The sequence below is a fragment of the Giraffa tippelskirchi genome, chromosome 10 (assembly GCF_054371585.1).
Source record: "Giraffa tippelskirchi isolate mGirTip1 chromosome 10, T2T-mGirTip1v1.2.pri, whole genome shotgun sequence".
NCBI classification, from domain to species: Eukaryota; Metazoa; Chordata; class Mammalia; order Artiodactyla; family Giraffidae; genus Giraffa; species Giraffa tippelskirchi.
In genome coordinates, this window is record NC_137284.1 from 25830866 (window position 1) to 25902954 (window position 72089).

At 38.4% G+C, this 72089-nt stretch overlaps 1 long non-coding RNA gene across 1 annotated transcript; it reads right to left on the minus strand.

The window, feature by feature from the left end:
* Positions 1-11502: 11502 nt before the first annotated feature.
* LOC145523466 (uncharacterized) lies at positions 11503-46817 on the minus strand. Its single transcript, XR_014066588.1, has 4 exons — positions 46673-46817; positions 44244-44317; positions 13374-13569; positions 11503-12342 (listed from the first exon to the last, which is right to left on the minus strand). It is a non-coding gene; the product is annotated as an uncharacterized LOC145523466 (long non-coding RNA).
* Between the last annotated feature and the right edge of the window lie 25272 nt (positions 46818-72089).

Below are 72089 nucleotides of genomic sequence, written 5' to 3' on the forward strand. Positions count from 1 at the left end.
GTAGGGGGGTACAGTCGATTAACAATGTTGTGGTAGTTTTAGGTGAACAGTGGAGGGACTCAGCCATACACATACATGTACCCACTCTCCCCCAACCCTCCCTCCCATCCAGGCTGGCACATAACATTGCGCAGAGTTCCATGTGCCATACAGTTGGTCCTTGCTGGTTATCCATTTTAAATATAGTGATGTGTACATGACCAGCCCAAACTCCCTAACTATCCCTCCCACGTCCCTCCTCCGCACCGCCCCCTGCCAAGTAGCCATAAGTTTGTTCTCAAAGTCTGTAAGTCTCTTTCTCTTTTGTAAGTTCATTTGTAGCATTTCTTTTTAGGGATGTCATACGCTATTTCTCCTCTGACTTCGCTCTCTGAGCTTTTTAAAATCAGTTTCTGGCAACATTCATGTAGTAGCTTACATTTTTTTGTTTGTTTATTTTTCCAAATTTCTCTCAAGCAGTTTTTACTCCTTTCCTCCAGCTCTGATTAAATCCAAATGGTGTTGCAGTAGACCTGTACTCCTACAATTTCAAAGCTATCACTCTGACTACTGGGGTTATGTTAGGACCTCCAGCACCAGTCAAAATAAATTGTTTCAAAGCAGAGAGGTATCATCAGTAGCTTAACAACAAGCTCAGGGAGTCAGATATCTTCCCCCTCATTTCAGGTTGAAATATCACTTTTGGCCAAAGCCTTTTTCCTAAGGAAAAGCAGTGTGTCGTGAGGTCATCACTGCCAGGTTTTCAGCCAGAGAACTTAGTTTTCACAGAGGACTGTAGGATCCTGATTCAGAAAACCAGAAGAGAGGGTTTGTCCTTATATTCCACAAGATGTTGTGTCTTGACTTTCATCTTGGTTGGGAATTTTTTTTTTTTTTAGCTTTTCTGATGAGTGTTTCTTTGTTTTACCTCTCTGTGGACCAGTGGTGACTTGGTATTGATTTTAATTTATATGGTATGGTGGTGTGGGTGCTTCCGCTGGACTAGTTCTTTAAAGACTCAGGTAAAAGGTGAGAAAATTAGATTCACCTGTGAAGTTATCCCGATTTGCCAGGTCCCGGAGGGGAACTTCAGGCATCAGTTCCTATGTCTGCCACCTAACTGACCACGTCCCTGAGGATGACCTTGGAGAAGACTTCATTCCTTTGAGCTTTGTTTGACTGTTTTATAAACTGCAGAGTGTGGACCAAAGGTGTTCTCCCTAATTGCCCTATGGAATGCCATGATCTTTGACATGGTAATCAGTCTTCTGCATGACACACAGAAACAAAACTTCTGTGGTGGAATGAATATGAGAAATGCTCCCAATATATTCTTGTGAAGATTCATATTTTCTATTAGCATTTAAGCCTTTAACATTTCAGTAGTAAAAAGACCTGTATTCTTCAAACTTAATCGGTCATTGTATTGGGTAGGATAGAGTAGGTTATGCTGAGAGAAAAAAACACATCTAAATCTCATGGGCTTAAAATAAGGAAGTTTCACTATCTCTCTGTGCATCTGTTTCTATCTCTCCCTCTTCCTCTTCTGATTTCCTCTCATTACATTTCCAATATGGTTTAATGGCAGTGGAGAGGGGCTTTTTCTTATAATTTCTCAGGGATGTAGCTGATGGAGTAGACATCATCATGAAAACTGCAGGTCGTTTTGCCAGAAAGAAGTGAAGAAATTTAGGATGGTCTCAAACCAGCCATTTGAATGTTACAGCCCAAATATAATGCATACATTTTCCACACGCAATTCATTGGCCAGAACTTGTCATATGACCTTAGTCAACTACAAGGGAAACAATGCATAGAGGAGAGGAGAACTGGAAGGGGTGTTGAGCAGAACTAATGACCACTATGACACTGGAATTCTTTCTTACTGCGAAAGCTTCACCCAGTAGGAGTACATTCTGGGAAACTCTGCTCTGGATGAATTTTCTAAGAGCCCTTAAAATTATGAAGGTCTGTAATTCTATGATTTAGTTTCAGAAAACTTTCCCTGTCTCTGATTAACATGTGTGACTCTCTGAAAGAAAATGCCTTTTAATTTTTTTCTTTGCTTATTGTGGTAAAATTTATATAACACACCTTATTTTATAAGCCAAAACTTTAAGGGATGAACCTTCTAATTAGCTGTAGGTTTTCTTTTTTAGGGTAGCTGATTCATAACAAAGTATATCTTCAACCCATCACTGAACAAAAAGAGACCACTTGTATTTCTTAGTCCAACTGTATAACCTTGAATTAAAAGAGAAAATGAGGTTTGCCTGTGACCAAATCCTGTTGAGAACTAGAATCTAGATAGTTAATCTGTGGGAGAGGGGGGCAGTTAAGAGCATGTTTATGAACGCTTTGCTTGGGGAGTCCTTTTCTATTTTCTTATTGCTGCCAGTTAAGATACCAAAGATGAGAAGGGAAAGAATTCACCTTCCAGAACAGAATGTGCTGCATGCACAATTAGTAGCTCAGTCGTGTCTGTCTCTTAGACTGTAGCCCACCAGGCTCCTCTGTCAATGGGATTTTTCAGGCAAGAACAATAGAGAGGGTTGCCATTTCCTTCTCTAGGGGATCTTCCCAACCCAGGGACGGAACTCACGTCTCCTGTGTCTCCTGCATTTCAGGCAGGTTCTCTATCTGCTGAGCCATCATGGAAGCCCCCCGAGCAGAGTATGTATATCTATTTTAAAATTAATCTATTTATATATGTAATTAATCTAAACTCACCTCCAAGATGATAAGGCTAGAAATTAGGTAATGTCCCCCCATCCCTCATCCACCTGTCTCCTGATTTTCTTTTTGCCATAAAACCTCTTTGTCTTCTAATGAAATCATAAGACTACAGTCATACAGAAATAAGAGGCTTGCTTTTTACACAGTGTAATTTTTTTTCTAGTGTGGTAGATTTAGTTTATAATATTTGGGTGAGCTGCTGACTTGTCTCCAATAAGAGAGGTTCAATCTATCTACAGCTCATTCTGACCAACTGCTGGTAGGGTCCTCGGCGGCCAGGGTGATATATTTAATTTGTCACTGAACAGCCTGAGGCTGTGCTAAATTCATAACCTCTGCCTCTCTCCCCTCAATACACATGCGATTTGTTGATGTGTTTATATACCATTCTGGGAATGGAGGCAGATTTATAAACACTTTGTAATGCAAAATGGAGTTAAGCACAGAACTATGCACCGTCATGGTTTGTGAATTACTAATAGGCCACAAGTCTGGCTTAAATATACATCACATCCTGAGACATTAATCACTTCCTAGAGCTAAGAGAATACAAGGCTTGTCCTTCAGGGACACACAATGCCTATTTTGAACAGAGGAATTATAATAAGGAGCACATAGGCATTCTAGACCTTGACGCTCTTAGCAGTAGCACATCTTTTGTTTCAGTTTTGAATGAAAACCATTACATGTGGTAGATTTCACTCTGACTTTTTAAAAAAGAATAAACATTGTGGCTTTTCATCTATAGGAAATATCCAATTGTTTCGGACTTATTGAGTCCCCAAAATGCCTCTCATATGTGAAATCTCTTCAAGGCTGAGCCCATCATGAAAAATTAATGGATTTATGAATGGGAGAAAACAAATCTCTCTTTTCTCCCTCTTTGCTTTTCTGTCACATACTGCTAAAACAATGATACTTTCTTTCCCTTTGCCTATTTCCAAGGTAAAAGATCCTTTTATTTTTCTGTTAAAATATATCTGAAGCCCTTAGAGATATCATACTCACATGCACAGTACCTTCAAAGTGCGTTTACAGATATCCTTTAGTGATCTGACCAGCATCATATGAAACACCTTAGGCAACCTGCTAACTTCTGCATTCTAAAGATGTGATAACTGAGGTTTAGTTTAAATGACTGGTCAAGAATATTTAGCTAGAAAATGGTTGAGTTTGGACTGAAAATCAGATCTTCAGGTATAAAACTAGGGCTTTCCCTGATTGTGATCACTGATCACACAATTATTTCCCTGGTTGGTAAATATATAGATATTATTTATTCATACAGTACTTCTTAGGCTTTCAGAAGGTGATAAACTCCCCAATAAAAATGTAATGTTAAAAAAATGAAGCTACATCACCAAAACAAACAGAACATTTTATAGAGTCTATACCATACTGTAACCTAGGGAGTTTAAGAACTTTCAAATTTATCTTTTGTGTTTCTATTTCCAGACCTTATGTTCTGGCCTGGAGTTTGAACAGAATTTCTTGGTGAAGTCACTGTAATGGGGAAATACTTCTCTCCAGGTCTAGCTGTTTCCTTCTGGGTGACAGGAGCTCCTGGTCTGTCTCTTCCTTACCCTGACCCAGAGGAGAAAGTGGCTTACCTGATCCATACACTTGAGAGGCATGACTGGGACGTAAGCACACTCAGTTCAGACACTGCTTTCTATTTTGGGGGCAGAGTCTTTCTGCTCTGCTTGTTCAGATATGGGTTCTGCCCCTTGAAGGGCAGAATAGGAGGCTCACCCCAATTTGGTGTGGCTGTGACTGGGGCGGGGGCCATCTGCCTAATTCTCTGGTACACAAGTTAGCTGACATGGTGTAACTTTTGTCTGTCATAATGTGATAATTGGTCATCCCTCTTCCACTCCTTGGCCTTATTTATTAATATTTTGTTTGTTTGTTCAGCTCCTGGGTTGACTACAGATGTGTTATGTACTGAGCATAATTAATAATCTCAGTAGCCTGAATTTTTATATCTTTTTAGAAATTTTATTTATTTATTTGACTGTGCTGCATCTTCGTTGCAGTTCACAGGCCTCTTTGGTTGCAGCGTGCGGGCTCAGTATTGGCCCCATGGCATGTGGGATCTTAGTTTCCCTACTAGGGATTGAAGCCATGTCCCCTGCACTGGACGGCAGATACTTAACCACTGGACCATCAGAGAAGTCCCTGTATCTTTTAAACTACACATTCATTTTTAACTTTAGAACATTTGCTGGAAATATGAATGCCTAAAGCCTGAAACATGGTTACCAATAAAAATATTAATAACAATGTTTGCAGCCGTGACACTCTGATACTATGCTAAATGCTTTACTTGCTTTATCTCGTTTAATCTGCATTATAATAGTTTTGTTGAACCTACCTATTTTGAGCTATCAGAGGAGCTTTGGACGCAGTATTCTTGAGTTAGATCATCCCCCTTTATTGACGTAGCAGCATAAAATCTGTACTGTCCAAAGCAGCAAAGGATGATTGGAGAGGGGAGAGGATTCTGTGCCCTGTGTCCAAGATCTTTCTTTAGAAATGAGGAACTTACTGAGCTTGGGAGGCTCTGGCTGTCAGCTTTCAGCTGTTTGCTGTCTGCGGGTCAGGCAGCAGGAGCCGGGCAATACACAGTCCTTTTCCCATCCTTGCTCTGGACAGTGGAGAGCCCTGAAAGGCTTTGCACAAAACTGTGAGACCATTATTCTCTCTGCCTCAGCAGAGACCTTTGCCCACACCATTCTTTGCCCTCTTTAATGTCCAGACCCACATTTCCTCATTCATTTATTCATTCTTTCCTTCCTTCATCTTCCTTTTCCCTCCCTGCCTCCCTCTTTCTTCCCTCTCTCCCTTCCCCCTCCCCTTCTCATCTATTATTTATTGATTAATATCTTGCTGACATTTTTTTCCTTGCCTGTTACTGGAGCTGTGATCCGGATCACTGCCTCTTGCCCCTTCTGCTTTGACGTGCTCACCCAACTGCAATTTTATCTCCTAGTAAATTAAACTTAAACCGTAGTTGGCAGAAAAGCAGCTCTTAAATGACAGTGTAAGTCATTTATCGATGGGGCTGTCCCCCCACCCCACTGCTCACATTTATGGGATAATTGGAAATAAATCTGAGACTATGAAAAACAGAGAGGGCAAAACAGATACGAAGATTATTTCACACCAGACTCTGTAGACTCTTAGACTCAGAACTTTTAATGGTCCTGGCTGAATAAACTGAACAAAGAGTCAAATTACTTAAATATTTTTATATTTTAAAAATTATTCCTCTGGGATTGATGTTGTTTGAGAAGGAATGACAACCCATACAGTAAAATATTGTAGACTTTTATTTTCCTGTCACAATGGATTCTAATTCATGAGCAGTAAATTCTTAATTAGGGCTTCCCTGGTGGCTCAGACGGTAAAGAGTCTGCCTGCCAAGCAGGACACCAAGGTTCAATCTCTTGTCAGGAAGATCCCCTGGAGGAGGGAGTGGCTACCCACCCAGTATTCTTGCCTGGAGATTCCCACGGACAGAGGAGCCTGGTGGTCTACAGTCCATGGGGTCCCAATGAGTCGGACATGACTAAGTGACTAACGTTTCTGACGTTGTCAGAGGTTGATATATTCCGCTTAATCTAAGATGTTTTATTTACTAAGGCATTGTCAGATACTCTGTATATAGAGTATTAATTTAAAATAAAATTATTAAGATTTTCACCAAAGGGAATTCATCTTTTTTTTCATAATTCAAAATGTTTTGGCTCTCAATTCACACTGGTTGGCTTAAAATCCCAGAATTACCCCATCCCTAAGTGAGTATCTTAAATTTTCCAAGCCTCTGTGAAATGGAAGATATAATAATTCCTAATCGAAGAGGATTGTGATGCAAACTACATAGGAATAATTTACACTGCATACTCATTAATTTTCAGCATATTAAGGAAGATGGAGTTAAAATACGTTCACATATCTTTTGATTTCCTCTTTTCAACTTCCCTGGTGGCTCAGATGGTAAAGTGTCTGCCTACAATCTGGAAGACTCGGGTTCAATCCCTAGGGTTGGAAGAGCTCCTGGAGAAGGAAATGGCAACCCACTCCAGTATTCTTGCCTGGAAAATCCCATGGACGGAGGAGCCTGGTAGGGTTACAGTTCTTGGCGTCACAAAGAGTCAGACATGACTGAGTGACTTCACTTTCCTTTTTTCCTTTTTCAACAGGTAGAGCTCAATTCCCATCCTTTGAATAGCAGACTGGACTTAGTGATTTACTTTCAATGAGTAGATTGCAGAGGAAGTGGTGGGCCGTTTCCCTGATACTAGGCACTGTGTCAGTTACTCACCTGGATCTCTGGCTCTGGCAGAAGCAACTGCCATGTTGCTAGGACATGTAAACTGGCAAATGGTGAAGTACATGTGGTGAGTAACTAGGGCTTTCAGCAAAAAGCAAACAAGGTACTGAATTCTTCTGTCAACCACCAAGGGAAGGACTTGATAGGCATATCCTCCAGTCTTCAGATGACTGAAATGGCCATCTCTTGACTGAGACCTTGGGCCAGAACTACCCAGATCACTGTTTCTGGATTTTTGACCCTCACTCAAATACACGCATAACTAATATGGACCTACAGTATAGCACAGGGAACTCTCCTCAATACCTGTGATGACCTATATGGGAAAACAATCTAAAAAGGAGTAGATATATGTATAAATAATCCACTTTACTGTACAGCAGAAAACTAACACAACATTGTAAATCAACTATATTCTAACGTTTTTAATGTGTGAGATAATAAATACTTGCTGCATTAAGTGTCAAGATAGTTTGTTATATAGCAGTAGATTAATACAATAAGCATTCAGAAATGTTAACTGTTGTTATATTTATTCACCCTCAGTGGTTGTGGAAGTCAGTCCCTTTGAGGTACTTGAGCATATCCATCTCATAATTGGAGTCCATAACGCTCTCCAGTTGGCAACAGTAGGAAAAAACACTTCATGTTACTGCTTTAACCTGGTTTTGAGGTGGTTTCTAAATTCAGAACCAGCTATGAGTTAAGTTCTCTCACTTTATAAAAAAGCAGCTTGGTAGCTTTATTTTCTAGAACAGGATGATAATTTTAAAGAAAGTGACTGAAGATACCACTGTTCACGCTCACTGATGTCTAAATTAAAATTGTGACCATGTGGGCACTTGTTATAAATAATACATTTCACATGTTGTGGGTCTATTTATTTCCCTAGATCAGGTGAGAAAACCAAAGCTCAAGGTGTAGATTATTTCCTAAAATGACTGAGGAATGAGACCGTAGAATGTGAACTTGACCCTGATTGTACCTGACTTTAAACCCAGTGGTTTTGTTACCTGATGTCCTTGAGCAAGCAAAGATGGGATCAGAGCCCACGTTCAAACTACATCACGCAATTCTCTTTGATGAAGACTATTCTGCTGATGAAGTGGGGAACCTAGGTTTGTTCCCCGTGGAGAACACACACACACACACACACACAAACACACACACACACACACACACACACACTCACACTCATGCACACAAATATTGAATCACAGCTAGAAACAACATGCTTGATCCCAGTGAAATTCCTCCCAAAGATATGGAAGGTTCTGGGTGAGGAATAGGAGAGGCCAGATGAGGTTATGGGTGACTCAGCACAGACTATCACAATGGTTAGATAGGTAGGAAGTCTAATTCTACAACCTGACTTGCTGAGAATGAGTCAGTTTTTCCTTCTCTTCCCTAACACTTCACAGATTTACCTGAAGTAATAGAGGTTGTCACAGGGAATGAAAAAGCATAAAGAATAACGGAAAGTGTCCAGGAGAAGTATTCTGGTATCCATTAAATGTGGGGACCTAATGTCATTCCACCATATTCTCCATGAAATAAGATTTTCCAAAAAATATCTCTTCAGTGAATAAGGAGGCAAACATATAAGCTAAATTTATATGTATGTCTGTTTTGTGGGGAGAAAGGGGACTCTAAACCAGTTGTTTTCAGCATCACAGGCATTTTTAATTTCTTTCTGTTTACTCAGGACTTTGAATGATTCTTTTCCCTCTCTAGCAAATGACTTGGCATCTCAAATTTATGGATTTTTTTTTCCTAATAAAGCAGCCATCTCAGCCACCAGTCACTTACACAAAACTAATTATATTATTGCTTGGCAAATTGATAGTTGCTATAATAAAGAGGATAATTAAGTTCCAACTGCTGTCCAGTTATTGGAGGTCTGGTGTCTAACCTTTAGCATGTGACAAAAAAAGAGAACTCAGAGACTAGTGATCGTGTGGTGATGTGGTGATATGATTCCAGAAATGCAAGCTAAGAACCTTGTTTGAGTCAGTTTTACAGTCCTGAAGGAACAGAGGACAATACTCAAGTGACTCTTAGCTATTCCTTGGTCAATCTGACCATGAGGTAGCTTTTTTGAGCAATTAATTAACAGTCTAAGGAGATATCAAAGTCAGCTGTTGCCTGGATCTCAAGCATCAGGAAAATACTGGGGTTGGTTCCAGATAATTCAGTCTTATTGGGAATCATGAAAAGGAACAGTTGGTAAGGGAGAGTTCAAAACACATGTATTATCCAAGGAACAGGGAATTTGGGAAAACTGAACATTTCCAGTCTGATGTCCTGGCTGAGAGGCCCATATACATGCTTAGTCGCTCAGTCATGTCCAACTGTTTGTGACCCTTTGGGCAATAGCCTGCCAGGCTCCTCTGTCCATGGGAATTTTCAAGGAAGAATACTGGAGTGGGTTGCCATTTCCTCGTCCAGGGAATCTTCTCAACCCAGGGATTGAACCCGCATCTCATGTGTCTCCTGCATTGCAGGCAAATTCTTTACCCACAGAGCCATTGGGGAAGCCCTCAATTTCGGGCTGTGGAAGCAGAGCCTGCCATTACTTGCTGTGTGACCTGAGATAAGCCACTCTCTCCCTAAGGCTTAATACCTCTTCTGAGAATTGTGGTGATACTGATATCAACCTCAGAGGATGTCATGAGGATTTAGCAAAAGTATATATAAGATGATTAAAATAAAACCTAGTACTTGTTCATCACTCAATATGCGTGAGTGGTTAATAAATAATGACACAACTGTTATATCAACAACTAGTGCCATTTTCCATAAAAAGCTCATTTCAGGCTTTTCAGAAGATGGGCAAGGTGAATATGCCATTCTTTGTATTTAGAATGACAAACGTGTGTGTGTGTGTGTGGTGAAGGAGAGAGGAAGTGCTTGTAGACATTTTAAACACATCCTCTGACTACCATCCAGTCACCTGCCCATGCTGAATTAAGAGGCTTTGCAGAAAGGCTCTGCTGGACCTTTATACCTGGCTCAAGCTCATATGTATCTGCACGTGCATTGCATGACTCCAGGGTCCATGAGTTCACACAGACCATGACGAGAATATGGTGTCCCTGGTTGATACCCTAGAATAACCACAGTTAGAAACAGGCTCCCAGTCATTCAATGAGAATTGAGTAAGTTCTACCACATTTAGCTTCTCAGCTACATTTGGCATAGTCTATCATGCACTGCTTCTTGAAACAGAAGTCAAACAATTTGACTTCTGGGACATGTTATCTCTTGGCTTTCTTCCCCTCTCACTAATCACTCCTTCATCTCTACCCGGTTCCCCTTCATTATTATAATGTCATATTCTCAGACTTCCCAAAAGGCTCAGTTTTTGGGTCACTTTTCTATTTACATTCATTTCTTTGATGTTCTCACCCATTCCCATAAATTAAATCCATTCTCTGTCCTGATCATACCAAAATGTATATCTAACCCAGAACTCATTCCTGAATTCCAAGTTCTTACTCAAGTGCCCACTTCATATATCCACTTGGATGTTTAAAAGGCATTTGCAAAATTGCTAGCATGACAAGTCATTTCAGTTGTGTCTGACTCTGTGCGACTGTCTGGACTGTAGCCCATCAGGGATTCCCCAGGCGTGAATACTGGAGTGTGTTGACATGCCCTCCTCCAGGGGACCTTCCTGACCCAGGGATCTAACCCACATCTCTTATGTCTCCTGCATTGGCAGGTGGGTTCCTTACCACTAGTGCCACCTAAGAAGCCCAAATCTAAACTTCTGACTATTCCTGCCAGCCTGAACCTGCTTATTCTGTTCCTACTACAATTTTCTCTGAGTGCCAACTATTTCTCCTTTCTGAGGCTGCGAACAAGTCTATGACTCTCTTTTGTGCCAATCTGCACATGACTAATCTATGGAGAAATGCTATCAGTTCTACCTTCAAGATAAAAATGAATCAAACAACTTCTCACCACCTCCACTGCTTCTGCCCAAGTCCAAGTCATCTACAGTTTATTTGTGGATTATTGTAATAGCCTTCTATCTATAGATTTCACTGACCATCTCCTGTGTGTTCTCAACCCAGCTGTTTCAGTGCTCATTCCAAAATGTAAAATCAGATCTTGCCACTCTTTCTCTTTAATTCCTCCAACAGTTCCTCATCACACTCAAAGTCAAGCACTTACAGTAGTTAGCAAGGCCCTAGTAATTCATTTCTTCTACTCCAACCTCTTCAACTTCATTGCAGCACTATCTACAATAGCCAGGAAGCAAACTAAATGTCCATCAACAGAGGAACACATTAATCTGTTTTAAATTCTTCATTCCACAGTATTTATCAGTGCCTGATTTGATAGATAGAGATACACATATACATAGCTTTATACATACATATTAATATTTGTTGTTGTTTAGTTGCTAAGTCGTATCCAACTCTTTGAGACCCTATGTACTGTAGTTTTTCTTTCTTTTGGTTGCTTTGGCTATTTGGGGCTTTCTGTGTTTCCATAAAAATTTAAAAAATTATCCTAGTTATGTGAAAAATGCCTTTGGTAATTTGGTCGAGATTGCATGGACTCTGTACATTGCCTTGGGTAGGATAATCATTCTGACCATATGGATTCTTCCAACCCAAGAACATGGTATATCTTTCCATTTGCGTAATTTTTTATTTCCTTCATCAGTGTCTTATAGTTTTCAGAGTACATGTCCTTTGCCTTCTTAGGCAGGTTTATTCCTAGGTATTTTATTCTTTTTGATATAATGGTAAATGAGATTGTTTCCTAAATATCTCTTTCTGATCTTCCATTGCTACTGTCTGTTAATAGAAATGCAATAGGTTTCCATGTAATAATTTTGTATCCTGCAACTTTCCTGAATTCATTGATGAGCTCTAGCAGTTTTCTGATAGCATCTTTGGGATTTTTATGCATAGTATCATGTCATTTGCAAACAGTGACACTTCCTCTTTTCCAATTTGGATTCCTTTTGCTTCTTTTTCTTCTCTTGTTGCCATGTCTAGGACTTCCAAAACATTGAGACTTGCTACACAGGTATAGAATGGTAGGTAGGTGCAAGGAATAGAGAGGGGAGGGAGAGCTGAGAAGACAGACTGAGGCCACATGGTGGTCAAATAAGCTTGACTCTATAAATGCCATGCTGAAGGAGAGGCTTTTTTCACTTTTGCTAAATCTCAAGACCTTTAGTGCTACTTTGGTATTCCATTCACTTTTTTTAGATATTAACATTTCTGTTATTTTCATGCCTAGATCCAAGCCATTTTTCAGGTTCTTTTATTCTAAGGGAAAAAATTAACAATTTTTTTGTTAATACATGTGACATTCACAGATAGACTTCAGTAAGGCCAAAACCCAATTCTAATGTACAGACACATTGTGAGAAAAGATTGAAAAAAATAAAAATATATCACTATTACCCATTCCAAGTTGTAATTCTTTTCAGAGAAGAGGAAATATACATACTTACATTTACACTCTGAGAGTGTTTTATTTATGTAATAAAAATCCCAGGTGAGGAGACTACAATGCAATTTTAAAGTATTGAAGGGGAGTTAAATTTACATGGTGTAAATTACATCTAAGGAAAAGAGAAGCGTTAGATTCATATAACAGTTTTCCTTTGCATTACCATGAAAATGAGGAAAACAATGACAATGCTTAGAAAATTCTGGATAGCCAATGATTCTTTTTCATAAAGATGAATGTTCCATGATATTGCTGTGATTAATCAAATAGATAATACTCTATTTGCATTTGTCTGGTAGGGCACTGGAATTTTTTTAGTAGATGTTTGTACAGATAGGAACATGAAGTAGCCAGCAGCACTGCCTCCTTCCCTTGAGTCCACAAACAACCACAGAGAGAACAGTCAGAAACTGGAAGAGATCAGAGAAAGCAAATGAGGTCTGTGCTGAGAATGCACAGTTGGCTTTAATGAAATTCTGGTCACGTAGTCCAAAGCTCCGACCTGCTTTGGTTTAATCAGCTTCCAAATATTTGAGTACAGCCATGTTGATCCAGGCCCCTCCATGCATAATTTATTCCTCCTAAATTAGATCTTGTTTATTTCCCTTTGTTTGACACATTATATTGAAAGCTGCAATGGTGAGACTACAGTGTTGCAACAGATTTATGGATGTATGTGTCTCTGTATGTAATTAGAGCATTTAGACACATAGCTCATGTTAAGGCATGCTATTTCCTCCTGGCACACGATGGATACAGAACAGGATTGGATTATAAGCAGGATTTCAGTTTCCTCTATTTTGGCAAATAATTTGGGCACTGTGTTGCTGAAAATGGGGCTTACCTGCCTTTAGTAGAATTGGATGGATCTTGAAGATCCCTCACTTAACAGCTTCCTAGGTTGTGAGCAAGATCTGCATGAATTCGTGAAGTCCTGCAGTGAGGATCCTGTGAGAGCTGCTCTTGACCAGCTCAGCAGTGTTAAAGATTCAAAACCTTTGGACTCTAAGCACTTTCTTTTCAGTGCATTCAAGAAAATTCTGAAAAAAAAAAAAAAGAGAGAAAATTCTGGCAAAAATACAATTGGTATCTCCCTGCTTTCTGTCCTCAGTTAAGGAAAGAACAAAATTCAAGAATGTAAGGGGCTAGAGGGACAAGCACTATGGGAAATCCTGAATCACACTGTCATTTTTATGCCACGTGAGACTAAAGTGACAGAAATCCCATAGCCGAACTCAGAGCAGGACCAGAGAAAATTCGTTTAATTTCACCACCTGGGAAGTAGGCCATAGAAATGGGATTTGTCTGAATTCTATCCATGACTTTTAGTATGATTAAAATACCATTAAAATAACAGCTTAGGAAAAATACGTTCAAATTTTTTTTCAAGAATGGCTTCGAAGTGGCAACATTATTTATGGAAAGCATTATGGCTCTCTATAACGTACGTACTTGGCCTCGTAGTTTTCTTTGCACATTCCTGATGTTGTAAAAGGAGAACCTGGTTTTCTGAGGTGAGGATATTTATAGTTTGGCATCATCAAAAAGTAATTCCTTGCTTATTTGGGACATGGAGCCCAGCTGGGTCTCCCTTGTGACTCATTCTATATTCACCCGAGCTCTCTGCCTGCCTGCCGGCGCAGCACTCTCATGAATCCTTAATTCCATTTGATCTCAGCAATGCCAGAGTCACTTTCTATCAACCCACCCACTCAGCTGGATTGCGCCAATGTCTTCTGTGTAAAGCATCACACTCCCATTCTAAGATTGATTAGGTGTTGGGCCACCATCACAAAGATGAAGGAGGTCAAAGTCAGCACCAGTGGTTTGCTTTTAAAACCCATCAGCAGCATCATCTCTTCTGATTTCCAGAGCTGACAATAGTGACATTTTCTGGAATTTACCTACATAAACCCTGTGCTTTGTTGAATCAGTCATATCGACACTTCATCACTAACGATGCAATGAAATATCAGCGATGTGTTACTCTCACCCTCTATCTGCATAGCTCAACAATTGAAACCAAGATGACATGATGAGGTCAGACCAGACTGATATACAGCCAACCCTGTATCATGGCACCTTTCTCATTCTCCTGCTTTGTTCTTCTCTGGGGTGATAAGGCAGGCATGGCTGGAGTGCTGGCTAGATGTCCGATAGGAAGTGCAACTCTAGACTCTAGCGACTGCAAGGCAGGCAGCCTAGATATTCTCAGAGGTCAGAAGCAGAGAGACTCAGAGAGCAAACTCAAAATACACCCTTATGTCCACAGACAAGAGCAGAACTAAAACCTTGTGACCAAGCTAGAGGCTGAGGTGTAATACAGGGATGTAGACTCAGCAGAAGAGCAAGGGCAAGGGCGTGGAAGCTGTACTTAAGAAGACAGTTCCCAAGAACTGGGCTGGCACAATGGTGGTTTTTTTTTTTTAAGAATCATGAAGTAGAGGGTTGGCAAAGTCTCAAGTATTGAAAAGACGGAAAATTTATTTAGAGAGTATTGGATTATCTGAGCTCTCCCTCATGGACATTGAAGAGTTGAAGCTAGAAATAGTCAAATGTGGTCCCTGCCATAAGAGGTTCATCATTGGCAAGAGGAGACAGGAATATAAATAAAAACTTAAATGCTCACAGGATTGCTGAAAAGTAATATTCTCATTCTACCAGGAGGGTAGTAATAGTAACCAGCATTTACTGAAAACTCACCATATACCAGGTACTATTTTTGATACTTTATATATATCAACTCTTGATTTTACTGCTCAGTTTTTACAGAACAAAGAAATAGAGGCTAACAAAGGTTAACCAATAATCACCTAAGGCTGCAAAGCTAATTAGTGGTTAAGTTTGCTTCTGACTTACAGCTTGACCATTACACTAGTCTGTTCTGGGAGACACATTTAAAAAAATAAAAACAAAAACTTTGAAATATGGGGAACTTATCAGCAGAGTGCCAAGAACAGTGTGGAGGCTGGAATCCATGAGTTCTGAGCCAAGTTCCTCTTGTCCCTTTCCAATGAGTCTGTTGAGATTCAACATCAGGGCTCGAGTGAGAGGCACACAGTGTGGTTTCAGGTATGGATGAGAAGTGGGGCAGTCGTGGACTGTTTTGCTTGGAGTAGAAGGAAGAACGCTTTGTCTGTGAATTCTTGAACCACTTACTCTGTTCTGAACGCTAGTTTCCTCTGACAGCAGATTGAAAATCTTGGAGTAACCAAGAAACCCTGGATAGGCCTGCCATTGGACAACAAAAACAAAAATAAAAGCATCTAACAAATGGTTAATTTTAAGGAAAAAAAAAAAACTCATAGGACTCTTCACACACTTTAAAGATTGTCATGTGGAAGAGTAAAAAAAAAAGATACAATTTGCTCCATACATCTCTAAAGGGTGCAGTTGGGACCAATGATGGGAAATTATAGAAGGTGATCGCAGCTTGATAGCTAATTTTTCCCAGCAACTTAAGTTAGCAAAGTGGGATGTCGTCGCTAGAGTCATTTACATAGATATTGTGTCATTTTTTGGTGACAGTAGTATCAGTAGCTTTCAAATTTGAAGGTTCAAGAGACTCTTGTACTGCTTGCTGAAAATGTTTATAGCTGGGCTTGGCATCCAGAGGTTCTGATTCAGTAGGTCAGTGGCCGGTGCCAGGAATCTCTTGTTTTTGATAAGTAAACTAGAAGATTCTGGTGCAGGTGAGAAAATATTAATCTGAAAACTACAAACAGGGTTTCTACTTTTAGAGAAGTTAGAGTACATGACTAGTTTACCCTCCAGCTCTGTGTCCAGACCTTGTTGATCTATCTCTACCCAAGAGTTCCTATTTTTCATAGTCTTTAACACATAATTTGATAGATGTTGCTATTTTGTCTTCCTCTTCTAATTAATTCCCTCTTCAAATCAATATTTTCTGAGCATCTACTATGTGCCAGGTGCTGCTATTGGCACTAAGGAGAGATAGTAGAACAAAGTAGAACCTGTCATAGTGCCGCAGCTATCTAATGAAGGGAGAAAAGGAAGCAAAGTAAGTTATTTTATAAATGTTTCCTCTATACAGCATCACATGAGCTCTTGTGAGGAATGGCTCTGGCTTATTTATCAACTCATACAATGTCTAGAATAATGCTATGCAAAACTAGGTACTCAAAAATATATTTTAAAGACTCAATGATACATTAAAAAAGGAATAGATTTGAAGAAAAACTATAAAAACCTATTTTTCTACTGCAAATAGAGATAATCTCACTGGTTTAACTGAGGATTTTTTGTGCTTTATATGGATAATATTTGTAAGGCAGTGGATTTTTATTGGCTTTAATAGAAAGTGTATCCAGAAAAAGTGACACAAGCTTCTCAGGATTTGGAAGGTCTCAAATACCTTTGGAAGGCATTTGGGAGAAAATAAAGATGATGAGGGGACAGGACATGTCATGGTCTAGGACAGGGGTCAGCAAAATTTTTTATATACATAAAAGATCAGATAATTAAATATTTTCAGTTTTTTGGGGTCTTGAGGTCTCTATCACAACTACTCAGTTATGCCATGGTAACGTGAATGACACTACAGGCAATATGTAAATGAATGAACATGTTCTAAGACAATTTCTTATATAAAAAAGTGATAGACTAGACAGAGCCCTCAGACCACAATTTGCTGGCCCTTCATTTAGGAGAAACAGCTAAAAGAACATGCATGTTTAGTTTAGAGAAGCCAGAAGAAGAACGCCATATCTATTTTCAAAAATTGTAATGAATTTCATACAAAAGAGGAATTTGACCTATGCCATATGACCAGAGGATCTAAAACCAAGGAGTGGAAGCTTTGTGGCAGCATATTTTTTCAGGTAAAAGAATATTAAGGGGGAAAAGCTGAGGTGGGAGGAATTGGGAGTTTGGGATTGACACCTATATATTATTGATTTTGTTGTTGATTGTCAGTTGCTCAGTCGTATCCAACTTTTTGCAACCCCATGGACTGCAGCATGCCAGGCTTCTCTGTCCTGGCTATTATACTACTGATACTATGTATAAAATGCAGCTTCCCAGGGGACTCAGTGGGTAAAGAATCTGCCTGCAGTGCAGTAGGACAGGAGGCACGGGTTTGATTCTTGGGTCAGGAAGATCCTCTGCAGGAGGGCACGGCAACTCACTCCAGTCTTCTTGTCTGGAGAATTCCGTAGACAAGGGGAGTGTGGCAGGCTACAGTCCATAGGGTTGCGAAGAGTTGGACATGACTGAAAGGACCGAGCACACACACACATAAAATAGATAAATAATGGGAGCATGCTGTATCTCACAGGGAACTCTACTTAATGCTCTGGGGTGTCCTAAATGGGAAGGAAATCCAAATGGGAGGGGATATATGTATATGTATCACTGATTCATTTTGCTCATTTTTCTGTACAGAGAAAACTAACACAACATTGTAAAGCAATTATACTCCAGAAAAATAAATTAAAATTTTTTTTAAAAAATGAAAGAATAACTTTTTAATAGAATTCTCTATGGTAGTAACTTATATAATGAGTTTTCCATTGCTGGAAGTGTTCAAGAAAATATCAGATTCCCACTTAGGAATGTTCCAGAGCAGACAAGAGACTCTGGTGAACAATTTGAATAAATGTCCTTTAAGTTCCTTTCAACCAGCAGATTCCAGAGCAGGGCACAAAATAAGCTCAGGTTGACGTAAAGGCACAATTAAATGAGAGCCTAGTGATTGCACAGGTTAAATTTCATCTATGACAAATCAATTACTGGATGAAAAGACAACTCTGCTAAATCTTAGGTACACATAGTAATAAGTAGGTTTAATATAACCAAAAGTTAGAAATGAGTTAAATATCAGATTTGGCTTCTGTGAGCCTGATTTATGGAAGACTTTAAGAGCATATATGATAAAGTTAATCCCATAAACTACATAAAATAGATAAGCAACAAGGATTTACTAGATAGCATTGTGAATTTTACCCAATATCTTGTAATAAGTTGTAATGGGATGTAATCTGAAAAAAAAAAAAAAAGAAACCAACCCAAATCACCATGCTGTACACCTGAAATTAGCACAATATTGTAAATCAACTATACTTCAATAAGAGAAAGTAGTGTATCTGGCAAATTCGTTGGTCATTTGAAAACTGAGATGTCTCCAAGTTACACAGATTAAAAAGAGCCCCTCCTCCTTCCTCCTTTATAAAATTCAAGGAATTTTACATTTCTGAGTCTCTTTTAGGGTTTTTTAAATATATATATAAAGATTTTATATATATGTATATATATATATATAATCCTTTTTTGTGCCTTCTGCTGTTTTACATTTATAAAGCTGTAAATGCTAAAAACAACAGCACTCCAAGATGGATGTGTAGACCCATAAAATTAATAAACACAGTGATTTATTCAGAATCTATTGCCCCACTGATGAAAATGAGAAACAGACAATGTCTGAAGGATGAACATGACAGGGAACTAAAGGGCTTAAAATGTGTGGCTGTCCTTACCATGTTACCCATATGTGCCCAAGAAGCAACTCCTCAATCAGTCTGAGCTTCGTCTCCTCCTCCTGATGGAGGGTCGGGAGGGGTGAGTGATTCCAATCAGTATCCAGTTGTTAGAGTAACAGCCATGTCGGTTCTGGATGGCCGACTGGGCGAAAACATGTTTGTTCTACTTAATGTGACACTGTCCTGTCAAATTAACAGCCACGGTGGCAGGAGCAAGCTTGCTTAATGGGTTGGAGTCAGTTCCTGGGAGAATTTATCATCAACATGCAACCAAGAGGAACCCCAAACCTCATTACCAGGTTTATTTGTAGATAATAACCAAAGGTATGCTGTGTAGTTACAGCAGGATTTGTTTACTCTTTAGCCACTTGGTTTCATGTTCTTTATCAAATGCTGCCCCTTTAACTCCCACAGGCTCTGCAGGTTCATTCTTGGTCTGTGATTAAACATACCTGGTCAAGCAGAATTATTTAAGGACCTGTGCTGAGATGATTTAGCAAGATACAATGATGATAGGAAAAAACAAGCATTCAAAGAGGAGGGCAGGGGAAGAAGGGAAATACCCAGAGTTGTTTTAACCTTGCACTTCATTGTGAAGATTTTATCTTTTTATTTTATTTTGATGTGGACCATTTTTAAAATCTTTATTGAATTTGTTACAATACTCTTGCTGTTTGTGTTCTGATTTTTTGGCCACAAAGCATGTGGGAATCTTAGCTCCCTGACCAGGGATTGAACCCACATCCTGCCCTGTGTTGGAAGGCAAAGTCTTAACCACTGGACTGCCAGGGAAGTCCCTGTGAAAACTTGAAATGCACAATTCCTTCTCAGGTGAGCTGCTGTGCTTAAGATGAGGACTACAAACTGTTTGCCATGTTCCTCCCACAGCTAGGTTGTGTTTGGCCTACAGGGTATGAACAAGAAATAATGAAATGTTCTCTATCATTCAGATATAAGAAAATTTCACTTACAGTTTTGGATATCTTATTTGAGTTAAGAAAAAAGACACACAGACTTGTTGGCAGCATAAGGCTGCTTTTTCACATAACAGTAGTTAGAGCTGTGCAATTGCCTGTCTCCCTTAGGTGGGCTGAGTACTCTCTGTGGTGCCTCCTGAGCCTGCTTTACTCATTTAGATGAACTATTACATGAAGTTTTGCACCCCTGATGTAAAAATAAGATCTTGATTTTCATCATCATGTTTATGGATGGAAGATAAATTATTATGGTTTTGCCATTCATGGATATTGTGAAGACCCTCTTTGCTTCTCCCTTTCTCCCTCCCGCCATTCTGCCTCCTAGTGGCTTAAACTCGTGGAAGTCAGATAATAATGGAACCTGGGAGAGGCCAGCCCTTCACAGGAGAACAGGAGAATGGCAAGGAGAAGGTCTGAGGGCAAACCGATTTAGAAACAACAGATCTCGGGGCTTAGAAAACATGGCTTCTGTCTAATTGACTCTGTGATCTTGCAGAAGTGCTTGAATCAACCTGGTCCTCAGAGTTTTCCATCTGTACAATAAACACCAAGGAAACCAGAATTGAAAGAGACGTGTGTACCCCAATGTTCATCGCAGCACTGTTTACAATAGCCAGGACATGGAAGCAACCTAGATGTCCATCAGCAGATGAATGGATAAGGAAGCTGTGGTACATATACATAATGGAATATTACTCAGCCATTAAAAAAAAATACATTTGAATCGGTTCGACTGAGATGGATGAAACTGGAGCCCATTATACAGAGTGAAGTAAGCCAGAAAGAAAAACAACAATACAGTATACTAATGCATATATATGGAATTTGAAAGATGGTAACGATAACCCTATATGAGAGACAGAATAAGAGACACAGATGCATAGAACAATTTTATGGACTCTGAGGGAGAAGGTGAGGGTGGGACGTTCTGGGAGAATAGCATTGAAACATGTATATTATCATATGTGAAACAGAACACCATTCCTTGTTCGATGCATGAGACAAGGGCTCAGGGCCGGGGCAATGGGATGACCCAGAGGGATGGGATGGGGAGGGAGGTGGGTGGGGGGTCCAGGAAGGGGAACACATGTAAACCCATGGCTGATTCATGTCAATGTATGGCAAAAACTATTACAATATTGTAAACTAATTAGCCCCAACTAAAATAAATGAAAAAAAAAAAAATCCCTATCAAGAGCCAAAAAAAAAAAAAAAACTTGGGCTAGGTGGTCCTTAAAGGCCCTTCAGGGCTTATCTGGTGGGTCAGATGATAAAGAATCTGCCTGCTACGCAGGAGACTCAGTTTCGATCCCTGGGTCAGGAAGATCCCCTGGAGAAGGGCATAGCAACCCACTCCAGTATTCTTGCCTGGAGAATTCCATGAGCTGACAGGCTACAGCCCTTGGCATCGCAAAAAAAAAGCAGACATGACTGAGTTATTCACACTTTCAAAGGCCCTTAAATTCATGATTCTGTGGTGGAGGGGGTGATACAGCCTTGATTTCCTTGTCTGTTGATACCTATTCAGACTCTCGTGGGACATGTGTGCGTCCACCTTGAGCGACTGAAAGGTAGCCAAGTAGCTTACTGTAGTGAGACAGAGATGTTTTAAGGAGACAGAGAATATAGCTTGCCAGATATAAAATCTGACAGCAACAATGAAAACAATTCTAGGAAGTTTTATTTAAAAAATAAAACTTAAAAATTTGAAGGAAATACACAAATGGCCACTTTAATTAGAGAACTCCTTGTAAGAGAATAATTCAACAGTGCCGTCCTGGCCTTTGGGCTGGCTTTAGGGGTAAAGAACTCAAACTGAGTTGATATTACTTTCAGTTCAGTTCAGTTCAGTTCAGTTGCTCAGTCGTGTCCGACTCTCTGCAACCCCATGAATCGCAGCACGCCAGGCCTCCCTGTCCATCACCAACTCCCGGAGTCCACCCATACCCATGTCCATCAAGTTGGTGATGCCATCTAGCCATCTCATCCTCTGTCATCTCCTTCTTCTTCTGCCCTCAATCCTTCACAGCATCAGGGTGTTTTCAAATAAGTCAGCTCTTCTCATGAGGTAGCCAAAGTATTGGAGTTTCAGCTTCAACATCAGTCCTTCCAGTGAACACCCAGGACTGATCTCCTTTAGGATGGACTGGTTGGATCTCCTTGCAGTCCAAGGAACTCTCAAGACTCTTCTCCAACACCATAGTTCAAAAGCATCAATTCTTCAGTGCTCAGCTTTCTTCTCAGTTCAACTCTCACATCTATACATGACTACTGGACTTTAGCTGCTTTTATACTCCTCAGGAAGCTAAGGATATCCTTCCAAGAGAAAAATCAAACTAACAACAACATACTATTTTCTTTGTTTAGATCACAAATGATTTTCCCAGAATGATTTCACAAATTTCAGAAGGAATTCTGGAGATGGATTCAACATGAGATCCAAACCTGCAGTTCCATATGACTCATGAATTCATTTCTGTTTGCTTGTGAACTGACTGTTGATGTTTAAATAGAGATGTTTGATGACGAATTTGTTTCTCATTGTATAATGGCAACTACATAATGAATCAGGGAAAATGGCAACAGCTTTTATATCTTCATTTGCTTAAAACAGATAAAAATCTTTTCATTCCATATCAAAAAACTCAATAATGACAAAAAATCTAAACCTGCAATTCCAAGGACTTTTAAAAGTCCTTTTAAATTTGTAAGGGTACAATGATATTTTAAATAAAAGTGAATACACAATTTAAAATATATCCATTATAGAGCCAACTGAGACTTCAATAATTTAGTAATTTTTATCACTGAAAAGGGGAACATGTAGAAACAGATCCAGAGTCTTTTATTTTTACCTCATTTGGAACAAAAGAGAGACTAAGGTTGCTTACTGGCAGATAATGATAGTCTGGACACTGACATTCTTCCAGACATTAAGTCATTTGCTATTTCTCTTTGACAGGTATAAAGCTTCAGAAATTAATTGTGCGAGCTAGTCCTGATTATCCGAAGATCACCCAGCAGCTGCAAGAACATTCTGTTAAAAGCTTGATAATGAATCAAGTTTGCTTGTTAAAATGTCCAACAAATAGTAAGATAAACATGGTAATATATTCCACTTTGAATATAAAAATACAGCTGACTTTAAAGCTATTGATGAAGAAAAAAGAGAAAGTAAAATATTAGAGTCTGCAAGAGAACTTGGTTTTAATTAATGGGCTATATTTTTGATAAATCTTGGTTAAGCAAAGAGTTGAAAGAGAGAAATACTAGAGCAAGAAAAGTTTTTACTTAGGTGGAAAATAAAGTACCTTTTCTTATATATGTAGCTTTGCTGTTGAAAATCTTCCTAAAGGAATGATCCTCCTGCCTTAAATTCAAACTTGTCTTTTATTGGGTACACAGCATGTTCTGACCATGAAGGTAGGAGGCCAAAAAGATTACCCTAAATAAATTGCCCACCTCCCCACCCTTGTTCTCAAGGAATTCTTAGATTCAATGAGTAGAGTATACCAACATAAGTTAGTAGTTTAAAATATATTTATTTCCAGAACCCTTCACAAACATCATTTTGGGTTTCAGTTTTCATTGTCTTGAGCTTGAAATGGACGTCATGAAGAATTAGAAAGGATCACTGGATTTGGAGGGAATGGTCTTGACGAGGAAATGAAATGAAATAATATGTACAAATGCTCTCAGCATAATGTATGCTACTTTACAAATGTCTACAACATACATATCTCTTTATTGTATTAAAGATATATAGCAAACATTATTTTATTGATTAACTTCCTGGTAAGAGCTTGCAGTTAGGGAGAGTGTTGGACATCACCAATTCTTTTGCTATTTAACCTAACATTTATCATCTATTTATCAGAATAAGATTGAGCCATTTAAACTGAGTCATCTAAACCAGGTTGCTCAGGGAACAAACAGGAAGGACTGTAAAATCAAATTTTGGGTACCAGGAACTGATTTTTTAAAGAAGCTAATATTTGAAAAATAATGTGAAAGAGGGTATTTTTTTTTAAACAAATGTTTGCAATTTATAGCAGTTGCTCTAATGTAATGAATGAAGATTGGTTCGGAAACTCAGCAGTCAAACTTCTAAGATAAGTAGTAAATTTCAGTTATTTAAAAACCAGAAGAAAATCCTTCCTTTATGTAAAATTTTGTCACAGGTTACTGGAATGAGCTCACATAGTATGCATTCTATATGATATAATTACTTAAAAATGAAATCTCAGCATTTCTATCAGTTCTGCATTAAGGAACCATTGAATTATCAAAAATGTACTGAGCTCCTTTATATTGATAGAGGTGTCAGGTGATGAGGGAATACAAAAGAGATTTAGAAGTTGTTTTACTCCACCAGGAACTCACAATCTTAGGGAAGATAGGTTTGAAATATTAGGTGTGAAAAGGAATAAGTACAAGTAAGTGTTACAATGATGATATAAGGTAGGGAACAACAATTTTTATAGTATGCTAAGGATTTAGAGTCAACATTATGCTTATTCAACAGACTATGAAGATAAGCTCTATCTCCTTCTCCACTCAGGTCTAAGTATTTTAAAATTACCTTACAGAATTGTTTGTATCCTCAGAAATTTGGACTTTTGGATATTGATTTTCTCTTTTCCTTTTTCATTGGTTTTTAATTTATTCTTTAAAACCACAGCTTCTCTGCCTATATCCCTATTTATGGGCATTTATAACACTAACAAGGCTGCATATTCCCCAGTGCCCCATCATTTTTGTTGTTGTATATATACATATATAGCATCAGTTCGGTTCAGTTCAGTCGTTCAGTTGTGTCCGACTCTTTGCGACCCCATGAATTGCAGCACACCAGGCCTCTGTGTCCATCACCAACTCCCGGAGTCTACCCAAACCCATGTCCATCGAGTCGGTGATGCCATCCAACCATCTCATCCTCTGTCGTCCCCTTCTCCTCCAGCCCCCAATCCTACCCAGCATTAGGGTCTTTTCCAATGAGTCAACTCTTCGCATGAGGTGGCCAAAGTATTGGAGTTTCAGCTTCAACATCAGTCCTTCCTATAGCATACATATATATGACTTCTCATTGGCACAGTGGTAAAGAATCCACGTGCCAATGCAGGAGATGCAGGATATGTGGATTTAATCCCTGGGTCAGGAAGATCCCCTGGAGTAGGAAATGGTAAACTGCTCTAGTATTCTTGCTTAGAAAATTTCATTGACAGAGAAACTTGGCTGGCTACAGTACATGGGGCCACAAAGAGTTGGACACGGCTGAACCAACTGAACATAAATAGATATAAATATCATAATACTTATTGTCTATCTTTCCCCCGTAATTAAAGTTTCACAAGAGGATGGCTCTTGTATTATTGAATGATTTATCTTTACTCAGAAAAAGAGAATAATTGGTGATCCTATAAAATTTTGATGAATTAGTGACTGAACCTAAAGCATTGTATCATTCTCTCTTATAAAATCTCTTTACTTCATGGGAATGAAAATTTCTCTGAGTTATTATAAACTGAGATTTTTGTTTTATTCCCTATTTTCTCTTACATGATCAGAAGGCTCTAATTACTAGAAGAAAGTTTCTAAAGAGTAGCAATTTTTATCAGTCTTGAGAACTTTTGAAATAGCCCTTGAAGAATGAATAAAATGAGAAGTAAATCAATTATTTATAAAGAAATTGTGGGGAAGCAGTATAAGGAACAGGAATAGTAGCCTGGCAGGATAAAATTGCATGGGGTGTACTAAGAAGGGGCTCCTCAGTGGCGCAGTGGTAAAGACTGCCTGCAATGCAGACGTGGGTTTGATCCCCATGTGGGGGAGATCCCCTGGAAGAGGAAATGGCAACCCACTCCAGTATTCTTGCTTGGAGACTCCCATGGACAGAGGAGCCTGGGGGGTTATAGTCCATAGGGTCGCAAAAAGTTGGACATGACTGAAGTGACTTAGCAGCAGCAGCAGCAGTATTAAGATATAAAAGTGGTCTGGTGTGGCAGGGCTAGTTTGTGTGGTGACCAGGGCAGAGAGGCTGGAAGGGAAATAGTGATGTTGACCTTCTCTAAGGAGTCTTTTTCAGTTATTTCTACCATTCTGATGGTTTGGTTACAAGTTTATTCAACTTAGCCTAGTTACAAGTTGTTTTATATTAATTTATATTATGTATATTCCTATTTCTTCATACTTAGTATATTTTGTTTTTTTGACTAGTTTGCAAGCTCTTTGGTGGCAATGAATAACAGTTTTACTATGTGTTAGAAAGGAACTTAAATGAACTGGGTATAAGATAAGCTTCCTAAAACAGGGACCTTATCCATTAACAGATGAATGGATAAAGATGTGGTACACACACACACACACACACACACACTCACTCACACAATGGACTACTACTCAGCCTTAAAAAAGAACAGAATTTTACCATCTATAGCAAGATAGATACACTTGGAGGACATTATATTAAGTGAAATAAGTCAGATAAAGGAAGAAAAATTCTGAAAGATAGCCCTTATACGTGAAATATACAAGATATAACAAACTGGTGAACATAACAGAAATGAAGCAGACTCACAGATATAGAGAACAAACTGCTTTACCAATGGAGAGAGGGAGAGGGACAATATTGGGGTGAAAGAGTAAGAGGTATCAACTACTGGGTGTAAGACAGACTCAAGGATGTATTGTACAACACACAGAATATAGCCAAGATTTTGTAACAGCTATAAATAGACTATAACATTTAAAAATTACATAAAATTATTCTAAAACAAAAACCTTAAAGTAAAAAATTTTCAAAAGCTAGAGCTTTGAATGGCTTTTTCACTTGGTACAGCTGGGAAGCACACATTAATATTTGGTAAAAATAATTGAAAGAGGGAATGACTCAGAAAATCTGCTCCGTTGTTGTTGTTCAGTTGTTTTTCAATCAGGCTTCCCCTTTGCTCATTATATGATCTTGGAAGAGAGTCACCGAATTCCTTTTAGGCCTTTATTTCCTCATCAGTCAACAGCGGGGATGCTGAGACTGAAGCATTGCTGGGAAGCTTAAGTGAGATGATACAATTTGGGAAATAAAAATACTTTACAAATGGATATTATGGAGCTGGACATTATTTGTACACCTGGAGCAAAGATGGGAACAGGAACAAGATAAGACTGTCAGTTTGGTCTGCAAAAGGGAAAACCTAACCCTGACATTTTTTGGCCTACATTGAAGATTTCAAGCTGCCTAAACACTACTTTTTTTTCTCAAAAGTTTCACATTTCACAGAAAGAATGGAGAATCAGCTGAATAAACAGCAACAGAGATCCAAGCCCAAAGACTTCTAAGATTTCAAGATGTTGTGGTCATATTGGGGAGTTGGAATCCGCCTCTCAGTAAGCGGATATCTCTGGGATTCGTAACCTATGTCAGGTTACTCTTCTCTTCTTCCCACTGTCACCTGAAAGGGAATGAAGATATTTTCTTGACTTGATGTAGTAAAAAAAAGGTTACAGCATCAGAGCATGGGACACTTGGCTTATAATTCCAGCTCTTCACTAATTACAGAAGTAAACTTAGATTAACTCCTGTATCTGTTTTTCCTTTGTAAAATTAAAGAACTGTATGAGATAAATTCTGAGGTTCTTCTATTCTCTAAAATTTTATAATCGCTAAGCATCCCAGGTGGCTCTAGTGGTAAAGAACCAGCCTGCCAATGCAGAAGATGTAAGAGACATGGGTTCAATCCCTGGGTCAGGAAGATCCCCTAAAGGAGGACATGGAGTCCACGACAGTATTCTTGCTTGGAGAATCTCATGAACAGAGGAACCTGGTGGGCTACAGTCCATGGGGCCGTAAAGAGTCGGACATGACTGAAGTGACTTAGCAGGCAACCATCCAGAGGAAAGGTAGTAAATTTGAATTCCAGGCAACTTTCCATGATCACTCAGCCTCATTCTACCAATATCTGTCCCCTTCACACATATTCTATGAAATACTTTTATTTTGGTTTTGAAAGGCTTACTTTGGGGGTCATTTTGTTGGCTAAGTTGGGTCATGTCCTGTTGTCCAGCAGGATGATAATAATAAGAGCTACTACTAGGCTTCTCCCCTGTGGTTCAGCAGTAAAGAATCTGCCTGCAATGCATGAGACACAGGACATAAGAGTTTGATTCCTGGATTGGGAAGATCCCCTGGAGAAGGAAATGGCAACCCACTCCAGTATCCTTGCCTGGAAAATTCCATGGAGAGAGGATCCTGGCAGGCTACAGTCCATGGGGTCACACTGAGTCGGACATGGCTGAGCTACTGAGCACACACATACTTTAATACTACGTGCAAGGCGCTATTCTAAGAAGTTTAATATATTAACTCATTCAGTCCTCCTATCAGCTCTATGAGGTAGATGTTATTGTGATACTTATGAGTAAAACTGAGGCAAAATGAGGCTATGTAATTTGTCCAAAGTCATACTACTATTAAGTGCCAGAGTAGCAATTCAGATCCAGGCCATTTTATAACCCCACATATGTGTGTTAAACTAATCAACTATACTGAATATGGAGGATCAGAGGAAAGCTAGGAAGAAAAGATCTACAGCTAGAAAGCAGGGTACCAGGGTCCAAGAACATTGTATCAGGTACCCAGGTCAGGTAAGCTATTCAAATAAACGAGAACAACCAAAAGCCTGAGTTCTATTCCATAGACCAATTTGCTCTCAAAATTTTGTCTTTGGGATTGCCTGCCAAAAATGTGACTTTAAATATAAAACCAGCAAAATGAAATCATTTCTTGGAGAACATTTCTGTGGTTCACTGTGGAATGCCAAGTTAAGAATATCTGTCTTGCATTTTCAAGCACATGTGCTGTAGTAATTTCATGGGGTAATGAGTTGGCTTCCACTAAAGATATTTTATTTTAACAGGGGCTGGGACTGGAGAAACATTATGTGGCAGGCAGTGAAATATCTTACTTGTGCAGATTACTTTAGCTAATCACCTACAGGTGAATTTTCTAGGAACTCTGGTTTTAACTCTTTGACTACTATGGATTTCAATGTATTTTAGCTGAAGACTTGGATATGATGGCAAGGCACCCAGTGGTGAGGAATGGAGGAGTTTGGGGTATGAAGGAACTGATCAGAGAGTAATGGAAGAAATATGGGATTTCCTTCTCAGTTTTAAAACGTAAGTGGTACTTGAAGTCTATTAACTGGATTTGGCAAAAAAAAAAAAAAAAATGGAAATCGATATGTGATAATAGCTAATAGTTTATAAAGCTAGCGTAGTCTCCACTTCCCAGTTTATCACCATGGCAGACATTGCTAGTTAACAACCCAACATCCACCCTCTCTTTCAGAAGACAAATTTTCTACTAAATATTCTATTCCCCAGATTATCTTGTAACTAGTGGTAACCATATGAAAGTGTTCTTACCAAAGAGATATAGGAGGGAATCTGCTGGGAATTTCTGGGAAGAAAGCTCCTACTCAATCCCCCTAAATGGTGGCCAAAAGATTCTGCAGCCATCTTGTAACTATGAAACCAGAGAAATGAGCTATGATGGCGGCACAGAGAGACAGATTCCTGATTCCCTCTGAAGCTGATACAACTACCCTGAGTGCATAGGCAGAACATTCTTGTTTTCTGAAAAAAAGAATTGTATCTTTTGACTTGCAAGCAGTTGCCTAATTCTGAGGCTGAGGAAAATACTGTGTTTTTCCTCTTACTCTGTTCTCTCCAGTGGGCCCAAATCTGGGGCTGACATGTTCCCACATGAAGTCTGTGCCCAAGGGGGATGAGATTGCTTGTCATTCCTTTCATTAAGTATCTGTTATTCTTGAACAGAGGAAACTATTCTTCATATTCTATGAGAAAGAAAAGGAGTTGGCAAAAATTTATTGAATTTCAACATAATAAGCATAAGAGTCAGCAGAGCAACAATAATGTAATATACTTTCTACCAAGAAGGGCAAAGGAACAGGAAAGAGCTGTGTGCCTGATTTTTGCCCCATAAGTATGGGGAATGTCACCCATGAGATACGGAGACCCTTCTGATAGGGAAAAATCGGCCCAAGACTGTGGCAGCATTTATGATAATGATAAGCAGGTGAGTGTTCTGGGACTGAACATGAGATATTTGGTCCATGAGTGCCGTTAAGGAAACCTGAAAGAAATGTAAAGGAAGAAATCAAATTATGAGAATTGAATGAGCATGGTTCATATAGTTCATCTGATGTTAGAGAGAAGAGACAAGCTTGAGGCTGAAAGCTTTCATGTTAAGGATAGCAGATTAAAAAGATCTTTGATGCCATCATTACATTGAAACTAACTGGCCTTGGGCTTCCCTTTGTATGAGCCAAATAAATCCTTTCCTTTTTAAAGCTATGGTTTGTTGGATTTTCTATTTACACTGAACCCATTTCACCCTGACACATTCCTTCTTCTCTTTCAGTAAGCCCACTGAGTGAGTGTTCTGTGTATAGTTGATAAGGCAAAGAAGGTATTGGGGGACAAACCTTGTGATAGAGGAGTTTGATTACAATTGTTTTGGCTTCTATAATCTCTATTTTGTGCTTATGATTATTTGTTTTTGTGTTCAGAAATTTTTAGGCTAATTATATTCTTATGAGTTCCATGAATACCAGTTTCTTTACAACTGGAGTTGGGTTGAGCTCTTTCAAGACAGCTTGATTTTTCAAAGACAGTTTGAGGAATGCAGGATGGAATGCAGAGAAGAAAGACGGGGAAGTAAAGAAAAACAGTAGATGAGCACCTAAGGTGTGCCTCTTCATGGTACAAGTCATTATGTCATCTTGTTTATTCCTCAGAAATGTTTCTCAGGTATATTTTGTTAAAATGATTTTATAAAATCAGAAACCTGAAACTCAAAGGTGGTAAAATATCTAGCTAACGAGTGACAGAACCAGATTTTTAATCTAACTATTGTGACTTAGAGTCTAGATTTTCTGTGACCTTTGCCCAGGAAGAAGACATCACCCTTGGTATCCTGGACAGTTATCAAACCTGTCTGGTGCCCTGAATGGAGACATTGCCTCTATCTTCCAAGGGGATCTGTTATACAACATTCTTGAAAAGAAAATGTGGAACTAGGGCAGCCAATACCTTTGCTTGCAAACAGTGGAAAAATAAGAGCAGCCCATGGAGAAATATCTCCCAATAGCTTTAGCCTCTGTCATCCTCTTCCCCATCTCTCTGAACCCCTCACCACAGTTCCACCCCTGTGTTGGTTTAGTCACTAAGTCATGTCTGACTCTTGCAACCCCATGGACTGTAGCCCACTAGGCTCCTCTGTCCATGGGATTTCCCAGGCAATAATACTGAAGTGGGCTGCCATTTCCTCCTTCAGGAGACTTTTCTGACCCAGGGATAGAACCTGGGGCTCCCGTATTGCAGGCCGATTCTTTCCCAACTGAGTCACTTTCTTTATTTTGGAGTTTTCATCTTTTTAATTCCCTCCCATAATAGAAGAAATCATTTAAAAACTCATTATAGACAAAAAATATTTAGAATTATCCCAGAGTTTTCATGTGATCTTTTCAGGCAACAAGAGTATAAGAATTAATCCATTAGCTCATTTATTTATTCAGTGTTTATTGTATGACAACTAAGTGCTTTCACTTCACAGAGAGTAGACTTTAGTAAGTAAACAGATTAGGCATTCAGATACTAATAAGCGTAAAGTAAAAAAAGCTATGGTTTTTCCAGTAGTCATGTATGGATGTGAGAGCTGGCTGAGCTCTGAAAGAAGGCTGAGCACTGAAGAACTGATGCTTTCCACCTGTGGTGCTGGAGAAGGCTCTTGAGAGTCCCTCGGACAGCAAGGAGATCAAACCAGTCAATCCTAAAGGAAGTCAACCTTGAATATTCACTGGAAGGACTGATGCTGAAGCTGAATCTCCAATACTTTGGCACCTGATGTGAAGAGGCAACTCATTAGAAAAGACTCTGATGCTGGGAAAGAGTGAAGACAAAGGAGAAGAGGGCAGCAGAGGATGAGAGAGTTAGACAGCATTACCACTGAGCCAGCTGGGAAACCCCATGTATATGTATATGTGTTAGTTGCTCAGTTGTGCCCAACTCTTTGTGACTCTATGGACTGTAGCCCACCAGGCTCCTCTGTCCATGGGATTCTCCAGGCAAGAATACAGGAGTGGGTTGCCATTTCCTTCTGTGTATATGTATAAATGTAGGAGAAAGCAATGGCACCCCACTCCAGTACTCTTGCCTGGAAAATCCCATGGATGGAGGAGCCTGGTAGGCTACAGTCCATGGGGTCGCTAAGAGTCGAACACGACTGACCAACTTCACTTTCACTTTTCCCTTTCATGCACTGGAGAAGGAAATGGCAACCCACTCCAGTATTCTTTCCTGGAGAATCCCGGGGACGACGGAGCCTGGTGGGCTGCCGTCTATGGGGTCGCACAGAGTCAGACACGACTGAAGCGACTTAGCAGCAGCATATGTATAAATGTAAGCTATTGTATGGCTTTCCTGGGGGCTCAGTGGTAAAGAACTCATCTGCCAATGCAAGAGACATGGGTTCAAAACCCTGGGTTGGGAAGATCCCCGGGAGAAAGAAATGGCAACCTGCTCCAGTATTCTTGCCTGGGAAATCTCATGGACAGAGGAGCTTGGCAGATGACAGTCCATAGGTTCACAAGAGTTGGACATGACTTAGTGACTGATGACTGAACCACCACACCATATAAAGATATTTATTATAAGAAATTGGATCAATCTATGTGTGTATATATATATGTGTATATATATACATATATATGGGTTTCACTCATGGTCAACCTTGCTGTGAATATGAAAAATGGTAAAGTCTAGGAGTAAACAACTCACAAATTCTAAACTGCAGATTATTCTAAGTAGTGAGATGAAATTTCAGGAGATCTGACTCCATCCTGCCCTGGACTTGCAGCATTCTTTTTTCCAACACTTCCCCTCATTGGCCACTGAGTAGCCATCTCAGTTATCAATCGCCTGCCAGAGGATCTCAGCACTTGTGTTTCAGTTCAGTTCAGTTGCTCAGTCATGTGTATTTGAGACCCCTTGGATCGCAGCACGCCAGGCCTCCCTGTCCATCACCAACTCCTGGAGTTTACTCAAACTCATTTCCATGAGTTGGTGATGCCATCCAGCTATCTTATCCTCTGTCGTCCCCTTCTCTTCCTGCTTCAATCTTTCCCAGCATCAGGGTCTTTTCAAATGACTAAGTTCTTCGCATCAGGTGGCCAGAGTATTGGAGTTTCAGCTTCAACATCAGTCCTTCCAATGAATATTCAGGACTGATTTCCTTTAGGATGGGCTGGTTGAATCTCCTTGCAGTCCAAGGGACTCTAAAGAGTCTTCTCCAACACCACAGTTCAAAAGCATCAATTCTTCAGCTCTCAGCTTTCTTTATAGTCTAGCTATCACATCCATACATGACTACTGGAAAAACCATAGCTTTGACTAGATGGACCTTTGTTGGCAAAGTAATGTCTCTGCTTTTTAATATGCTGTCTAGGTTGGTCATAATTTTTCCTCCAAGGAGCAAGTGTCTTTTCATTTCATGGCTGCAGTCACCATCTGCAGTGATTTTGGAGCCCCCCAAAATAAAGTGTGTCATTGTTTCCACTGTTTCCCATCTATTTGCCATGAAGTGATGGGACCAGATGCCATGATCTTAGTTTTCTGAATGTTGAGTTTTAAGCCAACACTTTTACTCTCTTCTTTCGCTTTCATCGAGAAACTCTTTAGTTCTTCTTCACTTTCTGCCATAAGGGTGGTGTCATCTGCATATCTGAGGTTATTGATCTTTCTCCAGGCAATCTTGATTCCAGTTTGTGCTTCATCCTGTCCAGCATTTCTCATGATGTACTCTGCATATAAGTTAAATATACATGCTTGTGTTTAGGTAACCCTTGTTCACTTCATAATGGTATCAAAGAACAAGAGCAGTGATGCTGGCAGTTCAGATATACCAAAGAGAAGTGCTTCCTTTAAGTGCAAAGGTGAAAGTTCTTGACTTAGTAAGGAAAAGAAAAATGGATGTATGCTGAGGATGGAACAAATCTATTTGTGAGATCATGGAAGGAAATAAAATGCATGCTAGTGTGCTGTCATATCTCAAACTGCAAAGTTATGGTTACAACCTGTGATAAGTGGTTAGTTAAGATGGAGAGTTTGTACAACAGTATATTGTTATAATTGTTCTATTTTATTATTAGTTATATTTTTAGTTGTTACTCTGTTACTGTCTAATTAATAAACTAAAATTGATCAAATGTATGTGTATATAGAAAAACACATGCTGGATCAGCTGGTAAAGAATCTGCCTGCAATGTAGGAGATACGGGTTCCCCCACCCCGGGTCAGGAAGATCCCCTGGAGAAGGGATCGGCTACTTACTCCTGTATTCTTGGGCTCCCCTTGTGGCTCACCTGGTAAAGAATCCGCCTGCAATGCAGGAGACCTGGGTTTGATCTCTGGGTTGGGAAGATCTCCTGGAGAAGGGAACGGCTACCCACTCCAGAATTCTTGCCTGGAGAATTCCATGGGATCTTTCTTACACAGTTCATGGGGTCGCAAAGAGTTGGACATGACTGAACGACTTTCACCTAAAGTGTTTCAGACTCCCCTCTAGCCCTGGTGAGCATTGTCCCAAACCAGTCAGGAGTGAACCCCTGTTCCCATCTTTAAGAATATGACCCAGTGCATCTGAAGGTCTTTAGTTGCTGTACCAACAAGGTAAGCTTTTTAATTCTTAACTTTCATAATTTCCCTGAATGAATATAATTTAAATGCAATTTCAGCTTATTGCTGTTTTGTTACATCCATGGATCTTACCTTTAGGATAAAATTACATTTGAAAGGTCATGGTACAAATACAAGCAATGCCTGTGTTTATCTCCTGACCGTGCAGAACAGGGTGATCAGAGTGGAGATGGCTCTGGTCACAGCACAAATGCCGTTTCCAGGTGTTTCCCTCTTATATTTTCACCCTCATAGGTTCACCTACCTGGACTCCATCACTATTTTTCAAGATCTTCAATAAAGTGTAAATTGTGGCTCAAACAGTAAAGAATCTACCTGCAATGTGGGAGACTCAGGTTCGATCCCTGGGTCAGGAAGATCCCCTGGAGGAGGATATGGCAACCCACTCCAGTATTCTTGCCTGGAGAATCCCATGGACAGAGGAGCCTGGTAGGCTACATCCATGCATGGGGTTGCAAAGAGTCAGACACAACTGAGCAACTAACACACACAACACATAGAATATACAGGGTTTGTTACTATCTGATGTTTCTGGCATCCACTATGGGTCTTGGAAAGTATCCTTCACCAATAAGCAGGGGACTACTGTATACATACATATTAATTCTGCTTCTCTGGAGAACCCAATACATCTTGCTAGAATTTACTAAGTTACTTTTAACTAATTTACTATCTTACTTTTAACTATTTTGTGGCATTTAAAAAATGGTAGAATTTTCAAAGGCAGTATTCTATGAATAACCTTTGTAAAGTATACTTTAAATTATGAAACCTAAAATAAAATTGTTATAAAACTTAAAATAGAAAGAAGGAGAAGGGACAACAGAGGATGAGATGGTTGGATGGCATCACCAACTCAACAGACATGAGTTTGAGCAAACTCCAGGAGATGGTGAAGGACAGGGAAACCTGTTGTGTTGCAGTCCACGGGTTGCAAAGAGTCAGACACAACTGAGTGATTGAACAACAACAATGCAAAATTACTAATTAAGAAATCAACTTGAATATGAACCTCAGATCTAGTAAATAATGCCTGCTCTATGAGAGAGTAACTTAGCCTAATTTACCTTGGCTTCCTCATCTGTAAAATGGGGAAAACAGTGTCTATCTCAAAGAACTATCCTAAGGATTAAGCAAATTCATGGATATAAATTTTCTAGCATAAGTCTGACACATGGTAATCATTAAATAAATGTTAATAATAATTATTACTGTTATTATTTTCACCTAAAAAGTTGATTGTGTATAAAATTATTCTAATAGCTCTTAACATACTCAAAGATTAAAAAGATTATACAGAAGACTGCAAGAAGATCAAGCCAGTCAATCCTAAAGGAAATCAGTCCTGAATATTCATTGGAAGGACTGATGCTGAAGCTGGAACTCCAATACTTTGGCCACCTGATGCCAAGAACTTAGTCATTGGAAAAGACCCTGATGCTGGGAAAGATTGAAGGCAGGAGGAGAAGGAGACGACAGAGGATGAGATGTTTGGATGGCATCACTGACTTGATGGACATGAGTTTGAGCAAGCTCCAAGAGTTGGTGATGGACAGGGAGGCCTGGCGTGCTGCAGTCCATGGGGTGGCAGAGTCGGACACAACTGAGCAACTGAACTGAAGTGACAAAAGTTCAGTGGCCAATAAAAGGGTATAGGAGCAGAGACTTCTTATATAGAAGATAGGACATTAAATACAATATTGTAAAGTTAAAAAATAGATAAATAAACTAATTTTAAAAAAGTAACAACAACAACAAAAAAGAAGATAGGACATTATCTTTTACGCAAATAAAACAATATTTCTAGGTTAAACTATCTTATATTTCCACATCTAGTCAACATCAGTTGTAACAAAAGACCAGTGGTAACAAAGCAAATCACAATGGGATTGGAGACCCTGTGGGCTAAAACATTTAAATAGTCTCCATTCCACTGAGTTCCGTGAGGGGAGGGCTCAGATCACGTATTTCTCTGTTCTCTTTGTTTACCATGAGACAGTCACTGACTTGAGCACTTCTCACATTCTGGCTCAGAATAAACGATGAGGTGGTTATTATTGTCCTTACTTTACAGATGAGGAAACTGGAGCACCTGAGGAAACTGGAGCCAACCTGCTCACGGTCAAACATGGTAAGCTGGGGAGCCACGCTCAGGCCCTCAGGTCACATTTCTGATCTCCAAGTTGTACTGCCTCTCATGTCTGTTAAGTACGTGTACACAAGTGGCATAAAAGAGGCTTCAGAATGGACTCCTATCCTGTGTTCAATTTTAATCTGATCATATGTTCCAGAAAGAAGGAAAGAGATTATTGATATCGTAAACATATTTTCAAAAGTTATCACCAAACTTGTATTTACCAAGTACCTATGTATCCCATCTCAGGGAATTTTGAGCATCCAAACTCCTCTGAGAACTGATGAAAACTATGGAGACCCTGCATACCAAAGTTCTCTTGCAGTTTTAAGGATTTCACAATCAGTCAGAAGGTGGTTCAAATATCTCAGTTTAAGAATTTCCTATGATATCTTTCTCAGTCCTCAAAATAATCCTGAAACGTAAGTATTCTTACATCCTTGTCCCAATGAAGAAACTGAGATTAGAGATTGAAATGATTTATTTAAGGTGACAGTTGATGAAAAGTAATTCTGAAACTAAACCTAGAAATAGGTCCTAATTCAGTTATACTAAACAACTTTATATCTAGTTTTTTTTCAATGTTTTCTATTACTTGGCATCTAAGTTTTTTCCATGCACTTTAGAGACATTAAAAAAAAGTTCTGATTGCTTTGGTTGTTCTGTGGCAATTATAATTTGAACTTTGAAACCTGCAATGTAACAATGAAATGATTAAAAATGTCTGTCTGTTAGGAGATTTTGACTTTAGAAAGTAATGCCTCATTAGCTGACACAGAAATGCATTCTTGCTGCATGCCTTACTTTGATTTTGCAAACTGGGCACTGATATTATGGTTTGATATAATTTTGGGGTCACAGAGTTCATGGTAAGTTAATTCAGCTTAGGACTTGGACAAAGACACCAACTAGCTTTAGATGCAAGGATATATCCAAATTATATGAAATCTATGTGGCACAGTAAAAATCAAAAACTACAATTAAGTGTTCCTAGCATAAAGCTGGAAGTGACTTTTGGCTTGGGAAGTGGGACCAGATCCAAAAGGATTTTGAAGACTTTGGACTTTGAGAAAGCATCATAGTGACATTAACATTTCTACAGTTGCTTGAAAAATTCTAACTGAAATGAGAATATCAGTCAAAGAACAAAGAACAGCCCATTGTTTATTGTTTTTCCCATAAGGGAAAAAATCTGGAAGGAAAACTCATAAATGAATGCAATCATCAACATGCAATTTAAAATTAATTGACATCTTACCTGTAGTATGATTTCTGGTGTAGCCTTGATCTTTAATGAGAATGAGAAATGTGTGGTATATTTTGCTTCTAATTGGCTCTTGGGGGTGGGGAGAGGATCTAATGCTTAACAACATCCTTTTAAAGTTTGAAAGAAATTAGTTTTGTGATCTTGAATCAAAACCAGTGCTGAAAAATGATTCCAAATAACAAATGTTTCCACAATAGAAAGTCACCTCTGTCTATGTTTGACCTGTCCTGAAAACCAAGGTCTCATGATCAATAGCTCATTTCAAAGTATTTTTTTAATGACTCTAAACCATTGTAAAATAAGTATGTCATTTCCAAAAAGGAATGTGACATATGAGGAAGGAGAAGGTGTTAGGGTTCATGAACCGACTCTACCATGAATTCCTGCACTATTTCTTTCCTGAAATTTCTCCCCCATAGCTTTATTGAGATATAATTTACATAATATAAAATTTACTCATTGTAAGTATGCAAATAGATGGTTCTCAGTACATTTCTAGAATTCTGCAACCATCACCACAATCCAGTTTTGGAAGTTTTGATCATTCCCAAAAGTTCCTTTGTGCGCCTGTGCAGTTTAATCCCCAGTTCCCCGCCCAGCCTCAGGTAACCCTTAGCTTGACTTTTTCCTCTACAGCTCTGTCTTTTCTGGATACTTCATGCAAATATGATCCTACAACATATAGTCTTCTGTATCTGGCTGCTTTAAAAAAAAATGAAGTATAGTTGATTTACAGTATTTTATTAGTTTTGCTGTACAACATACAGTGATGTGCTTGAAACAGGGATTCAAGATTTTTATAAATTATAATTCATGTTAAGTTATTACCAAATAGTGGTTGCTTTAACTCAGTATAATGTTTTTGAAGTCCATCTCTGTTGGGGCAGGATCGGAACTTTTTTCCTGTTTTATTGCTAAGCATTAGTCCATTGAATGGATAGACTACGTGTTGTTTATTCAATCACTAATCTATGGACGTTAGAATTGTTTCACGTTTATGGCTGTTATGAGTGACACTTCTATAAATATTCACATACAAGTCTTTGCATAAACATATATTTACATTTCTTTTTGGTAGATAAGAAGGAGTGGGCTGAGTTTCTTGATGTTCAATCACCAAGTTGTGTCCGATAGTAGGTATTGTGAACGGAATTATGTTCCTCCAAGTTTCTTAATGACTATATGTGGATATAGGGCTTTGAAAGAAGTAAATATGATTAAATGAGGTGATATGAATAGGGTTCTAATCTTACATGATTGGTGTCCTTTTTAGATGAGGGAGAAACACTGAGCATGCCTGTCATAGGGGAGAGGCCATGTGAGGACACAGAGAGAATGCAGCAAGCAGCAAGTCAAGAGGAGAGGTATTGGAAGAAATCAAACCTGCCCACACCTTGATCTTGGTCTTCAGGCTCCACAACTATGAGAAAATACATTTCTGTTTCTTAAACTTCCCATCGACAATAATTTTTATGACAGCCCTACTGAAATAATTCAGCAAGTTTGTGTTTGTCTCTTTAAGGTATTGCCAAATAATTTCTCAAATTCTCTAAGCCAGGCTTCAGCAATACGTGAACCGTGAACTTCCAGATGTTCAAGCTGGATTTAGAAAAGGCAGAGGAACCAGAGATCAAATTGCCAACATCCGCTGGATCATCAAAAAAGCAAGAGAGTTCCAGAGAAACATCTATTTCTGCTTTATTGGCTATGCCAAAGCCTTTGACTGTGTGGATCACAATAAGCTGTGGAAAATTCTTAAAGAGATGGGAATACCAGACCACCTGACCTGTCTCTTGAGAAACCTGTATGCAGGTCAGGAAGCAACAGTTAGAACTGGACATGAAACAACAGACTGGTTCCAAATAGGAAAAGGAGTACGTCAAGGCTGTGTATTGTCACCCTGCTTATTTAACTTATATGCAGAGTACATCATGAGAAATGCTGGGCTGGAAGAAGCACCAGCTAGAATCAAAATTGCCGGAAGAAATATCAATAACCTCAGATATGCAGATGACACCACCCTTATGGCAGAAAGTGAAGAAGAACTAAAGAGCCTCTTGATGAAAGTGAAAGAAAAGAGTGGAAAAGTTGGCTTAAAGCTCAACATTCAGAAAACTAAGATCATGGCATCCAGTCCCATCACTTCATGGCAAATAAATGGGGAAACAGTGGCTGACTTTATTTTTCTGGACTCCAAAATCCCTGCAGATGGTGATTGCAGCCATGAAATTAAAAGATGCTTACTCCTTGGGAGAAAAGTTATGACCAACCTAGACAGCATATTAAAAAGCAGAGACATTACTTTGTCAACAAAGGTCCGTCTAGTCAAAGTTATGGTTTTTACAGTAGTCATGTATGGATGTGAGAGTTGGACTATAAAGAAAGCTGAGCACTGAAGAATTGTTACTTTTGAACTGTGGTGTTGGAGAAGACTCTTTAGAGTCCCTTGGACTGCAAGGAGATCCAACCAGTCCTTCCTAAAGGAGATCAGTCCTGGGTGTTCATTGGAAGGATTGATGTTGAAGTTGAAACTTCAATACTTTGGCCACCTGATGCGAAAAGGTGACTCATTGGAAAAGACCCTGATGCTGGGAAAGATTGAAGGCAGGAGAAGAAGGGGACGACAGAGGATGAGATGGTTGGATGGCATCACTGACTCAATGGACATGAATTTTGGGTAAACTCCAGGAGTTGGTGATGGACAGGGAGGTCTGGCGTGCTGCAGTTCATGGGGTCACAAAGAGTTGGACACAACTGAGCGACTGAACTGAAATAATTTCCCATACTGGTTGTACCATTTTTCTATTCCTATTAGTCATATATGAGCTACATTTTCCCCACATTCTCACCAACACTTGATGCTACCTGTCTTTTTTATTATGGACATTCTAGTGGGTGTGAAGTATTATCATATTGTAGCTTTAATTTTCAGTTACCTAATGACTAATGATATTGGGCATGTATTCATCTGCTTATTAGCCATTTATCTTCTTTAACAAAATATCTACTTATGCCTTTAACCATTTTAAATTGCTATGTGTTTTCATCTTGTTGAGTTTTCTATATAGTCCTACAAAAGCCCTTTATGAATACATGATTTACAAATATCTGTGTGCTGTGGATGGGTTATCTTTTCCTTTTTAAAAATCTTTTCCTTTTTAATGGTATATTTTGAAGCTTAAAAAGTTTAAAATTTGATTGAGTCCACTATACATATTTTCTTTTTATGAATTTTGTTGTCACTTTCATACCTAAGAATTCTTTGCCTAACCTATGATGTCTTGTGTTTTCTGCTAGAAGTTGTATCGTTTTAGCTCTTATAGGTAGATATACGATCTATTTTGAGGTAAGATTTGTGTACGATGGAAGATATGGCTCTAAATTAATTTTATTTTATATAAATATACAATTGTCCCAATGGAATTTCTCTCATAGAATTGCCTGGCTGTTTCTGTTGAACACCAATCATTTATAAATGTGAGGGTTAATTTTTATAATCTCAGTTTCATTGATCTAGATGTCTATCTTTATGTAAAGCTGCATTGTCTTAATTACTGTAGCTTTTAGTAAGTTTTCAAAATGGGTAGAATGAGTCTTCCATCTTTGTTCATAGTTTTTGAAATTCTTATGGCTCTTCAGGGAGACTGCCATTCTTATATAAATTATAGGGTCAGTTAGTCGATTCCTACAAAATTCTCTCTGGGATTTTAATTGTGGTTATGTTGAATCTACATATCAGTTTAGAGAATTTTCTTCTTAGGGATATTGTGTCTTCTGATCCAAGAACTTGAAATACCTTTTATTTATTTAGATCTTTAATTTTTCTGAATAGTTTTATAGTTTTCAGTGTGCAAGTCTTTTACTTACTTTGTTAAATTTATTCTAAGTATTTTGCTCTTTTTGATGTTATTGTGTGTGGAATTATTTTCTAATTTCATTTTAAGATTGTTCATTGTTAGTATATAGAAATACAAACAATATGTATATATTGGACTCATATCCTGCAATCTTGCTGATCTCATTTGTGAGTTCATATACTAAAAAATGTCTCTACTATTTTCTAGATATAGAATAATCTTAACTGCATTAAATAAGTTATACTTCTTTTTTTCCCCCAATATGGATGATTTTAATATCTATCCTTTTTCTGGGACTTTCCTGGTGGTCCAGTGGTTAAGACTGTACGTTCCCAATACAGGGAACTTGGGTTTTTCCCTGGTTGGGGAACGAAGATCCATATGCCACACAGCCAAAAAAATATGAAATATTCTCAATCATTATCTGTTCTTCTCAATTATTTTTATTCACTCATTTAAGAAATTGTATGACATGAATATTGAACCATTACACTTTGTCCTAAATTTCTTTTAACCAAAATTTTGGTTTCTAATGGAACTCCTTTTTTTCCCCCACTCAGAATCAAGATTCCATGTCTTTTTCTGTACTGAGATTTTTTTTAGTTCCCTTTGCATGAAGGAGCGGAGAAGGCAATGGCACCCCACTCCAGTACTCTTGCCTGGAAAATCCCATGGACGGAGGAGCCTGGTAGGCTACAGTCCATGGGGTCGCTGAGAGTCGGACGACTGAGCGACTTCACTTTCACTTTTGCCTTTCATGCACTGGAGAAGGAAACGGCAACCCACTCCAGTATTCTTGCCTGGAGAATCCCAGGGACGGCGGAGCCTGGTGGGCTGCCGTCTATGGGGTCGCACAGAGTCGGACACGACTGAAGCGACTTAGCAGCAGCAGCAGCATGAAGGAGGCTGCTGTAATTGTGTTTATTTAGTTTATTTAAATTTATAAAGAGCCCTCATTCCAGCTTTAAGTCACTACTCTTCAGCTCTTAGGGAAGGAATAAACCCTAGACTCCTAAATTGTAGAACCTATATCAAGATTTTCTCCTCCTCAGAATATTGCAGAATTAATGAAATCACTTTCCTTTTTCACTATGAGTTCCCTTATGTTTTCTGGAAACTGGGACTTCCATTATTTCTTCTGAGTTCAATTACTTATTTTATTTATATACTTATTTTTGTTAAATTTTTATCTAGCATTTCTATATGTTATGGAAGAGAAGAATCTATGTTAGCTCAGTTATTTATGCTGCCAAAATCAGAAGTCTCCTCTTACGTATTCATTTTGTGCAAAATTAACTACAGCTGCAATGAACATACCCAAGATAATCATTGAAAACTCAATAGTTAATGCTGTTATACTCAGTTCATTTATATCCTACTAAACTCACAATCTATAATCATTTGCCAATTAGAGTCATATTATTGATAAACTCCCTTTTTAAGAAAAAAACAAAATAATATCTTCAAAAAAGAAGCAGAATTTTTCTAAATTACAAATTTCCTAAATTTGATTTAAATCAGCTCAAAGAATGTGGCAGAAGTAATCACTGCTTTTTAGAAATTATTTTATTGATGTCTTTTTAGACAATTTTTCAGCTCCCACTGAATTTCAGTAAGCTGCTCCCATGTGTCTGAGTGCTGCTAATAGGTAGGAAAAAAATGAAGAGTGGATATAAGAAAAGAACTCAAGTCATAAATATGCCAACTGCATATAAGCAGCATTAATTACATGCACTTGTGGATGACAGAAAATTAAAGTACCCTTCTACAAGTTGCTTGAGTTTTAAACCTTCACTAGCTCTCTTTCTAATATATTTCACTGTGTACTTCGGCAAGAGTTGTATGACATTACTCTGAAGGTACCTAGAGTTGGCACATTAGACTCAAGAGTTCAAGTTTTAACTTTTTCACATATTGTTTCTGTTGTGAGATTGCCCTTTCTCTTACAGTCTCTGTTAAGACCAATGGCAGGAGAGAGTTAAACGGAAATTTTCTCAAACTTTTGTTTTTTCCTGGAAGTGGTCATTACGAATTTACATTATATTATACTTGCGCTTAAGTTATATACAGAATGAATGATTAAGTCTAACTTTAGGTAGATAATCCTCATTGTATAAGATTTCTTGAGAGTGAGAAAATTATATGTGATGAGGCAGAAAGAATTTGGGCTTGACAGTCAGAAAGGCAGGAGCTTTGTCATTCATTACCGTGGAAGTTTCGGCATGTTACAGGACATCAGGCTCCTCACTTGCAGAATAGATATGGTGTCTTCCTCTCAGGGCTGTTGTGGGAATTAAAAACATAAAATAGATGTACAGCACTGAACTCAGACCTACATGCTCAATAAATATTCTTTTTTTCCTTGCTTTTCTAAAATATTAACTGTTCTAGTTAAAAGACACAGATTTTCTATCATGTCTTATAGGCTGTTCATAAGAAAATGATTGAAGATGAAAGATTTTCAAAAAGGTTGAAAGTAAAAGAATGAGAAAAGACATACCGTGGAAAAAGAAAACAGGTGTAGCTATTATCAGAAAAGTAAAGTTTCAGACAGAACACATTATATTAGAGTGGGTCAGTTCATCAGATAAGTGGTCCAAATCACTAGAATGATTTAATATTTCTAAAACTGTAGTACCTGTAAGTGGTTACAAACTTGCAATTTGTGTGATTTCTTTTCTTATACTAAAAAAACTTACTTTTTTACTAAAATTTAAAAAAATTAATTCATGAAATTTGACAACTATATATCTAAAAATAATGTTGGAGATTTTTTTTCCCAACACTTGTTACTGGCTTGGGGACTACGAGATAATGAGTTGGTCAAGTTCGTGAAGTTACTTCAAAGCCCCCATGTCTAATTCCACATTAAATATGTAGCTAAAGCTGATGGCCTTCTTTTCTTTTTTTTTTATTGGCATATAGTTAGTTTATAATATTATATTAATTCAGGTGTACAACATAGTGATTCAATATTTTTATAGCTTATATTATACTCCACCACTTTCCTGGTGGTTTAGATGGTAAAGAGTCTGCCTGCAGTGCTGGGGACCTGAATTCAATCCCTGGGTCAGGAAGATTCCCTGGAGAAGGAAACGGCAACCCACTCCAGTATTCTTGCCTGGAAAATTCCACGGACAAAGGAGCCTGGGGGGTCACAAAGAGTCGGACACGACTGAACAACTAACTTTATATTATACTCCGTTAACAATTATTACAAAATAATGGCTATATATCCCTATGTATAATTTTTCCTTGTTGCTTATTTATTTTATACCCCGTAGTTTGTGTCTGCTAGTCCCATACCCTTATCTCACCCTTCCCCACTTCCCTCTCCCCGCTGACCACTAGTTTGCTCTCTGTATCTTTGAGTCTGTGCCTGTTTTGTTATATGCGCTTGTTTTATTTTTTAGAATCCAAATATAAGTGATAACGTAGAGTATTTGTCATTCTCCAGGTGGTGCTAGTGGTAAAGAACCCACCTGCCAATGCAGGAGACATAAGGGACAAATGCTCTATCCTTGGATCAGCAAGATTCCCTGGAGAAGGGAATGGCAACCCACTTCAGTATTCTTGCCTGGAGAATTCCACAGACTAAGAAGCCTGGCGGGCTACAGTCTGTGGGGCATAAAGAATCAGATACAACAGAAGCAACTTAGCAAGATAGAGAAGCATCCTAGGTATCTATCAACAGATAAATGGATAAAGAAGATATGGTGTATATATATATACACATATATATGCATACACACATAATAGAATGTTATTCCACCATAAAAAAATCATAAAATGCTGTCTTTTGCAACAGTTTGGAGGGACCTCCAGAGTATTACGCTTAGTGAAGCAAAGCGAATGACTATCTGGTTCTTTCTGTTATTTAATAAAATGTAATTCTATGCCATATCTGTGATTGTCTTTTTCTATAGAATTTAAAATATTATCATTTGCACTTCATGATATTTGCATAGTCTCTAACTTGCCTAACTTCCAATTTCTTGTCTGCATTTTCCCCATCTCTGTGAACTATTTTCATTTGATGCTTGCTACCTCAGAGATTCACCTCCAACCCCTTACCTCAGCCCAGGTATGAAAGAGTCTGTGGAAGTTCAATCCTTCCCCAACACATAGGCAAGACAAGACATTCTACCTAGGAAAACAGCCATAACTACGGACTCCAAGGGATAGACAAAATAAGAAAACAAAAAAATAAAAGTGGAGAAGGTTCTGCAAAGGTCAGACTTTTACAGACTTTTAAGGAGAAAATGTCTTTCCTTCTCTGTGGGGCATGAATGAGCTTTTTATCTAAACTAAGCTCAGAAGACCAAACAGCTGGAAAATAAAGAACATTAATAATTTTCTCTTTGAGAAGTGTGACTATGAATTTAAAGAATGAGTCATAATCTACTGTTTAGTCTATGAAAGTAAGAACTGGTTTTCCCTTTGTTTTTCTCTTCCCCTCCTCAAAGGAACACACAGATGATTTAAGCAGCCTTCGATTAAAACCTACCTAAAATAATAAAGCAATTGAGGGGGAAAAAATCAGCTGAAGGTGTAAACCCCCTCCAGGCTGAATGGCTGTGGCATATTTCACCCTCTCATTCTGAATCAATGCTAAGCAAAGCACAGAAATGTTTACCTTTGTCTGATCTCTAATTCCCTAAATTTATGTGGAATCATGCACAGATGCGCTGGAAACCAGCCTGGAAAAGCCTGGCATTTTAATTGATCCCAGAGCTTCTTGCCTCACGGCTCCTGCTGTGATGAAGTCTGCTACTTGTTCCAAAGATTCTCCGCCCGGTTGCCTAGCCACCGGCAGCTGGCCAATCAAGGTGTCCACAGGCACCGGAGGAAGTAACCAATCAATTTTTTAATTTCCTTCTGTAAACGGGAGTGAATCAGGGTGGATTTGAAATCTCATTAGTCAAAAGTAAGATGTGTAGTGTGCATTTTAACATATGTATTAGTTGAATACATTTGGCATTCATTCATAAATACTGATGAATATTTGAAAGCCCATTTCAGACAAATTTGAACCATAAGCTACTAACCTCGTTTTTAAAATCAGCTTTATAGTCTTGCTAGCCCAATCTAATTTCAACAGACTAATTTAACACTTCCCTCTTTGAAAAATAGCTTCTTATCAAAATTTTCTTCTAGAGACAATGGAACCTTCTACTTCTGAATCATCCAAATTCAGTATACTAAAGCCATAGCTAATTTTTGGCTTTCATTCTCTAATCTACCAAGTCATCTGTTTTGTTGTTGTTTTGTTGGTTTTGGTTTTCCCTCGGACTTTGACGCTTTTTCTCCATTCCCATGACCAATACTCTGGTCTAAGGCCCAGATTTCTTCACATTTGGATTCAGAATCAGCCCTTGGCTGTGGTTCCTCCAGTGTATTCTACAAGCCATCAGCAGCTGTCATCACTTTAATCCTCTTCTGGAAAACCTTTCCTGAAATGCAGGCTGGCATGCGTTGAAGTCAGCACTTATCCATTGGTGTATTCCAGGAAGATGTCTTGCATCTCTGAGCCTGTTTTTTACATCTGTAAACATACAGATAGTTCAGTTAAGGGAGATAATGTCCATACTTTCTCTGGTTCATATTACATAAGTATAATTTATTGTATAAATATATTACACATATATCTTCTATCATTTTATTTTCACAATTATTTAATGGCTCCTGTTTTTGTTAACATTTTCCTTATATCCTCACCATCCTTCATAATCTGGCCTCCTCCTTCTCACCCGTATCATTCATTCCCCACTCCTTTCCTCACCACGATGTTCCCATCACTCTATCAGAGTCTCTCCTCACTGAGCTTTCATTCATCATCTTACATGCATTCCTTACCTTCTCAACTCCTATTTGTCCTTCAGACCTCAAATTCAAGCACCACATCCTAGTGAAAAGTTCCCTTATTGTATGCTTTCAAAGAACCATGTTAGACAACTGTTATCTGTGTGAAACTGTAGGTTGCTTCAGTTCAGTTCAGTTCAGTCGTTCAGCTGTGCCTGACTCTTTGCGACTCCATGGATTGCAGCAGAACAGGCCTCCCTGTCCATCACCAGCTCCCAGAGTTTACTCGAACTCATGTCCATTGAGTCAGTGATGCCATACAACAATCTCATCTTCTGTCATCCCCTTCTCCTCCCGCCTTCAATCTTTCCCAGCATCAGGGTCTTTTCAAATGAGTCAGTTCTTTGCATCAGGTGGCCAGAGTACTGGAGTTTCAGCTTCAAAATCAGTCCTTCTAATGAATATTCAGGACTTATTTCCTTTAGGATGGACTGGTTTGATCTCCTGACAGTCCAAGGGACTCTCAAGAGTCTTCTCCAACACCACACTTCAAAAGTATCAATTCTTTGGTGCTCAGCTTTCTTTATAGTCCAAATCTCACATCCATACATGACTACTGGAGAAACCATAGCTTTGACTAGACGGACTTTTGTTGGCAAAGTAATGTCTCTGCTTTTTAATATGCTGTCTAGGTTGGTCACAGCTTTTCTTCCAAGGAGCAAGTGTCTTTTAATTTCATGGCTGCAATCACCATCTGCAGTGATTTTGGAGCCCCCCACAAAATAAAAAGGTTTTCCCTGTTTCCACTGTTTCCCCATCTATTTGCCATGAAGTGATGGGACCAGATGCCATGATCTTAGGTTTCTGAATGTTGAGTTTTAAGCCAACTTTTTCACTCTCATCTTTCACTTTCATCAAGAGGCTCTTTAGTTCTTCACTTTCTGCCATAAGGGTGGTGTCATCTACATATCTGAGGTTACTGATATTTCTCCTGGCAATCTTGATTCCAGCTTGTGCTTCATCCAGTCCAGCATTTCTCATGATGTACTCTGCATATAAGTTAAAATAAGAGAATGACAATATACAACCTTGACATACTCCTTTCCCAATTTACCAGTCTGTTGTTCCATGTCCAGTTCTAACTGTTGATTCTTGACCTGCACACAGATTTCTCAGGAGACAGGTCAAGTGGTCTGGTATTCCCATCTTGAAGAATGCCCCACAGTTTGCTGTGATCTACACAGTCAAAGGCTTTGGCATAGTCAATAAAGCAGAAGTAGATGTCAGAACGAGGCCCAGTTTCCCCCTCAGTTAGTCTTTCCCATCAGGAAGCTTCCATAAGCCTCTTACCCTTCTCCATCAGAGGGCAGACAGACTGAAAACCACAATCACAGAAAACTAACCAATCTGATCACTTGGATCACAGCCTTGTCTAACTCAATGAAATTATGAGCCATGCTGTGTAGGGCCACCCAAGACCGACAGTTCATGGTGGAGAGTTTTGACAAAATGTGGTCCACTGGAGAAGAGAATGGCAAACCACTTCAGTATTCTTGCCTTGAGAACCCCATGAACAGTACGAAAAGGCAAAAAGATAGGACACTGAAAGATGAACTCCCCAGATTGGTAGGTACCCAATATGTTACTGGAGATCAGTGGAGAACTAACTGCAGAAAGAATGAAGAGACAGAGCCAAAGCAAAAACAATACCCAGTTGTGGATGTAACTGGTGATGGAAGTAAAGTCCGATCCTGTAAAGAGCAATATTGCATAAGAACCTGGAATGTTAGGTCCATGAATCAAGGCAAATTAGAAGTGGTCAAACAGGTGATGGCAAGAGTGAACATTGACATTTTAGGAATCAGTGAAATAAAATGAACTGGAATGGGTGAATTTAATGCAGATGACCATTATATCTACTACTGTGGGCAAGAATCCCTTAGAAGAAATGGAGTAGCCATCATAGTCAACAAAAGAGTCCGAAATGCAGTTGCTGCTGCTGCTGCTATGTCGCTTCAGTCCTGTCCGACTCTGTGCAACCCCATAGATGGCAGCCCACCAGGCTCCCCTGTCCCTGGGATTCCCCAGGTAAGAACACTGGAGTGGAGTACCTGGATGCAATCTCAAAAATGACAGAATGATGTCTGTTTGTTTCCAAGGCAAACCATTCAATATCACAGTAATCCAAGTCTATGTCCCGATCTATAATGCTGAAGAAGCTGAAGTTGAACAGTTCTATGACGATCTACAAGACCTTCTAAAATTAACACCAGAAAAAGATGTCCTTTTCATTATAGGTGACTGGAATGCAAAATTAGGAAGTCAAGAAACACCTGGAGTAACAGGCAAATTTAGCCTTGGAGTACAAAACGAAGCATGGCAAAGGCTAACAGAGTTTTGCCAAGAGACCACACTGGTCATAGCAAACACCCTCTTCCAACAACACAAGAGACGACTCAACACATGGACATCACCAGATGGTCAACACCGAAATCAGATTGATTATATTCTTTGCAGCTAAAGATAGAGAAACTCTATACAGTCAGCAAAAACAAGACCGGGAGCTGACTGTGGCTCAGATCATGAACTCCTTATTGCCAAATTCAGACTTAAATTGAAGAAATTAGGGAAAACCACCGGAGAAGGCAATGGCACCCCACTCCAGTACTCTTGCCTGGAAAATCCCATGGACGGAGGAGCCTGGTGGGCTGCAGTCCATGGGGTCGGGAAGAGTTGGACATTGACTGAGCGACTTCACTTTCACTTTTCACTTTCGTGCATTGGAGAAGGAAATGGCAACCCACTCCAGTATTCTTGCCTGGAGAATCCCCGGGATGGGGGAGCCTGGTGGGCTGCCATCTATGGGGTCGCACAGAGTCGGACATGACTGAAGCGACTTAGCAGCAGCAGCAGCAGCAGCAGCAGCAGGGAAAACCACTAGACCACTCAGATATGATCTAAATCAAATCCCTTACGATTATACAGTGAAAGTGACACATAGATTCAAGGGGTTATATCTGATAGACAGAGTGCCTGAAGAACTATGGGTGGAGGTTCGTGACATTGTACAGGAGGCAGTGATCAAGACCATCCCCAAGAAAAAGAAACGCAAAAAGGCAAAATGGTTGTGTGAGGAGGCCTTACAAATGGCTGTGAAAAGAAGAGATGTGAAAGGCAAAGGAGAAAAGGAAAGCTCCGAATGCAGAGTTCCAAATAATAGCAAGGAGAGATACGAAAGCCTTCCTCAGAGATCAATGCAAAGAAATAGAGAACAATAGAATGGGAAAGATTAGAGATCTCATCAAGAAAATTAGAGATATCAAGGGAACATTTCATGCAAAAATGGGCACAATAAAGGACAGAAATGGTATGGACCTAACAGAAGCAGAAGATATTAATAAGAGGTGGCAGAAGAACTATACACAAAAGATCTTCACAACCCAGATAATCAAGATGGTGTGATCGCTCACCTAGAGCCAGACATTCTGGAATGCAAACTCAAGTTGGCCTCAGGAAACATCACTACAAACAAAGCTAATGGAGGTGACAAAGTTCCGGTTGAGTTATTTCAGATCTAAAAGTTGATGTTGTGAAAGTGCTGCACTCAATAAGTGAGCAAATTTGGAAAACTCAGCAGCTGCCACAGGACTGGAAAAGGTCAGTTTTTATTCCAATCCCTAAGAAAGGCAATGTCAAAGAATGCTCAAATTACTGCACAATTGCCCTCATCTCACACGCTAGCAAAGAAATTCTTAAAATTCTCCAAGCTAGTCTTCAATAGTATGTGAACCATGAACTTCCAGATGTTCAAGCTGGATTTAGACAAGGCAGAGGAACTAGAGATCAAATTGCCAACATCTGCTGAATCATCAAAAAAGCAACAGAGTTTCAGAAAAACATCTATTTCTGCTTTATTGACTATGCCAAAGCCTTTGACTGTGTAGGTTGCTTGTACAAACTAATTAATTAATGCCCACCTCTCCTACTATGAAGTTTCTTGAAATCAGGGACAGTGTACTTTTCTGTTTACTGCTCTATTCCTAGAGGCCGATATGGTAAGGGTAGTGTAAATACTTATTATGAGAATAATGTTGCTGAATTTTCATCAATTGAAATGGCCTCTACTCTTTCTCTCCTTTCAGATCTTAAAAATCTTTTCTTTTGAGACCTTATTCTAGTTTCATCAAAGGAAATCAGTCTTCAAATACATATTTAGGATGGGCAATATGGAGAGATTATTTTCCTCAACTTCATGAAGAAATTTTGGATAAAGAGAGAAAAATAAAGCTCACTCAAAGCAAGTACTTGTGTGCGTGTATGTATGTATATGTGTTTGTGTATATGACAGAGAGAGAGAGAAAGAGAGCAAGTGCCGAGTGAAGGATGCATGTAAGGCAGAACTAGAATGAGGCAGTGTGGTCTAATAGGGGGAAAAACCCAAGAGATTAAGAAATAAGAAACTTCTCCTCTCTAGGCTTCATTCCTTGTCTGGAATATAAGCCCATTGGACCACTATGTATTTAAGATGAAATAAGACTCTGGGTCAAAGCAAAACATGTGACAGTGTTAGCACATCAACTTTCTTTTTCTTTTAATTCCTTTTAGTTGTAAGGATTTAGTAATCTGTAGTTAGAATGCTATCTTGCAATGTTCTCTTTTTTAATATTAAGGAAGCTCTTTATTATTATACACTGTTTTTTAAAAAAATAAGTATATGTCGTATTCCAGCAATATGAATTACATAAAATGCACACACGATATTTTATCTGTGATTACAAACTTGCCCCAGATTTTACTCACTGTCAAGCATGAAACTTATAAAATTCAAAATTTAGTCCTAATATCTTGACTCACTCAGGGTACATATTAAGAAGAAACATTTGGGGCTTTATGCCAAATGGACTGTCAATCTCTAGAGAGCGTGCCCTGGGAATCTGCATTTACAATGCTACATTTATGTATTACCGACACCACTAGCATTCTGGCAAGAGTTCCAACTTCTTCGCTATCTGAGATTCAGGTCCCCCAAGCAACAGTGTTTCATTTTGTCTTAGAGATTGACATGGGGTTTTTATGCAAAATCCATAGCTGAAATCTGTAGCAATACAGTTGGGCAACTTCTTCAATTAGACAGTGAATGTTGTGTTTTATTCAAGCATCTCTTTTGGTGTAGAAGTATATGGGCTGATGTTAAAATCCAGTCATGATTTATTATTTTGCATCACCTGCACAAGCTTTTCTTCAAAATTTTTATTGGAATATAGCTGCTTTACAAGGTCGTGTTAGTTTCTTCTGTATGGCAAAGTGAATCAGCTATACACATACACGTACACCGTTTTCAGACTTCCTTCCAATTTAGGTCACCACAGAGCACTGAGTTGAGTTCCCAGTGCTATGCAGTAGGTTCTCATTAGTTATATATTTTATACATAGTATCAATAATGTATGTATGTCAATTCCAATCTCCCATTTCATCCCACCTCCACCGTCCCTCCTTGGGTAATTTTCTCTTGAATAGAGAAACATAGAAGTCTCATATTGCCACAGTAGACTTTATAACCATCATTTTTATATTTTTTCATTAATTCAATTAATGCATTGAACAAGGACTTTGCAATAGGCACAGTGTGGGGCATTGAAAGTAAAATGTGGAATTAGAGAGATGTGGTATTGGTCCTCAGAAAGCTGTTAGTGTGGGCTACATCCAGTGAGAGTAAACTGCATATTGAGCTTCCCTTTTTTAGAATTGAGATCTCACATATTTTAGTGTGTGCATAAATGCACATAATAATTATCAGACAGTGTAATCTGATCTATATTTTGGCATTTTTGTCATTTATATTAATGAAGCAAATGGTTAACATAAATAGGATTCTTAATATGCATCAACACTTATGGAATATTGTATCTAATCTTCACAGCTATCTTATGTGATGGACACTATTATCCCCATTTTTATGAATGGGAAATCTGTGGCCCAAAGTGGTTAAAACACCTGCCTGAAATCACATAAATAGTATGTCATATACTGGGGATTCCAAGCCAGGTCCTTTCCACTACATTATAGTCTGACGTTCCTATACTGTACTTTTTCATATATTCCTATGTCCTTCACAACTACTGTTATAGGGTAATAAGTACTCAAAGAATTCTTATTAAATTACCTTTTTAGTAGAATCATGAAAGTTTATTTTAGAACAATGAATATCATTATCTTTGTAGCTTATTGGTATTCTATTATATTCCTTGGTACAAGGCATAATGGTAATAGTAAGAATAATTGTTCAACATTACTATGCATAAGTCTTGAACAAACATTATATCCTATGTTTATATGTATTAATTTACTTCATATAACATCTTTGTAAGTAGCTACAATTATTTTGCCCATTAAATGAGTTAGTGTATGAAATACGTTAAGCACATCTCCTGGTATAGTTTAGAAGTTCCACTGTTAGTAGTAGTGTTAATAGCCATAATATTGTAATTATTATGTATACTTGCATTTGAAGCACATGTAGTTTTAAGCTTGTTACTATTTGCCTCATGGCCATGAAGATCTCCTATGTATACATGCATATGTGTGTCAATCTTCCCATAATTGATAAATGATCATAGAATTTCAGACAAAGAGAGGAACCTATAAAATAACATCCTGATAAATAATTTATTTTCCAACTTCCTTGACAGTTTTATTCTCTCATGTGCCTCTGACCTCTGGTTGAATTCTACTTAATAAGTTCCCTAAGTTTTAAAGACATATATTCATTGGATAACTCATTTTTGGAAAATCTTGCTTTATATTGGGTTGAAATCTACATTCCTAGAATGGTAGGTGGTTCACAAGGAAAAAGAAAATGGTGCACCCTTGGACTTTGAAATCAGTTAGATCTGATTATCGCTTACTGGCTGCAGAGCTAACTTATCAGTATCTCTGCACCTCACTTTCCTTTTCTGTTGACGGGATCGTCTTCCCTATGGCAGAGGGTTATTATGCTGTTTGGTTGAGAACTGTTTACATGGTTATGAAGTACACTCTCAGAGTGCTTCGTACTCATTTACTCTGCCCTATTTTTCACTCCTAGCAGTCAATACCATCTCCTCCGAGCCGTGTTAGGCTAAGCAGGGAGCGTCTTAGCTCAAATAAATGAAGAACTGTAGCTGAGGTGTCTACCAGGGAAATGTATGCTAGCTTCATTAACTTCTATTAGATCCAGTTTGCCACATTGCTCATAGTTGGCCCTCCTCAGCATCAAAGAGCAGAAACCCTCACAGAACTATTGACCTTACCTTCAAATGGCTACACAGTTGCACTCAGGCATAAATCAAATCTGGAAACAGATTCCCTGGAGAACTCAGCTACTAAGCTGTGCAGCAGCAATAGCCGCCAGGGTAGAGTGTGAGAGAAAGCTATTAGCTACTGCGGACTGGGAGACAGAACAGCTCATAATGTTGAGGATGATCTAGAGGAGAATAGTGAGTATTGAATGTTGGGGGAAAAATCAATCCTCTCAACCTAGTAATGTAAATAATACTTCTGGGCAATAACATAAGAGGTGTTCAATACACATTTTTTTGCTGACTAAATGCATGCTTGATTGAATGAATGAATGAGTGAGATAAGAGTACATAAGAGTGATTCAAAGGTGTATATTCACCATCTCCACCTCAAAACATCTATTCATGTATTTATCAGACCCACTCTATGTCAAGCTTTATGATAGATGCCAAAGATTCAGATGCAAGTATGACACAAAGTAATGTCTCTGCTTTGCCAACAAAGGTCCATCTAGTCAAGGCTATGGTTTTTCCTGTAGTCATGTACGGATGTGAGAGTTGGACTATAAAGAAACCTGAGCACCGAAGAATTGATGCTTTTGAACTATGGTGTTGGAGAAGACTCTTGAGAGTCCCTTGGACAGCAAGGAGATCCAACCGGTCCATCCTAAAGTCCTGGGTGTTCATTGGAAGGACTGATGTTAAAGCTGAAACTCCAATACTTTGGCCACCTGATGCGAAGAACTGACTCATTTGAAAAGACCCTGATGCTGGGAAAGATTGAAGGTGCGAGGAGAAGGGGACGACGGAGGATAAGATGGTTGGATGGCATCACCAACTCAATAGACATGAGTTTGAGTCAACTCCAGGAGTTGGTGAGGGACAGGCAGGCCTGGCGTGCTGCAGTCCATGGGGTTGCAAAGAGTCAGACACGACTGAGCAACTCAACTGAACTGATGACACAAAGACTCAAATACATCTTAATTTAGTAGGAAAGGATGTGGATATGTGATCACAAAATGACATAGTTAGATTACTAAGGTCATAGTGGGAAATATGGGCTACCCTGGTGGCTCAGATGGTAAACAAACAGTCTGCAATATGGGAGACTTGGGTTTGATCCCTGGGTTGGGAAATTCCCCTGGAGAATGGAAAGGCTACCCACTCCAGTATTCTTGCCTGGAGAATTCCATGGATGGAGGAGCTTGGCAGGCTACTTTTCAGAGGATCACAAAGAGTCAGACACTGAGTGACTCATACATACATACATACATACACACACACACACACACACAATGGGAACTCTATTGGAGGAAAAAAAATGTTTCTGCTGGAAGATCAGGAAGAAGAATAAAAGTAACATTGAATATGACGTTTGAATTTGACCCTAAGCAGTGAGTAGGAGTTTTCCAGGTGGGAAAAGAAGAGTAAGACATACATCCCAATTGAAAGGGATAGCACTTACATTTACAAGCAGTTTGAAGAAAGAGCAAATAATCTAGGGTAAACAAGAGTTCATCGAGAGAAATCTGTAGGATGCAAACCTTGAAAGTTGAAATAAGACTTTGATGGACTCTATATTGAAAAGAGAACTGTTCACGGTAGATAAATCTGACATTTGTCCATGCCTTCTAGGTTTTGTTCAATTTCTACCCAAGTTCATCCTTTGCTCACCATATGCACCAATCACTTTGCCTATATACAATATCTTGAGCTATTTGGCATTGCCACCTCTGGCCTGGAAAAATGCTGCCCTAGTCAGGGATCTTGAATTTCTTTCCAAAGCTGTAAAACACTTGGAGTAGTCAAATAATGTTACCATTATGACTTTGTTAGATTAATGTTTGTTAAGTGGAGCACAGGATGACAAATGGCCAGCCTCTGTTCAACAAATGACCACAAGAGGAATTCATATAAAGAAGTGCATTACTTTAGGCCCTGGAGGAAGTAGGACTCTTCTTGAGGGGCCACATAGAAGTCAAGTCAGAGTGCAGGTAGGAACAGAGGCTGGACCTGGGCTCAGGTTTTTATTTGGGTTCATGAATATAGCACTTTTGAGTTCTTGGACTAAGGCCAAATTGGCCAATTTAAATGAAAATAAGAAGGGTTTTGGTAAGCTCCATGGGGTCTTATTGAAGGACACACACGAGGAAGACCCTGGCAGGTAGAAGAGACTGTTAATCACAGGGCTCTTGGGAGAGTCATATCAGTAACTCATGTTCTGATTTGCATGTGACTCTGGGGACTGCACGAAGTGGCAAGTGCCAGTTTCAGGCCACTGTAGGTGTCTTGGCCAAACAAACACATACTGAAGCAACAACACCATGGAGTAGCTTAGCTAAACTCTCAAAAGTTACATTTCCTTGGTCGTAAAATCTCTCATCCTATCCCTTTTCTTTAAATTTTCCTTCACACTTTTCTTTCAAGTTTCCTTTTTGAAGTTTCTTTCTCTAATCTGAGAAGACATGGCTCATTTAGTCACTCATTTATATATTTTTTTAATTCAATAAGTGTTTATAAAATGCCTATAAAGGACCATCACTCTGATAATAATAGATGTCATCACATTTCCATCACATCTGCCTTATTCTTTCCCAGATAACTCTCATCCAATCATTTTGTTGTTTCTTATCTAGAAATTAAAAAAAAAAAGACAGATAGGACATGGAAGCAACCTAGATGGCCATCAGCAGACGAAAGGATAAGGAAGCTGTGGTACATATACATAATGGAATATTACTCAGCCATTAAAAAGAATACATTTGAATCAGTTCTATTGAGATGGATGAAACTGGAGCCCATTATACAGAGTGAAGTAAGCCAGAAAGAAAAACACCAATACAGTATACTAATGCATATATATGGAATTTGAATGATGGTAACAATAATCCTATACGCAAGACAGAATATGAGACACAGATGCATAGAACAGCCTTATGGACTCTGAGGGAGAAGGTGAGGGTGGGACGTTCTGAGGGAATAGCATTGAAACATGTATATTATCATATGTGAAACAGAACACCATTCCAGTTTTGATGCATCAGACAAATGCTCAGGGCTGGGGCAATGGGATGACCCAGAGGGATGGGATGGGGAGAGAGGTGGGAGGGGGGTTCAGGATGAGGAACACATGTAAACCCATGGCTGATTCATGTCAATGTATGGCAAAAACCACTACAATATTGTAAAGTAATTAGCCCCCAACTAAAATAAATAAATTAAAAAAATAATAATAAAGACATAAATTAGTAAAAAAAAAAAAAAAAAGACAGAATTCCCCTTACATACTCTTGCCTGAGTTGTTTCTCATCACTGGAAATTCACAAATACACAGGTGAGGTTCTCAAGGCTGAGATTTACATGCCAGAGTCATTTAACAGAGAAATCTATCATGGAAAATAATTGATTCTTAAGATTGCAAGAGCCAGCTATCAGAATCCATGGTGAGGAACACTGTTGATTTATCAAAGAATATCAAAGCAACCCAGAGTATTTAGTATTTCATTGTGAATTGGCCAGTTTCCAAGAAATCCCAATTCATTATTCAATCCAAACTTCAGCTTATGCATGTCTTCTCTTGGGCTAGAAGTTATACACAGGAAAAAAAAAAGCATTTTACATTTTTGGTATTATCCTTCCATGAAACTGAAATTTAATGGTACAAAATTTTGAATGACTTTTGAAAAGCTCGAAAGTTCAATGACTACCAAATAATTCAAGAGCATTACAAAATGTAAGATACCTACTGTAAGGATAATTTTGAAAAATAATATGGATATTCATACAAATTTTATATTTCTTATCTTTTCTGACAATATTCAAAATGTTTATCACTGCTTTTCAAACATAGAGAGTATGTGACTAAATCTATATTCTTTTCCATGGGATGCTCACTTAAAAATGTAAGGTGATATTCAGATCCTTTAGAGTCTTCTTTTTTTTTCAAAGTAGACGTACTACTATAACATACTACATAGACATACTACTATGTCCCTAGATTCTTCAGTTGTTTATTAAAAACCATGATATTCCAGTGTGGCCATTATCCTGGCCCTCCATTAGTTTATCAACTGAATTCACTAAACAACTCCAGTTGGAATGTTATTAGCTTGGAGAACAGCAGGAACTCCTGCTAATGTTAAAACACATTATTACTATTTATTAATGCTGTATAAGATGGTTTTTATGGCTGTTTCTACAGGGTACAGGCTAGTGAAGATGTCAAATGCCCAACTTAATGCCAAAAATCTTGGGAAAACACTGGAAGCACAAATCAAGTTTAATGGACTGACAATACCTCATTAAATGAGCTAAAGTGGGGTGTCATAGTTTCTCTTAGATTTTCATTTTTTATTATTTTATTTATCTTTTCAGTTGTTTTTATTTCCTCAAGTTAGTGACCATATTTTTAACAGGCAGCATGAAGTTGTAGACATAGTTGTTAAGAAGGCACAAAAAAATCTATTCTCAGCCTAACTCATCACTAATATGCAGCCTTAATAAGTCATTTAATCTTTTAGTGTCATATATTTTATTTACAATACCCATTACCTCCTCTATAAAATTGCAATGAGAATCATGTGAGGTAGCATATAAAAATGTAGGTTATGGATTAGAAAACTCTGTACAGGTTATGTGATCAATTCTTCCACATTCACAAGCAAACATTCAGTAAATACATATGATTTGTTATGAAGTAGTATGTGTGTCTCTTTAGCACCAAAGGAGGTTATATATTATTGAAAATTATACATATATTTTTTTCTAAATAATTCAGTTTATACAGCAGGTATGGACACAGTGAGGAATGAGTAAAATATTTGTTTTTAAAGAGAAGGGGTCTTAAAAACTATAATTGCGGTAATTTGATGTTCTCTGTCCTTGGGCTTTATTATGAGGATATTTTTTAAAAGCACTAGTAAGAGGATTTTTGTAGCTTTTGGCCTAGAAGGAACAAGTCCCACAGTGATCACAATGTACTCCAACCCTTCCTACTCCATGTGTTTTACAATCTTGAGTTAAACAGAATACAGATGTCTGCAGATGAAAAGAAAACACATGAAATTCTCACTCTCAAGCCAGAAGAATTCAAGCCAATCCAAGTGTGAAGGCTAATGTCACAGCTGAAATAAAAGTCAAGAAGGTAGCTTCGAATATAATTAAGATATGACAGTTTCACTCAGATCCAAACCCCAGGCACCTGAGAGCAGAATTTTCTCAAAAGGTGCGAAGGTGAAAATAAAATGTTTCTGGGAATTGGGCTGCGATCCAAAACTAATGAATTTCCCATTGAGTTACTAATCATCTAAAGCCACAACCATTAGACAAGAGACCAGGGAGATAATAATTCCCATTAGAATTACTTGGACCTCTCTTGGACCTCTTGGACCTTTGAGGTCTGCAGTATCTATTCTTCTGGTAGAGAGGAGAAAAGTAGAGTTTCAAAAAGAGAATTCAGATCTTCTTCTAGAACTAGATTTGTATCTTTTAGGCATGCTGTTTTTGTTGACCCCTTGCCAAAATTGCCAGTCAACATTAAAAAAAATCAGCATAATTAGTTTAATTTTCTCATTGTACAACCAGGATGAGGCTCCTTTGTTCTATTTGAGCCAATCTTTTCCAGAAGATTTCAAGTTTTCAAAGGGTCACACAGAAAATAAACAAGAATAAATCAATGAGCTGAAAATTTTTATTTCGTTGTGTTTATTTTCACACACATATACAAACCATAAAACATTAATTTTTATCTCCTCTTGAAGAAAAGGAAAGATTATTCAACAAAGTCCAGCCCAGAAAAAGTACTAAAGAGAAAAGTTGATCGCAGAATGGAAAAGAAAAAGGGAGAAAATAAAAAGAAAGAGGCAAAAGCAACAAAGTAGAAAAAAGAAGCTGGAGACAGAAAAAAGAAAGAAGGCAGAAGAGAGAGAAGGAGAAAAAGGAAAGAATAAAATTTGGGTGCTGTCACATGTCTTTTACCTGAAACTTAAAGTTGATTTACATCAAGCCAATTAATGTAACCAATACTTTGGCCTCTTGATGCAAACAGCCAACTCATTGGAAAAGACCCTGATGCTGGGAAAGATTGAGGGTAGGAGGAGAAGGGGGGAACAGAGGGTGAGATGGTTGTATGGCATCACTGACTCAATGGACATGAGTTTGAGCAAGATCTGGAAGATAGTGGAAGACAAGAAAGCCTAGCACACTGCCATCTGCGGGGTCACAAAGAGATATGACTGAACGACTGAACAACAGCAATAATGTATACTGGGGTCTGGCTATGTACCAGTGTCTAAAATAGAGACCTAAATGAATAAGCTAGAGAACTGGTACCTGCTTCATAGAGTTTACCATTTACTGAAGAAATGGGCTGTAAAATAAGGAGAATCTTTATTTCCAAAAAATAACCACATCCAGGCACAATGACAGGTGCTTGCAATATGTCATTATGTCCTTGCATTGTCAGCACTGAATGCATGCTAAGTCACTTTGGTTGTGCCCTATTCTTTGCAACCCTATAGACTGTAGCCCGCCAGGCTCCTCTGTTCATGGGATTCGCCAGACAAGAATACTGGAGTGGGTTGTCATGCCCTCCTCCAGAGGATCTTCCCTACCCAGGGATCAAACCTGCGTCTGTTATGTCTTCTACATTGGCAGGCGGGCTCTTACCACTAGCACCACCTGTGAAGCCTGTCAGCACTACATTCCCCTTTTATAAATGAAGAAACGGAGGCTCAAAAAGCCATCAGATAAATCTGTTGATGGAAGCCAGATTAAAACCCAGATTTCTTTTATGGCAAAGACCATGCTTTTCCCACTGTATCTTGTTTACAAGGTAATAATATAGGTCAACTTGACCTATGACCAAAATGTTTCTGGAGAGAATAAGTTACCCTACCTGAAAAATAGTCAATGACCATTGTTTTCAACTCTCTAATTTCTCCAATGTTCAAGAGCTGATTTTAGCACAGTATTTATTAAAAATATAATTGCAAAATGCTAACTCAACTTATTGGCCAATGAGAGGTTCAAAAGTCAAGAAAGTATGGAAAACACTGCAATTCATATACTTCTTTTGAAAATTCTCAAGGTCATAAGTCTATTAAAATGTCTAAAGTCTGTCATTGAATTTTGTTTATTGTGTTTCCAAGATTTACTAAGTCATGAAATATTCTCTTGGAAATGCTGATTTTAGATGCCACATTTTAAATTAGATATTTAGTGCATCTCACAATAGAGTGCTATCAGTCATGATCAGAATTATAGTAAAAGTGTTTCTTTTTCTTTTTTTCCTGAATTAATCTTTATACCAAAATGATAGGTTACTAGTACATTAAGCCAAAGTTAATGGGTATTGTTACGGTGAGTGCTTGCTTGACTTGTCACAAATCAGGGATCACCATTCTTATTTTTGCAGCATCCAAGTGTGTGTCAAGAGGATTTCTAAATTGTACAAAACATAATTCACTATCTTTAATATAATGCCATGAAAATAAGCAATTATAGTTAGATTTATACATATAACTTTAACTAAAATTCATGATTACCAAGTATTGCTATTGGGGAAATCTATACTTCACACCATGTACTTAGTCCCTATCTCCTGATTTTTAATGAAAAAAATATGGCATTAATATTCAAACTAGTCACTCATTATTGATTTTTCCATTCATTTATACTTTTTGTCATTAAAGTGAAGCATGTTATGGTAACAAGAAATTCAATGAGTACAGAAGAGAATGAGAAAAAAAAATTACAAGTCCCCTTCCTCACCCTCAAAAGCTACTTGTTTGTACAAGACATAAATACCTTTTTACTTTAGTTCAGTTCAATAACTCAGCTGTGTCCAACTCTTTGCAACCCCATGAACTGCGGCATGCTAGACTTCCCTGTCCATCACCAACTCCCAGAGCTTGCTCAAACTCATGTCCATCAAGTCAGTGATACCATCCAACCATCTCATCCTCTGTCGCCCCCTTCTCCTCCTGCCTTCAATCTTTCCCAGCATCAGGGTCTTTTCCAAGGAGTCAGCTCTTTGCATCAAATGGCCAAAGTATTGGAGCTTCAATTCAGCATCAGTCCTTTCAGTGAATATTCATGACTAACTTCCTTTAGGATTGACTGGTTTGATCTCCTTGCAGTCCAAGAGATTCTCAAGGGTCTTCTCCAACACCACAGTTCAAAAGCGTCAATTCTTCGGTGCTCAGCTTTCTTTAAGGTCCAACTCTCACATCCAGACATGACTACCAGAAAAACAATAGCTTGACTATATGAGCCTTTGTCGGTAATGTCTTTACTGTTTAATATGTTGACTAGATTTGTCATAGTTTTTCTTCCAAAAAGCAAGCATCTTTTCATTTCATGGCTTCAGTCACCATTTGCAGTGATTTTGGAGCCCAAGAAAATAAAGTCTGTCAGTTTCCATTGTTTCCCCATCTATTTGCCATGAAGTTATGGGACCAGGGCCATAATCTTAGTTTTTTTGAATGTTGAGTTTTAAGCCAACTTTTTCACTCTCCTCTTTCACTTTCATCAAGAGGCTGTTTAGTTCCTCCTTGCTTTCTGCCATAAGGGTGGTGTCATCTGCATATCTGAGGTTATTGATATTTCTCCAGGCAATCTTGATTCCAGCTTGTGCTTCATCCACTCCTGCATTTCACACGATATACTCAGCATATAAGTTAAGTAAGCAGGGTAACAGTATACAGCCTTGTCGTACTCCTTTCCTAAGTTTGAACCTGTCCGTTGTTCATGTCCAGCTCTAACTGTTGCTTCTTGACCTGCATACAGATTTCTCAGGAGGCAGTTAAGGTGGTCTGGTATCCCCATTTCTTTAAGGATTTTCCACAATTTGTTGTGATCCATGCAGTCAAAGGCTTTAAGCACAGTCAAAGAAGCAGAAGTAGATGTTTTTCTAGAATTCTCTTGCTTTTTCTGTGATCTGACGGATGCTGGCAATTTGATCTCTGGTTCCTCTGCCTTTTCTAAATCCAGCTTGAACATCTGGAAGTTTTCAGTTCATGTAGTTTTGAAGCCTAGCTTGGAAAATTTTGAGCATTACTTTGCTAGTGTGTGAAATGAGTGCAATTGTGTGGTAGTTTGAACATTCATTGGCATTGCCTTTCTTTGGGATTGAAATGAACAGACCTTTTTCAATCATGTGGCCACTGCTGATTTTTCCAAATGTGCTGGCATATTGAGTGCAGCACTTTCACAGCATCATCTTTTAGGATTTGAAATAGCTCAGCTGCTTATACTTCCAGAAAGGTACATATGTATACATGTAGATTTTTTAAAACAAAAAGATCATTTTGTGCACATTGTTCCATAATGATCTTGACACATAATTCTATATCCTGATTATCTTTCCGCAATCAAAACATTTTAAATACCTTATTTTAAATCAGCTTTATTAAGGGGACTTCCCTTGTGGTCCAGTGGTTAAGACTTTGGCTCCCAATGCAAGGGACACAGGTTCAATTCTTGGTTTGGAAGCCAAGATCCCACATGCCTGGTGGCCAAAAAACAAACACATAAAACAGAAGTAATATTGTAACAAATTCAATAAAGGCTTAAAAATGGTCCATATCAAAAAAATCTTACAAAAAATGAATCAACTTTATTGAGATTTAACTTACATATAATAATATTCACCCGTGTTAAGTGAACATTTTATGAATATTGATAAATATGCATAGTTAACATAGTCATTGGCACAATCATATTTACATTGTTATAAAAGATCTCCTTGTATTCTTTTTCAATCAATTTCCTTCTCATACCACTGGTCTCTATAAACCATGTATCTGCTTTCTATTTCTATTGGTTTTACCTTTTCTAGCAATTCAATGAATTAAATCATACAACTTGTAATCTATTGTAACTGGTTTTTTTTTTTTTCATTTAGCAAACTATCCTTGAGGTTCATTCAAGTTGTTACATGCATTGATATTAATAGTTCATTTATTTTTAGCAAACATTATTCCATTGTATGGATATACCACAATTTGTTTATCCACCTATTATCTTATGGACATTTGGATGCTGTCCAGTTTTTGGCTATTATAAATAAAACTACTGTGAACATTCAAGCACAAATATTAGCGTATATACATTTTCACTTTTTTGGGGCAAATAGCTAGAGATGTAATTGCTGGTTTGTTTGCTAAGTGTGTGTCAGTGAGAAACTTACAAAACGTTTTTCATCAGCAGCAATGTATGAAAGGTCCAGTTGGTCTATATCTTTGCCAAAGCTGGAGTTGTCAGTCTCTTTAATTTTTTGCGTTTCTTGTGGCTATATAGTGATGTCTCATTTTGTTTGCTTTATTTTGTACTTTTCTAATAACTAATAACTGTTCATCTTTTATATGCTTATGTGCTATTCCAGTATTCCTTTGGTGAAGTGTTTCTTCAAAACTGTTGCTCAATTTTAATCAGATTATTTTTTATTGTTATTGATTGGTAAGAATTCTTTATATATTTTGAATACAAATCCTTTATCAGATAGATATACGTTTTCCAAATGTTACAATCTGTGGCTTGCCTTTTGATTTTCCTCAAGATGTCTTTTGAAGAATAATTTTTAAATTTTAATTGCATCTAATTTATAGCTATTTTATTTATTATCTACTGCTTTTTTGTATCCTAGATAAGATGTCTTTGCTTAACCCAGAATCACAAAGGTTTTCTCCTCTTAGTCTCATATGTGTGATTTTTTAATTATAAGATCATTTTGATGTGGACCATCTCCTTTCTTTAAAGTCTTTATTGAATTTGTCACAACACTGCTTCTGCTATTTATTTTTTGGTTTTTTGGGCACGAAGCTTGTGTGATCTCAGCTCCCCAATGAGAGATCGAACCCACACCTTTCACATTTGAAGGTGAAGTACCAACTGCTAGAGCACCAGGGAAGTCCTTGTAAGTGTGATGCTTACATTTAGCTTTATTATTCAAGTTAATCTTTGTATGTCTTACAGAGTAAATAATGAAGGTTCATTTTTGTGTGCATGGATATCCAATTTTTCCAGCACAATTAGAAAAGACTATGTTTTGAATTATTTTGGTGACTGTTGAAAATCAATAGAGGATATTTGAGGGGGCCTAATTCTGGACTATTCTGGCCCACAATGTATATTCTATGTTTACATTAATACTACACTACCTTGATTACAGTAGCTTTGTATCAAGTCTTAAAGTCAGGTAGTGCAAGTCTTCCAACTTTATTATTTTTCAAATTTATTTTTGTTCCTTTATGTCCTTTACATTTTCATAAAGATGTTAGTTAGCTTATGAATTTCTACCCAAAAAGTCAACAGAGATTTTAATTTGAATTGTTTACGTCAATTTGGACAGAACATATATCTTAATGATCTTGAGTCTACAGGTCTGATAATATTTTTTAGATTTTGTTTAATTTCTCTCAGCTATATTTCATAGTTTTCAGTTCACAGATAAAAACACTTACTTTGTTAAATATATTTTGAAGTATGTCATAATTGTATTGCTATTGTTTTTCAGTAAAATTTATGTTTTTTGCTAATAGAAATACAATTGATTTACCTGTTAAAATACATGTACATATGTATAGATTTCTATACTTCTTGTACTCATGATATTTATAAACTCACTTAGCAATTCTGGTAACATTTTTGGTGGCTTCCATAGGGTTTTCTATGTAAATATTAGTGTCAACTGGATATAATACAATTTTATGTCTTCTGTAAGTCTTCTAATTTGATACTGAATAAAAGTTGAGAGATGACATTCTTGTCTTTTTTTCTAAACTTAGAGAGAAAATATTCACCATAGTTGTAATGTTAGTTATAGGTTTTCAAAGATATATTTTATCAGGTTGAGCATGTTTTTATTTCTGATATGCTGAGATTTTTTTATTTATCACTGATGGATATTGAATTCTGTCTAGTGTTTTTTCTGAATCTATTAAGATTATCATATAGTTTTTACTTTTTAACTTGTCAATATGATGGTTATAATGATTTATATATGTGCATACTACAGAAAAATTAATATAATTCATACGTTTTATGTGTATTGTTCTATAACTTGTTTTTGGTATTGTGCAAATTATTTTTGCACAAATTCTTTCTTAAACAATATTTCTAGAAATGGAATCTCTAGGTTTAGGTGTATGTGCATTTACTATTTTGACAGATATTGCCAGTTGCCCTCCAAAAATGTTCCAGTAAGCATCTTACTTATAAATATTAAAAAAGTATCTTTACTTTCAGTAATACTAAGTACCAGCAAATGTTTAATTCTTTGTCAGTGTTACAAGCATTGTACTTTCTTGTTTTAATTTGCCTTTCTTTAATTATTAATTTGGAAGGATGTAGAATGATGTCATGATATCAAACATGTGCTGATTTGCTATTCCACTTCCAGAAGCTTGAGCGTGAGTGCTGTCAGCACAAGAATAGTACCAGCTACCACATGAGAAGGGTTTGCCATGCACCAGACACTGCCCTAAGTACTTTCCTCATATTATACCATTTAATTATCACCACAACTCTATAGCACTGATAATAGAGAAAATAAGATATTTGCCTAATTGCCCAGCTCCTAGAGGAAACTGCCCATATTTCTCACATGTTGGAACCAACCAAGAATCAAACTAAAATGTCAATCTTGTCTAACAAAATAAAAATTAATTCCCAGTTTCAAATCTTCCGAAAGACAAATTAAAGAGTCAGCCAAACAGGGTCGCTATCAATTCACTATTTCCTAGGGCAAGCATATTTTCTCTTTTTTTTTTTTCTAAATACCGAAGATGCTACTTCAATGCCAATTTCTCTGTTTTATTCCTAAGCTTTCAAAACAAGTGCTCAATCAAATATCTAATAAGAGTGTTACAATGATAAACGGTTTCATTTACAGGCCTCGGTACGTCCCAAACCCAACTCATTAGGTCTGAAGTGGCACAATTAGAACAGCGTGGGGGATGGTCTGCCAGCGTGGAGACCAGAGAGCTGATGGGAACCGCAAATTTAATTTTAATTTGTGGTGCTTCACTTCCGATTTCTTCCCTTTTCACTTCCAATCAGAGCTGTAAACTACTTTTTACATGCTTTCTGCAGCCTTCTCTGACTTCCCTGAGGAACTTAGGGAAGTTGTTTTCCTCTCTATGAATGTGCGATTTCTCCTCCCATTTCATTGTGTACAGCTACAGAGGTGAAATAATTGAAAGCTCTCTCTCTTTTTATTCTGGTAGAAAAGGAGATCTTTTTTCCTGTTGACAGTGGGGTCTCAGAGGCCAGACTCTGTTTGTACCAGAAACTTGTTTTTCTAAACCTCAAAACACTTCACCATATGTTCAGCTCACATGTTCTCCCGGCTGGTTAATTTAACCCATGCGAGGCTCCCCTGTGCTTAGGGTGAGAACTGGAGACATAGCCTGTTTGTGAATTATTATTTATGGGGATGTAAATTCACAGGTCACTTGCCATGACCCCTCGGTGCTTCACTGAACTGTGAAAGACACCTCTGAGGAGTGATTACAGATGAAAGGTATTTGGAATTTAAAGATGAAACATAATACTCGGGTCTGACACCTAGACTTTTGTTTAGCTCATATTCAGTTCATGAATTTAAAGCAAAACTTACTTTTAAAAATGATCCACTTGTGGTGTACATCAGTGACATCCAATCTGTTCCAAATTGTCAGTTTACACAAGTACATATGATGTTACTGGGTGACATAAATATGAGACAGAGGTGACAGAAAAATTAGAGTAAGAAATAAAGAAGGGTTGTTCCTAAAATAAATACTATAGATTTCTACATCATTGCTGGAAAAATGTCATATATTTGATTCTAAATTTCCTAGCAGCTGAAGCACAAACGTAAACAAGGCAAGATTTAACATTCACCCTAGACATAAGAGGAGAAGGCAATGGCACCCCACTCCAGTGCTCTTGCCTGGAAAATCCCATGGACAGAGGAGCCTGGTAGGCTACAGTCCATGAGGTCACTGAGAGTCGGACACAACTGAGTGACTTGACTTCCACTTTTCCCTTTCATGCACTGGAGAAGGAAATGGCAACCCACTCCAGTATTCTTGCCTGGAGAATCCCAGGGATGGCGGAGCCTGGTGGGCTGCCGTCTGTGGGGTCGCACAGAGTTGGACACGACTGAAGCGACTTAACAGCAGCAGCAGCAGCATAGACATAAGATATAAGCTGTATAATTTATCAGCAGTATATTTTACCCAGCACTGAGAGCTGAGATAAGTTTTTCTGGAGCTACACATTAAGGGTTCTCAGTAACAGGATTTTCAGTGATATAATAGTGATCAACATCTTCATTCACATGCCTATAATCAATATTACAACAAATTCTTTAAAGACACTTGAAGGAAAGTTAATCACTTTATATCAGTTGCAATTTAATAAAAGCATTTTTATTGAGAAGGGTTAAAACAGCATAGTCCAGGTACTCCCTTTGTTCAAAATGTCAACAATTCATAGGAGAAAAATGGGTGGAAGATTACTAAGGTAGTCCTCTATGCATGTTGTTTCTTTTTTTTTTTTTTTAATAAATTTATTTATTTTAGTTAGGGGCTAATTACTTTACAATATTGTAATAGTTTTTGCCATACATTGACATGAATCAGCCATGGGTTTACACGTGTTCCCCTTCCTGGACCCCCCACCCACCTCCCTCCCCATCCCATCCTTCTGGATCATCCCATTGCCCCGGCCCTGAGCCCTTGTCACATGCATCGAACATGGAATGGTGCTCTGTTTCACATATGACAATACACATGTCTCAATGCCATTCTCCGAGAACGTCCCACCCTCCTCCCTCAGAGTCCATAAAATTGTTCCATGCATCTGTGTCTCTTATTCTGTCTCGCATATAGAGTTATCGTTACCATCTTTCAAATTCCATATATATGCATTAGTATACTGTATTGTTGTTTTTCTTTCTGGCTTACTTCACTCTGTATAATGGGCTCCAGTTTCATACAAACAAGCTTTTGATTATAATTGAGTTAAAGCTTATATTCTACAGCAGGAGCTCAGAGTACAGATGTTTTGATTATCAACTGACTAGAAAGTAGAGCTGATGTTTTAAAAGGCTGTCATTAAGAAATATGTTGTTTGTTTTAGTTTGTGTTCATGCTTCCAGGCTTAAAGCTACAGTGGGCTGAGTGGAGCAGGAGTGAACCTGCCTGTTGCTCAAGCTGTGGAAAGCCAAGCTCCAGAAGAGGTTGAGGATACATGGGAAGGTACATACAGGGGCTGCTGGAGTGAGAATGATGCTAGTGCTGTCCCGCCCACCTCTCTCCTGGGCCAATCAGGATTGAGATTGGCATCTACCTCTACTAGGGCATCACCTCTACTTTCTATGGTAAATTTGGGACAGTCTAGGATGCTGAAAGAGACAAAAGCAATTCCCTCAATTCCAAATCCCCTTGGAATCCACTATCCCCAAGAAACTCTAGGATCATGAATGAATCTTATTATATCAGTCCCTTTCTAAGTCATGGAGACTTTGAGACCCTGAGGAAGCTATGAGCCCTCTTGCCTTCTCCTATCACCACCCTACTTCGAACTCCAGACACCCCTACATAGGACCCTATGCAGTATTTTGGGCAGTTTTGGAGGATTTATGTAACCCATGATAACCAGATGAAGAGCCCTGGTTTAAAGACTTTGCAATTTACAGGAAAGTGAAGATGACCTTTAAATGGCTTCCACTTTCCCCCAGATAGGCTGTGCCTCTCTCTGTGTGCTTCCACTCTCTTTAGGCTCATCTCCACTCTTCTTTCTCCGACTCCAAAACCCTAAGTACTTTAGTTTCTTAAAACATACCACGTTGAGTCAGGTCTTGGCGTATTTGATGACTCCCGTTCCTATTCCATTGTCCTGGTGAGTGCTCATAATGCCTTATAGAGCCAGCTCTGGGAGTAACTTCACCATAGTTGCCTCTCCTCATTCTGCTCACATTGCTCACTTACCTCTTTGCCTACAGCACAACGTACACACTTCTGCAGAGCACTGACCACCCTCTATTACAATCATTTATTGACATGTGGGTCTCTAATATTAAATTTAAGAGCACCAATGATTTCTTGGGCTTCCCTGCTGGCTCAGATGGTAAAGAGTCTGCTGGCATTGTGGGAGACCTGGGTTCGAGCCCAGGGTTGGGAAGATCCCCTGGGGAAGGGAATGGCATCCTACTCCAGTATTCTTGCCTGGAGAATCCCGTGGACAGAGATGCCTGGTGGGCTATAGTCCACAGGGTCGCGAAGAGTTGGACACGACTGAGTGAGTAACACACACACACACAGTGGTTTCTTAGTCTTCTCTGTATTCCTAGAATATAGTTTATTTCCTAAAATGCAGTTGTTGTTTAAAAGTCTTTTTAGTTTCTTAGCAACTGTTCAGAGTCTTATAGTCTTCCTGTTGTTGATTAAAGCAGAGGCTCTGAGAGTCATTCATGGAGTCAAATGCTGTTAGAGATTCCAAGGCTAAGATTTATGATATTTTGGAGCACGTTCCTGTGCAGAAAATTGGTTTGGCCAGATATTTCAGTGTGTTAAAGAGGAATATTTATAAGGAATCCGATTTAATTAAGGTACATTCCCCATGATTAGCTGCCAGACACTGTAATTACCAGCTTGGACATGTTACAGGAATGTCTAACACTATAAAATTTTCTGGAGTGGCTTATTTTCCCCCTCATTTTGAAAATGTACAATCAGCAGTCAAATTATTTGAAATATTTTACAAATGGGTCATGGATTGATAGCTTGATATTCTTCCAGACTGGAGGAAAGAGAATCTTTGCTGACAATGTCTCATCATGCTGTGTGATGGAACAAACAGAAAAAGAAAGGGCTTAATTTCAGCAAGTCACCCACTAAGTGTTTGTAACCTCTTTTTTAAAAACAATTATGAAGTGGGCTAAACTACATGGCTAGGATTCAGTGAGATAAAGGGTGAAGGGAAGT